At 29.1% G+C, this 72,089-nt stretch overlaps 2 protein-coding genes, 1 long non-coding RNA gene and 1 pseudogene across 14 annotated transcripts; 1 reads left to right on the top strand and 3 right to left on the bottom strand.

The window, feature by feature from the left end:
- Positions 1-2,946: 2,946 nt before the first annotated feature.
- On the bottom strand, positions 2,947-7,573 carry LOC114190524 (uncharacterized). Of its 5 annotated transcripts, none has more exons than XM_085675593.1 (8): positions 7,379-7,573; positions 6,991-7,279; positions 5,022-5,603; positions 4,884-4,940; positions 4,575-4,724; positions 4,215-4,348; positions 3,979-4,128; positions 2,947-3,728 (listed from the first exon to the last, which is right to left on the bottom strand). In XM_085675593.1, exons 1-7 carry the CDS (start codon positions 7,473-7,475, stop codon positions 4,028-4,030), a joined length of 1,410 nt encoding a protein of 469 aa, XP_085531719.1. In that variant the 5' UTR covers positions 7,476-7,573; the 3' UTR covers positions 2,947-3,728; positions 3,979-4,027. The 5 variants fall into 5 exon arrangements, with proteins under 5 accessions (XP_085531719.1, XP_085531721.1, XP_027935250.2 ...); XM_085675595.1 differs by having other exon boundaries at positions 4,017-4,128; XM_028079449.2 differs by lacking the exon at positions 2,947-3,728 and adding an exon at positions 3,785-3,868.
- Positions 7,574-33,308: 25,735 nt separating this feature from the next.
- On the top strand, positions 33,309-36,804 carry LOC114192430 (uncharacterized). Its single transcript, XR_014996514.1, has 2 exons — positions 33,309-35,825; positions 35,856-36,804. It is a non-coding gene; the product is annotated as an uncharacterized LOC114192430 (long non-coding RNA).
- A 6,186-nt stretch (positions 36,805-42,990) lies between these two features.
- On the bottom strand, positions 42,991-53,217 carry LOC114192115 (aminodeoxychorismate synthase, chloroplastic-like). 7 transcript variants are annotated; one of them, XM_028081707.2, is made up of 16 exons: positions 52,807-53,217; positions 52,044-52,514; positions 51,877-51,951; positions 51,382-51,754; positions 50,695-50,826; positions 50,199-50,266; positions 49,225-49,289; positions 49,002-49,068; positions 48,311-48,592; positions 48,088-48,211; positions 47,122-47,435; positions 46,852-46,931; positions 46,504-46,606; positions 45,624-45,706; positions 44,030-44,647; positions 42,991-43,873 (listed from the first exon to the last, which is right to left on the bottom strand). In XM_028081707.2, the coding sequence occupies exons 4-16, from the start codon at positions 51,722-51,724 to the stop codon at positions 43,393-43,395; spliced, it is 2,760 nt and encodes a 919-aa protein (XP_027937508.2). In that variant the 5' UTR covers positions 51,725-51,754; positions 51,877-51,951; positions 52,044-52,514; positions 52,807-53,217; the 3' UTR covers positions 42,991-43,392. The 7 variants fall into 7 exon arrangements, with proteins under 7 accessions (XP_027937508.2, XP_027937511.2, XP_085532305.1 ...); XM_028081710.2 differs by having other exon boundaries at positions 51,382-51,751; XM_085676179.1 differs by having other exon boundaries at positions 51,877-52,514.
- A 5,233-nt stretch (positions 53,218-58,450) lies between these two features.
- LOC114192116 (aminodeoxychorismate synthase, chloroplastic-like) lies at positions 58,451-67,267 on the bottom strand (annotated as a pseudogene). Its single transcript, XR_014996435.1, has 14 exons — positions 67,211-67,267; positions 64,538-64,926; positions 63,983-64,114; positions 63,534-63,601; positions 62,870-62,934; positions 62,647-62,713; positions 61,996-62,244; positions 61,773-61,896; positions 60,912-61,218; positions 60,668-60,747; positions 60,388-60,490; positions 60,148-60,230; positions 59,430-60,047; positions 58,451-59,300 (listed from the first exon to the last, which is right to left on the bottom strand). The product of XR_014996435.1 is annotated as an aminodeoxychorismate synthase, chloroplastic-like (transcript).
- Between the last annotated feature and the right edge of the window lie 4,822 nt (positions 67,268-72,089).

Below are 72,089 nucleotides of genomic sequence, written 5' to 3'. Positions count from 1 at the left end.
GAGGAATACTCTAACCAAGAAGGAAAAATTTTAAACCAATTAGATTGAAATCTCCTTTGATGTTTTTCCTTTAAGGATAACTTTCAAGTTGTATTTAATATGGACCCCCATTTCAAATAAGCTCTTCTAATTTGATCTTTTTGGCTCATTGGATATTCCCATATTTGAAGAAGTTTCTGGATCACGTTCTAAATAATTAATACGAAACTTCTCACCTATAATTCTTTGAACCTTAAGAAAGAGCTCCTTTAATCGAAGAATTGAATAATCAGTATCATGCTTCATAATATCTGAAAAAGTTGAATTGTCCTGTTTTCATCTTCACATGCAACTTCCCTTTATCACTTTTAAAATTGTTTAAAAATGAATATTTTTTTTATTCTTCACCAATATACTTATTAAAACAAAGAAGACTAAAATATAATTTATCGTAGTCTAATAAAAAATTGAGAGACGCAAAAACTAAAGAAAAAGTCAATGATAATCAAACTACAATTAAAATCTAGTTTAGAAAAACATATAGTACAATACTTTTTTTTCTATGTTCGTAAAATAAAAAATTAATATATAAGATCTTCATTAAATAAATTAACAAACTAATATTTTACTATAAAATGAAAAAATAAGAAAACAATTATTAATATTAAATATTATATTTTATAAAAGAAACATATTTAATTTAATTATTATTATTTTTTAATATATTACCTATAACAAAAAAAAAGTTCAACAACAAAAAGGGTCACTACATACGAGTAATTAATCGCATAACCATAATCAAAATGGATCACCATACACTTGAAGAAAAATATATATCATATGCAGAGAAGAAGAAGAAATGAGACTCACTCTTGACACATATAATTGAAAATAGTCTAAGTGTGAATTAAAAATTTCATCTGAAATAAAATAGACAAAATTAAACACTATATAAAAATAAAAATCCCATTGCCAAAATCTCAGAACAAGTATAACCATATCTCGTATAAAAAAAACAACTGATAACCTGTAACCGCTATATTTATCAAGCTGGAATAAAGATGTGGATACCCACATAACCCATATATGATTTCTCTATTTATTAAATTATGTTAATGTAATAACTGTGAATATCTATACATATGATATTGAACAATTTTCTTATATACATATTATTATCTAATAATAAAATATTTATTAAATACTAGATTGAGAAATAAAGAACAGTTAATAAAAATAATTAATTCATAATCAAACTAAAAAAAAATATTTAGTGAAATCTCAAGTTAAATCACATACAACGCGACTAGTGATATAAATACTAAAATCTTCAAATAATTTATGATATAGTTTACCGAAGTTCAATTTTTTACACAAAACCGGGGACAAGGCCATACATATTGGACACGAGCTGAAAAACGGGGTTGAGCAATATCCTTACTTCGGTTTCGCTGATTGATAAATGTGGCCACTTCTCTCCTATGCACGCCGGGTGCTTGATGAAATGCCTGAACAGGGTGTTGTCTGCTGGACTGCATCGACTCAAGGTATTGTGGCTGAGGGTGATGGTCGGAAAGGTATGCATTGTCTTGTGAGATGGGAAGGCAGGGGAGTACTGCAGAATTACTTCGCAGTGGCCACTTCTTTGAAAGCTTGGTATACGTGCTTGGATGTGAGTTTAGGGAAACAGGTTCAGGCAGCGGCAGTTACGGTTGGCTGATTATCTGACGTGTTTGTTGGGTCTGCACTGGTTAATCTATGATGTTGGAAGTTGTAACATGGAGATTGCGTGTATGGTGTTTTCTTGACATGCTTGAGCAGAATGAAGTATCGTGGTGGCATGTTTTTGATTAATAGCCATGCTCAAATGGGTCAAGGAATCATGGAAAAGGTTATGTCCCACAAATTTAACATGTGCTCTTAACATTCCAGACAAGGAGAGAAAAGAACAACTTAATCATCATGATGAGAAATTGGCCTTTTGCTTTTGCCTTTATAATAAACAGCCATATGAAAAGTATCAGATCTCGTAAAAACCTTCGTTTGTTGTGATTTCCATAATTCTGTGAAGCTTGTCTCAGACATCACAGGTCAAGAAATAGTTATTCATGATGTTAGTCAGTTGTACCATTTCAGGGGTGGATATTTTCCTCAAAGGATTATTGGTGATGTGGCTCTACAAACAAGTCCACCAAACTTACATTCAAGTATTTCCCTGCTTTATAAAGAACTGCATGAACACTTCTTCGAGAATTGAAATACAAATCCGGGAAGGTAGCGACTGTTTAGATTATCTTACATATTACTCTATTGAATTAAAGAATTCCCATCTTCTATCTCCGTTGCTTTCAGGGACATAACAGGCACACAAGCATTTTTGCTCTCATTAATTTCACACTTGCACAAGTAGAGAACCAGAAAAATGATTAAGCATTATAATATATGATCCTATTAGCTCAATTCAATGCTCAGGTCTGACATCTTATGTGGCTTGTAAAATTTAATAATTGGTTTTTGTTTTTTTAGTTTAAACTACCTCTAGAGATATAATGGAATTGAAGAACACAAGTGTAGCCTAAGGGGTTCGGGCCGAGCTGCTAAGTTGAAGTAAAGTATAAATCTTCAGCGTCAATTGTCCTAATTTACTTTTATTTTGGTTGTAAAGAAATTTTGTGATACTGTAAGTCTCCGTCTGTGGTCATTGTTTGGTTACACAATACATCTGCTGATGCTTCTGTTGTTTACAATTAAAAGAAGCAAGTGGTTTATGTTAATCTCAAATTTAGGAGTAATATTGTACTTAATCATGAGGTCATTGGACCTATAAATAGATGAACGTGCTGGTTATTTAGGAAATATAAACAACTAAATTTAAGGAGATAAATCCCTGTGAATATGGTATTGTTTTTGAATACATAAACCCCTAGTATTAATAGCGAGATACGACTGTTATCAAGAATAAAATATACAATGAATGATCACCACAGTTTTGCGGTTAATTATGATGTTCTCTTTCCGAACTCAATATAGATTGTTTGCGTTTAAGCTTTCTATTATTTCCTCAGTAATTGGAAATATAATCTTCTGAAAAGGTTCTATGCAAGATGGAACCAGTGTCAGAAATAGGTGGAACACCCCTTGTTTCTCAAAGGCTTCTTTCTTTTGTTGAGTACTGTTTGTTATTCTGGTTTGCATCTTAAATAAATAACTATGTACAAATGAAATCATGCTTAGAAATCATTGATCAGGAAACTATCTCATCTGTGATAAATAATCAAGCAATGTATGCTGATTGAAGCTAACAAAAGTGGTTTTCTGTGCTTACTATGATGTATAATGTTGAAATTTTGCTTCTTCTATCCTAATTTTTGTATCGTTACTATTTCATTTATAATATTGCCTATCTTACTGTCATCCAATAATATATCAGAATGAATAAGTTTCCTCCGTGACCTTTACTAGTTCCTGCTCACAAATAAGTACATGATTCACATTGTATAGCACTATAGCTGTTAAATGTACGTGACATTAACTTGTGTCTATTAGGCAGAATGATATTGTTTGTAGGACCTGGGCATTTTGCTCAATTATGGAGCACTGGTGACATTCCTACTCACACTTCTCATACATATATATGTATATATTGCTATATATCTCGTGTACAAAGCTTCATTCATAGACTAATTAAATTGTAAAAACTGGTATAGGTTGATTCTGAGGTATGCAGACCACAACATGCTTTCAAATATCTGTACATATCGTTTGCGAATGAACAAGTTAAACTTAAAAGCAAAAAAATTAATAGTTTTCATTTGAAATTGGCAATTTTTCTTAATTCCATTATCGACGGAAGAATTCAGTGAGCAGAACTACTTTTCGTTATTGAAACCTACAGATACAAGAAAGGAATTAAATATAAAACCATGTCTTTTTTGTTTTACTCAGATCTCGTCATGTTAGTTTTTCTATAAATGCTACCTACATCAAACAAAATAGTACCTGCAGCAATTTGTACTTCATATGGAATAGAATAATACCCATTTTTGTTCTATTTCGTAGTGAGTATTCCAAGTATCAGCAGTGACATCAGGAGTAAGAGCACAGTCATTACTTGTGAACAGCAAGTGTATGAAGATGAAGAAGCTTCTTCTGTTAAGGTGCATGTTGGAATAAAGTTAGTGCAACAATAGATCTAGGATTTATTGCTCCAAATAGATTATGGAATTAGACTTTACCTGAACCGTTATCTGCTTCATATGAGTTGTCTCCGGTTTCTGGGGCATTCAATTTTTGTATGCTCTGTGAGATTGAAGCTGATTTCCCCAGATATAGCCGTGTGACCTTTTCAATCATGGCTAGTCCTTGGGTACTGCATAGAAAGGGTTGAATTTTTGAGACATAGTCCTTTTGATCTTTGTACTTAGTACTGTTTTCATCCAGATATCTACATATAGGAATCTTTTGGGATTTCACTTTTAAGTCAAGTTTTAACTCACATGGACTAAGTCAGAAGTTTACACTGTAATACTTAAACCTGCTGGGACCACAGTACTAATCAAGCAAAGAAGTTCTTATAACAAGATATTCTATTTTACCTTGGACTAAATAAGTGGCCGCGAACGTTGTTTGGGGCATGAAGAGCATCTACCAAACTAGTATTCGTTAATGTTTCCAAAATATGCTCTCTCTTCTCGTTGGGCATCGAGTTATGAGTCATTATCACATCTGCAGGAACGACTCCAAATCTGGTTATGAATCAGGAAAAACTCACTTGAGTATAGTGTATCTTGAAGCTTTAACTGGAATCCATATTTTCTCATATAGAATATGCAGGTAAAACTAAAGTTGACATGATCAAAGCAAGGATTTATTGGCAATTCATTAACCAAGTGTTAATAACTTACGAACAATCTCCAGGATAGCCATTGATTTCTCTGCACCCTCCTTGCGGACAAAGATACCTGCAGTTAATCAATTGAATGTTTTCACACACATTTTCTCTGTTATATATAATGTAAAAAGTTCCTATGGAAGATACTTACATGAAGTCCCTGACAGACTTTGTTGACCATAATTGGTTATGAGGCCCCTCCATTGAATAGAGCAACACAGTATCACTCTTGACAAAAGCAATGTCTCCCAATTCCTCTACCAGACACCTAAAAGCTCCTGAATGACCAGAGTATTTACCCCTTTCAGAGCAGGTTTCATTCTCTTTGCTGCATGCACTGCATATATCAAAACCTTCAACCTCTGATGGAGCACAGACAGCAGAGAAAAAACTAGTTGCAATTTTCCTGCTATCCTGTTCTGCACTGTTAATTAAATTTTTAATGTAATTGATAGGGTAGTTCCATCCAACTGCTGTGGAGTAACCTCCATGACAAGACTTGTGGCCTTTGAAGTCCATTAAACTGATCTTTTCTTTGCTCTCACATACCCTTCTGTTTACTACTGCAACTGCTTCATAGGTTTTGGAATGATCACAGTACATCTCACTGGCTATGGCTTTCATAGAGTGGTTGATGAATGCAGTATAAGCAAGCCCTGCTTCTAAGTTCACCAAATCTGCTTCTCCTTTCTGAATCGAAACCATGCACTCTTGGGCTTTTTCTCTTTGGACACTAAGGAGAACATAATAAGAAATAGGAGTCGTATCACTAGAAAGAAATGTTGCATATTCCTTTTTCAGTTATCCATTTGCTAGAATCCGAAGCAGGACCAAATTAAAAGTCTTTTTTGAGGGTACCATCAACTTCAAGTTTCCAACGAAGAAAATAAACACTTGGAACTTAAATTGTGGTAAGAATCAGCTAAATTTTTAAAAAGGAAAATTGTGAATAACTAGGTGAAGATCAAAATTTATTTTTCTTTTAAACTATAAACTATGAAAAAAAAGGTTTTTAAGTTGATTATGTTCAGTGACGGGTAGAGACTCAATGTTTTGACACTGTAATGTAACCATCTAAAACTGGTTAATAAAAGTTATATTATCGAAATATAAAATGACGAAAATATGAATTAAATATTTATAAATTAAATGGAGATATTAATTAAAATTATCATAAAAACAAGAAATAATAAAAATTCATTTATAAAATTCACAAATTCAACGCGTGTAAGATATAAAATTTAACTTGATACTGTCGTTACTTACTGGTTGGATTAGTTACACTTGGTCTTTGAAAACAAGCTAGAGAAAATTTACGATGGAAAAAATATTTTTGATAATGTGTTTCTAAATAAGGATTAAAAGTCTTGCCTCTTCAGAATTTTTATAACAAAAGTCAATAATATTCTTTTACAACTCTTTTAATATATAGACGCATTTAAAATAATCAATAATACTATATTAATAAGTATCATAATAATAATCTATATTATACTTATATTTATCTTCTATGACTTGTAATGTAAAAACTAACTACAAAACGATCCTATCTTTATGTTTTGGTGACTAGATAAAAACGAGATATAGGATAATAGTTTTTGGCTCAAACATCATTTCTCATATAGTTTAGATTATTTTTTATTTTCATTTTATTTATGAATTTATTATTTTACTTGTAAAAATCTACTTGTTTATCTAATTACATACGTTTACAATATTAAACTTTTTTTCTCATTCTATTTTATAATTTGTAAACTTTACTTGAAAGGACACATATAGAATAGCATATAAACTATTAACATTTTTTTTAAAGAAATCTACATTGTAAACTAATTAACAAGTATCATTAATGAAAATCCAATCCTCTTAAACTATACTTTCTGATTATATTCTGTATTTATTAGTTAATACATAGACGAGACATAATCTAAATGTATGTAAATAATTTTTACAATATCAACCAACTAATTAGAGATTACTATTATAGAAAATTGTTAACTTATAAACTAATTACTTTAACTTGACTTTTAATTTTAGTCCACAATGTAAAACCCTTTTAACAGTAATGAGCAAGAAAATTAAATCCATAAGTAAAGAGAATATAATTTTTGAGAGTTAACCATTTCCATGAGTTGCCCGTTAGTTGGTTAATCACACTCACAAAGAATCGACACTCCTCCACTTCCTCCCTCACCGAACACCACCACGCACCGCCGTTGTCCTTCACCGGAGCTTCTGGAGATCCGTGTTGCCGCTTCCCAATCACCGCCAGCGACGGGGGAACGGACTCGCCGGAAAGAGAATCGCTACCACCACCACCAGCAGGCACAGGCGGAAGCGCCGGTGGCGACAGATGAGGCTCGTAGTTGTAATCACTGCCAGAGATGGGTGCTGGTAGTGGCTGGAAATCTAAAATAGTGGAAACACAAAACATGAATGAGAGCTTGGAATTTAGGGTTGAGCAGAGGAGAATTAAACATGCATTGACACGGCACGTGTGATGTATACCTTGAACAGAGGATGATGAATGAACAAGAGAGTTGAAGAAGAAGAAGAAGAAGAAGAAGAAGAAGAGAAGAAAAGAAGGACGTGTTGAGATCTGCATCTTCGGTGAAGAGAGAGTGAAGTGTGAAGATGAAACGGTGAAAGAAGGAGGTTCATGTGTGTGTGTAATATGGTTGTGGCACACTTTGCGTTTCAATGAAGGAATACTTTAGGTATAATACAAGGAACAAGAACACATCTTGGTGTAGTTGTCAACCCCATGCATGTTACTGTAACTTCACTTTCATTAAAAAAAGCAAGGAGATTTTAAATTAAAAATCTCAAAATGTATGCATCTTTATATTTTTTTATCGAATCGATTATCATAATTATTCTTATTTTTAATTAATTACTTGAAGTTTGACTTATCATGATGTGATGTGCCCTTTATTTATATGCGTTCAAAATCTACTATCCATAGAATTTAGAATATATTAGATAAGAATAAATTTTTTTAATATAAAATTAGACTCTAATAATAAGATTTGCAATGCATACGTATGTATTAATTTTTTCTATCATGTTTATAGTTATTGTGTTATGTACTAAGAACGTTTATAAATAATTACTTTTATTTCTTTTAATTTCTCTCTGTTTCCTTGCATGTTAATTTTGTGTCTACTAAACTATTTAGTGTTTAATATGTTTTTAATAGTGAATTTATTGAATTTTGGTTTCAATAAAATGGTATCGGTTATTGAAGTTTGATATGGTTCCCATTCATAAATTAAAATAAGTTTTTCATTTTCTTGAGAATTTTGTTAATTTCCTGTATATAGTTAAAGAATATATGATTCAAGAGGAGGTAGAGTCATCTCTTTTTATGTGAGAAATATACATATACTCTCACCACCTTATACATTTATATTATTGTATTAGCTCAAATCTTATTTCGTACAAAACATTAACAACTCATTATTATCTATCTTATTAATACATACTCAATATATTTAATTATCTCTCTAGTCAATAATTCCAACATCACATTATCCTTCAATTTATCCTAAATATAAAAAGGAACAGTAACATAATTAACATTAAACTTATTTTTATCAAATTAAATTTTAAATAAAATATTAAAGCAAACACACGCATACTGAATTAAAATGAATGTTTCAAGAACGGATCATTAATTCGATCATTACTTTAAAGTTTATCATTAACATAGTTAAACATTATAAAATTTGCAATAATGATTAACATCTTATATAAAATAGTAAGTATGATATAATATATAACCATTAATTGATAATATTATTACCAAAATTCTTTTTATCTTAACAAAAAATTTAGAAATTGTTTGGATTTATTTTCTTATTCCTGATTGAAATTCTATCTCACCATTCACATATATCTAAATCGCATTTACGGACATTCTAATAATATATTATAATTTAAATAAATTCTCTCATATCTACGAATTATCCTAAACTGTTATTAAGAGAATAGCTTTGATGAAGAGTAATTATGGTGAAAAAATAATATAGAAGTGGAGTGGCAAGAGAAAAAAACGGTGTCATGAACAATTTTAGTTGGGCCTGACAATATAAGTTGGGTAACTTTCTTAAAACATCATAGAATAAAATTCTAAAGTAATCTGTATTTATTTTCAAATGGATGTACACAAATGTATTTTTATATTTGGAAAAGTCCATTTCAGAATAAACGAAAGGTGTTCAACAATTTTACAATAGTAAAGAAGAGAAAAATGTGAGTTTTGATATCTGTTTTATTTTAAAGAAACTCGTATTAATTTCAACTTTGTACACCTCGTAATTACTTTTCACATTTTTCATTTACTTTTTTCTCAAATGTATTTTCACATCGCAAAAAGTGTATTCAAAATTAATGAAAGATAGAAGAAAAAACAACAAAATGATAACAGGCAATAAACTTGTACAGAATATAGAAAATTGATTCAACAGAAGAAATTTGACGACGATACGATAGATGTTTGCTTTTCAAATTTATTTGGATATTGAAATTTTTTGTTAGTTCCATTACTCAAACCTGTTTTAGTTACTTTTATCCGTAAAATTTCTTCGCACCATAAAACTATTATCGTTAAAGATACTGGTGAAAACAGATGTATTATTCACTTTTTTAAACAAATTAAAAAAATAATTTGAATTATTATTATTATATAAAATTAAAATATTATAAAAGAAAAGAGTTTATTAAAATATAGTTTAAATTATTATTTTCTGTTTATTTGATAAAAAAAGATATAAAACAATAAAAACTTATGAAAAAAAGTTAATCAATATATATATATATAGAGAGAACAACTATACTAGAGTAATTTAAAAAAGAAAAAGAATATATATATATATATATATATATATATATATATATATATATATATATATATATATAAAATCAAATCTTATAATATATATTGTCAATAAAGTCTTTCTCCATATGTTAAATACTAAATTCTAATGCCTTAATTAAAGATATCTATCTATAACTGTTATTGTTGATAAAAATAGCAAGATCGAACTATTTTACTAAAAAAAATCTTAAATAACGATCGATCTTAATAATAAAAATATGTTTAGAGATAAACTTTCTAACTAAAAATCGATTCTTTTGATAGTTAAAATCTCGATAGCAAATATAATATTAGTGTTAGTTTTCAGGTGAATATTTACCAAAGTTTTATATCAAATAATATGAAGAAGAGAACAATAAAAAAGTACTATAAAGATAAAAAGTTATTTTTGAAGTTGTCACCATAACTCAATAAATATTTTTATATATTAGAGATCAAGAGAGGTTATTAGTCTTGATATTTGATATTTATATATTTTTTTTGTTGCAATGATTTAATTGTTCCAAAAAAATTGTCGTTGATGTTTGAAATGTTTGTTCCATAATATGTGTGGATGATATTCCAACTCATCAATTTTTTTAAAATATTATCAATAATTTTTAATTTATAAATTGATATTTAAATTGATCACTGTAATAATTAATTATTTTTTTCATTAAAATTGATCATTGTTGAAGAATTTTTTTATTATTCTTTAATTTTTATTCAAAAAGTCTTTAGAAAAATTAGAGGTCTAAATGGAAGTATACCTTGTTTATATATTTTTTCATTAGTATTTTGAACCAATACATTATTTTAAAACATGTATGATACATTATACTTAATTATTATTTTTTGGTGAATTATTATTTACTTGATGCTTGGTGACCCACAGTTGTAAAATTTGAGTGAAAGTAGGAATTTATGTAAATTATGTGAAAGAATTTCTAAAGGAGTAATTAACATCTCTGTAACTAAGGACAGAAAAACCGACATATATGAATTATGATGGAAAAAGAAGAGGTATAAGATAAAGTTGTGTTCAGACATTGTTGTTTCTTCAGAGTTGCATACATATATGTGGTTCTTCTCTCAGCAGAACAATGATTGAAGAATGTGAAAGGAATATTATTACATTTACACTGACAAGTAAAACAATGAAGATAATGATAGAGGTTGATTATAGTGTGAGTTTTGTATGCAAGGTGTTTGATGCAGGTTTTATAGACAATATGAACATGAATGCATTATCCACCAAAGTAGATATGCATGATTGGAAGTGAAAGCTCAGAGAAGAAACGTTAATGGCAGGCATTGGCCCCATTCACAGACCAGCATATGCCAATGATGGATGATTCAATGATGCATGATGGATGATGGATGGATGATGGATGATGGATGATGGATGATGGCCACCACACATCACTTTGCAAACCAACAAACTCATCTCTTTTCTCTGAACACTGCAATTGACTACACTCAACTCAATACAAATTCATCTCTCAACACTACTGGTAAATGTTTAACTTTTATACAATATGTATATATATTCATTTACTTTATGTAACTTTTTCTATCTCTTATTCTTTTCATCCCTCTATTTATATATATATTTACTAATTTCTCTTCTTCTTTATTTTCATTTCTAGCTCTCTTCTCTTTCTACTAAATTTAGGGTTTTTTTTAGCTTATTTCACTTGTGGTATTTGATTGAGGTTGTTGGATAAAGGTATTTTAGTTCTGAAGTTCAATATTATTTCTATTTAGCCAGAGAATGGAGAGATGAAGCTATTGCATAATAATGCACTTTTTCTCTGTTCTTCTGGAAATTCGTGATCATAAAAAAAAGAAAAGAAAAAGAGTTTCAATTTTAATGATAACTAGTAATAAAAACTCTACGTCTTTTACTTGAATTGTTAAATGAGAAGATGAATATAAAAACAAGACCTGGTGATATATGGTGGAACAAATAAGAATCAACGTTGATAAAGAGACATCAATTTGGTCCAAACCTCCAAATATAAAGTTTGCTCACATAAAAGGTTATAAAATATAATTTTCTATTAATTCTTATATGTTATAAAATGATGGAACTAATTACTTCCATCATTTTCTCTCTATCAAACTCGTACACTTTTTTATTTCTCAATTGATTTTTTTTCTGTCCTATTTTTCTAATATTTATGTCAAATCATTATTTGTAACTTAGTCTCTAAACATTTTTGATAATTAAATTTTAGTACCTAATTAATTTTTAATAATTACATTTAGGTGTTTGAATAGTTAGTTAAATTAATTTTTTAAACACACTAAAATATCAATATGAATTAATTATTTGATTTACAACTATCAAATTTGTAAAAAATATTTGTTTGATATTTGACTTTCGATATAAATTTAGTCAATATATACATGAAGTAAAATTTCATCATTATTTCTGAATTTTATTACTTATTTATTAAATTCATCATTAATATAGGATTATATAAATTAATATGTTAACATTTTTAAAAATTGAGAATAGCAATAACACATCATAATCCCTTAAAAGTAGAGGTTAGAATAAATGGAAAACCATTTGAAAATTTATTAAATTAAAATACATGATTTCGGATGGAAGTAGTAAAATTTTGTATAAAAAAGTCTAAGAACTCTCAATTCCATTAACTCAGTTATAAACAATGGAGACAACTTGAACCAAGACTGAGCCCAACTGTCCCAATTTCAGCCAACACATAAGTCATAGAGACAAATGTTTCTTCCTCCTTTTTTTATCATCATCATTATTATTATCATTATCATTATTAATTAATTAATTTATTTATGTTAACACTTTAATGTAAGGATAAACATGACCATATTTGTTTTACTCTTTCCATCTCTCTCTTTTGTAATCTATGTATATATGCAATAGCAAATGAATAGTTTTTTTAGTTAAATTTAAGTTTGTATTTCATAAATATGCTAACATTTTGACCTAAATTTCCTTGGAGAGGAAGAAGAATACAAGTTAAGATCTCTTCTTCGCTTCCCTTACTAATTATTTAATTCTTTAGTCATTATTAGGATTAGGGTTTATGGTTTATTTTTTTTTTATTCTTCTTAAGTTCTTCTAGAAAATATGGTTTTATATCTTTTAAAGTCTTTTGTTATTTTATCTAATTGAGGTAAGGAATGTCATTTATTGTCATTTAAGTCCTAAATTGGTTAATTTTCTAATTTTGTGCATGTTGCCTTGTTATGTCCTATTTTGCATGTGTAGAATTTGGTAATTTTTAATCAAAATAGACTTTTTGGATACGAGAATCTTCCGTTAAGTCCAAAACACCTTCATTAGGACTTTACAAAAAGATTATAAGCAAAACAAGTTTTTCGATTTGTTGTAAAACGATTTAGCAAATAATTATTTTATTAACTTGAGATGTTTTTAATTCAGTGTCTGTTTTGTTTTACTATAACTATGGGTCTATTTGATTCATGGTTATATAGTTACTGGATATGTTTATTATGTGAATTTAGAATCACTTACTTCATTCTTAATCAAACTCTTGACGATACTTTTACCATCCAGAGGATTGGTTTCAGACTCGTTGTATTTGAGTGTGTAGAGTGATAAACAACTACCCATTATGTAACCTAAATCTTGGAACATGTGTTACTCTTGAAATTGTTATATTGATGTGTATGAGCAAACTTTTATGTGAAATGTGAAACTATGTTTCAAGTGAGAATATTTGATATGTGTCTATGTTTGAAAATTTGTTTGACAAAAAACTGTAATAAAGATGTTTGGTATGTGTAGCGAAATAGGTTTATCATAAACATGGTTGCTAAGAAATATATATTGAGAAAGATAATTGAGATGCTATGTGAAATATGTTATGGAAATTATGTAAAAAGTTTGACATAATGTTAAAAATTATATGTTAATTTTTTTATTTGAATATGCTTGATAAATTAACTTTAAAGTGAAAATATATTTCAATGAATCTATATTATTAAATTTATTGTATGATATTTTTAAGGTTTACGAAAATTTAGTAAATTTATTTAGATTTAGGTGTGAATACAAGACCCAACCTTTCATCTGAGAATGTATTTTTTTTATATTGAGTTGGCTCATCACAAGTTTAATCATAGTGATTTAAGTTTGTTTCTAGATTTAATTTAAACTCATCAAAATTTGTAACTATTTTTAGACTAACTTAACTTGTGTTAACATGTTTACAATATATCAAGTTATACAAGTAGTAGAATGGAAAGTTCAATTATTATTTTTTAATGGATTTATGTTTGTTTGGGTAATTGTATTTATTTTATGAATATGAACATGGATTAATTCAATGTTTTGCGGAAAATGAAATTATATTGAAGGCATATATGAAGTGACCGAAAAAAAATCATTGGACATATCATTAACTAAACTCTACACAATATATTTCCAACATAATTCAAACATTTGCATCACAAGGTAAATAGGTCCTAATTTTTGAGAGATAAATTCTAGATCTCAACGTAAAAATACTAATCTCTTAATAACTTTAACATGAGATTTGCATTAATAATTTTCATTTATTTAAGTTAATCACTTAAAAAAAATGATATCTAAAAGTAAATAATTAGTAGACTATAAGGATATAAATGAAAAAAAAAGTTAAATATATTACCAAAAAGTAAAACAAAACAAATAGAATAAAAAAAATTAATTTTATATGAAAAATGTGAATCAAATAAAACATACTGTATTATAAGACAAAATATATTATTACTCCCCTTCCAAAGTAATTTTTTTGATAACTTATGATCAGAAATATTCAATTACTATAAATCTAGAGAAAAACACTTTTTTTTTACACGATTGGTAATTTATTAATTACTCTTAATTATATATGTAATATAAAGATGTTATTGAACAAATAGTTAAAAAATTACTGCAGTGAAAAATGTATATATTTAAAAATAGAGGAAAAAAATACTATAAAATAATATTTTGGTGGGAGAGTTGTGCATATTATGACATGATTGCAGTTAGCAATGCTTTGTGTTGTATGAAGAACAAGGTCCATAATTAAGAATCTTTATGATTATGTTTCTTTTTCCTGTGCTTGGGCCTCTCCACATTTGGGTGGAATTTTGAATCAAATGGAAAAGTTTATAGCTGCTCCCACCACTCCAAGTTTTTCTTTTCTTCTTCTTTGACTTCTGTCATCATACAACTACTTCTTACAACTTTCAGTTTTTCACACATCCCACTTAAGGCATGTTTGGAATTACTTTCAAATCAACCTTATTTTTAACAAATTCACATCCAAACATGCACTTAATTGCCAATGACATGTTTCTATTTCTAAGTTGTAACCAAGTTTCTACTTTAATGTCGTCGACCTTGTCCATTGGTGTTGCATTGCATGTTACGTATTCTTCATTTAGCTAACCTACTTCTTTCGCAATCCATTTCTTGCACACTCTCCCATATCATTCAGATCCTTTCAATTTCATTTGTTACTTTTGGTATAAATCACAATTTTTTGCACAGAAAGTCAATCTAGTGTTATAAGTTTTGAATTCTCAGATAATTGTTTGTTGAGGTAAAAGTAAAACAACTTTTTTCATAATTATTTTGCTTCTTATGAGAATATGTAGGACAAATATCACAAAATAAATAGAAGTTCAACTTTACCTTTTTTTTTATAATTTATAAAATAGGAAATAATCTTTATTCAATGAGTTAATATTTAGGATTACATCTATATCAAAATCAAATTACAAAAGCACATCATAGCCTTTATATATGATAACGGATAAAGTTTCTCTTCATGATTGCTAACATGACATTTGCCTCAAATATAAAATCATTTTTAAAAATCTTCTTTTGAAAAAAATATACATTAAAATCTATGATTTCAAAAACCGATATTTTTGTTTGAAGGGTTAAAATTGAATTTAATTATATTCATAAAGACTACAAGTATTCATAAACCTTTTTTTTTATTCAAATACACCTTTTTTTAAAAGGATAAAAATAAAGAAGATAAATCGTTTGTAGATGCCAAACTTCATGTGGTATACAAATTGCCAGCAAAGTGAAGGAAATCACTCATTATATTACCTTTTTTTTTTTAAAAGAAAACATCTAATTTAAAAATCAACACAAACAAAAGACCACACCATAGTCTATATATGGAAGTCTTTGACCTGCCAAACTTCAAACTTACTTACCCCTACCCTCTAATATTTCCTAATAATGCAATAAGTCACAATCAGTAAGAAAATCAATAACAAAGGTATTCCAGTAATAGACTACAATAATGTCTCTCCAGATTATTTAATATAGAACATCACTAAACTTGTCTTAACTTCCAATTTTTCTAGTATATGTCTTCTGATAAAAATATAAAGTCTTATAAATTTATAAAAATAACCTTAAAATATGTCATGGGATCATCATAAGAATATATATAATACAAGAATTTCTCCATGTTCAAATTCACACAGATCTTAAATAATTTGACCGATACCCCACATTAGAACTTCCAAAATTTATATTTTGTACAACTGGTGAGCTAGCTAGAAGCTAGCTGTATGTTACAGACACAGACAAACGAACAAATACAAATAAAAATGTTGTGTGAAACATTCTCACGTGTAGGACACATAACAAAAAACCTACTATAGTATGATACACATCAGAAGGATATATGTAATCAGTGTTTCAATATTTTGTTTTGAAGCAGCTGGAAAAAGGAAAAAATAAAGGAATGTTACCAAACCAACATTTCCTTTCTCCTCAAAAGGGGAGCACAAGAATGAAAAATAAATTATATTATTATACATGCCGTTATGGGCAGGGAACAAACAATAATAACTACTATAACATGCGTGTTGGCTTGTGTTAAATCCAAGAATAATCACCATTCACTCACCAACAAAAACAAACCCTACTCTTCTTGGTTAAACTCTTTTTTTTTTTTCTCTCTCTCTACATGCTTGCTCAGTCACAGCACATGCTTGTCTGCAGTACTCTCACCATCCACATACCAAAACCAATAGCAGTGTGTTTGAGAGTGTTTGCGTGTTCTTCGAGGCATTAGCTAAATATTGAAGCAGAGAAAGTTTTCTTTAACATAAATAAAGGAGCCAAAGTTATATATAATACTTACATATACTTGCAGACAAATGATCAACTTCAACTTTGTCTTTACAATAAGAATTGTAGCATGTCAAAACTTTGGTTAGATTAAAGAGTGGATTGAAACTAAAGAGGACATGTTCGTTAGGGTGATGATTAAATCATGCATAGAAGGTGTATGATAAAATGATGAAAAGGGGTTGCAGAAAATATAGAGGAGTGTGATGAATTAGAATCTAACCGTGAGAGACACTTGCATACAAACAGAAAGAGAGAGAGAGAGAAAGAGAAGCATAAGAACACAGAAACAAGACTGCAATTGGAGGCAGAGGCAGTACTGATGAGTGCACAAAACCAAGAGGGAGAAGAGGGTCCAATAAAATCTGACACCAGGATTCCCACACTTGTTGCTTCCAACACTCTACACGATAAAGCTACCTAGCTACCTTCCCATCTCTTACCATTTTTAATACCTGTTTTTCTTTTTCCCTTCTCAATCCTTTGCCAATTTCTACACACCTTAGCTAATTTTTTCTTCCCTTTTTCACTCTCATCTTCTTCTTCTTCACACACTTACCCTTTACTTCCAAATGGGTGGTGCTAATCATACAAAGATTTTACATTTAATATCTGTACTTTTCACTGAAACATGCACATCACCACATTCATTAGTTAATTAATTATTAGTATCTCAGACATACATATATAAAATTTTATGCTTCTGTGTTTGTCTTGTTCCTCTCCTCCTTATTGTCCCCAGTGTCATGTTCTCCCCTCTGGCCTCTGCTACCAATAATATATTGTCCATGGAATTTAACTTTTCTGTTGTTCTTACATGTACAAAAAACATCTACAATGCTATGCTTTCTTCTATCGATCCCCTTATAGTATATAACTTATTAAAAATTACTTACAGCTGTGGCTCAGCTTACACATATCTTACCACTAAACTATATAATTACTGGTTGAATTTGTATTAATTAAACAAATTCAAAGCTAGTTCTGTACCTACCCTTTCAATGCTTCTAAGGCTAATGCCACTATGTTCTTTTTGAAATCAGTTTTGGTTTTATGTGAGAACCCGCAATTCTGAAATTAAATTAATTTAGAGCCGATCTTATAACCAATAATATTTAGGATGCACAACGTGCTCTCTACTAGCTAGCTACCACTTTTGAAGTCAGATTTTGTCAGTCATGAGACTATATATTAATAAACATACAGTGCAAAATATATTCATTGAACATGTTTGGCTATTTTTTTTTCAAAAATTACGGTACTTTTTTAGATCCTTTAATCACTAAAACCTAACGCATGCATACCAAATGAGGAAGATCTACACTCAAAAATTTTTATTGTTATTGTATTTTTAATTCATTGTCTTTTCCAAGATCATTGAACTCAATTTTTTTGTTGTTGACCGATTACAAATAAATCTAAATAAACCTTTTAAAAAAAATTAATACAAAATTCAATATATTTATCTTTAAATAATTTTGGTTGCAGTGTTATTACATTTTAAAAGTTTAAACTCCTTTATAAGTAAAAAATGACAAGGTACATCTTCTTATGGCTTTATATATTATTAAAACTAACCACAAAAAAATAGTTGAATATATAAGACTGTCTATTAAGTGTTGAGAGAGTTTTAAAACTTAATCACTTGTTTATTATGTTCAATGGAAGATTTCTAACACCTATAGTCAACAAAGCTTTAGTTACATCTTTTATCTTTCACACTCATCTCTACCATTCTTTTTTCATGTAGTCCAACTTTAAAAAATAAAAATACTTAGCCTTTTAGCTTATAGGGTTAATATTTTTTATTAAAATATTTTTTATATCAGGCTAATTAAAATTAGCTAGGAATATGAACAGAAAGTCACGTATTAAATAGTAACAAGAAAGATATAACATTAAATATTATTTAGAAAGTCTTATGGTAATAATGTTACAGTAAAAGTTATTGAATTTTTTTTTTAAAGGAAAAAGTATATTGGTGGTGAATCTTGTGTCTCTCCATAGTCTCAAGAGTCAATAGTTCTTTATAAGGGATAAATATATTTTGTCTATTTTTTCAGAAAAATCAAGAATATATATATATATATATATATATATATATATATTAATAAAAGAAAAAGTATTCCTTTGATTAATATTGAGTTGTAACACTTTGTTATTTCTTTTTCCAGTAGGATTCTTCGCTGCAAATTGCTCCCCAAAACTTGATATCCAATTTTTAAAATATGAAGTCCAAATATTATTGAATCTGAGTCTAATTTATAGACATCTAATTGGAATAACCATGTTATCACATCATATTATTAATGTGGTATAATGATAAAATTATACTAAATGTATGTGTAGAAAAATAAATATAGGAAAATTAAACATAAGTATGAAGAGATTTATTGATGTTTAGTGAGAATTAATCTAACTAAAAAATCATTAATTACTGTTTCTCCTAAATTAAAATGAGACTAGACTAGAAATATTCAACGTGTTTGTCCATTTAGTGATAGTGGATTTTTGTAGAGGTAACAATCATTCTCCAATTTATAGCTTAGGAGTAGTGGTGTTAGGGTTTATTGTTTCAAATGTGATCCAAGTCCAATATTTAAATCCAAATATTATTTACAGTTTGTATTCATCTAAAGATCGAGATTAACATAATCCAGGACGAAACAATTACATATTTTGTTAATTTGATGTTTTGGATTCTATCATAAAAGATTTTGCGATTTTAGAGAGCTTACCGAAATGTATTCGATTGCCAAACTTTACATTATTAATTTATATCGTGTGATTAGTATTACTTGTTGATAAACCTTTGTATTTTTTATTTTTTAAGATAGTATCGGATTATGTAAATATTTATAATTTAACTATTTTAGTTTTAAATGGTTTGTAAATAAATAAACAAGTAATGCAATGTATTTACAGTTTTACAATTAAAAAAATAAATAAAAGAACATTTTGTCATAATTTTACTTTTAAGTGGTAGATTTTAAATCTAATTCTATATTACAAAATTGACTTGTAAAATAAAATTTGCAATATACTTATATATTATAATTTGATAAATTTTATATGTAATTCATATGAGATTTTCAATATCTCGTCGTATTTAGGATTTGTGAATGTGAAATTATATAATTATAAATGTAGTTGAATACAAAATGATTTATCAGAAATTTTACGCATTTAAAAATAAAATAAAATTATAGTATAAGTAAAAACAAACCTTACCGAATTAGGTTTAAAATAGTTATTTTAAGATTAAAATACTCCGTTGGTCCTCGTTTTTTAGCAAAATCTCAATTTGGTTCTCGTATTTTTATTAGTCTCAATTAGGTCCTCATTTTCGTAAATTAGTATCAATTAGGTCATTTTCATTAGTAGAGAACACAGTTAAGTAGGTGTCATGTCTCAGCTCCTCATTTTTTTTGAATTTTTGGAATTTTTTTTTTGGAATTTTTTTGGAATTTTTGATTTTTTTATTTTATTTTTAAATATTTATGCCACGTGTCAGGTTTGTAGTGTGCCACGTGTCAATCTAATATGATGACACGTGTCAAATTATTGCATAAATCTCAATTTGGTCCTCATATTTGTTAATTTGATTTGATTTCAGTCCCAATTTTTTTTAAAAAATTTTAATTTCATGTGCTCCAAATTTAGAACAAATTTAATTTTTTTTATAAATATAATGATGATACTTTTATTACAAGTGATATTTCTATTACATATTTTTAACAATATTTAATTTATTTAAATTTATATTTTACATTAAACTTTATTTAAATTTTATTTTAAAAATATAAATATATATATTAATAAATTTATATTCGAAATATTTGTATAATATTCAATATCAACAATATTTTAGAGTTGGCTTAAAAATAACAATTTTATAAATTCAAATGTAAAATTTTAAAATAATTTTATAACAAATTAAAATAAATATATTTAAAATTTTAATATTAAATACAATTAATATTATTAAAATATTTAATAAAAATATCAATTTTAATAAAAATAATCGTAACATTATATAAAAGTAAAATTTGGTCTAAATTTGGATTGCCTGAAATTGAAAATTTAAAAAAAAAATTGGGACTCAAATCAAATCAAATTAACAAATATGAGGACCAAATTGAGATTCATACAATAATTTGACATGTGTCACCATATTAGATTGACACGTAACATAAATATTAAAAAATATTTTAAAAAAATTTAAAAAAATAAAAAAAAACGAGGAGCTGACACGTGGCATCTACTTAACGGTGTTAGTTCTCTACTAACAGAAATGACCTAATTGATATTAATTTACACAAACCAAGACCTAATTGAGACTAATAAAAATACGAGGACCAAATTGAGATTCTACGACAAAAATGAGGACCAACAGAGTATTTTAACCTTATTTTAATATCCCTAACTCACTTCAAATATATTTTAATAGTATATTAAAAAATTAATTATAACTTTTAGTTTTACATGATCAACAACACAAAATGGAAAGAGATTTGGACTGGTTAATAGTAAGTTGTAGGGTGGGACATTGGTTGTTTATTTATTTTGATAGGGTTTCAGTTAGAAAAGTGTTTGATAAATAGTGATCCAACATGGCGGGGACAAAAAACTGACTAAGCACTAAGCACCATGCCCCATAAAGGAGAAAACACAATCAAAAGGAACAATTTGCCCCTTCTTTTAAGCTATTTATTTTATCATTCATGTGCATATCTTAAGCTGAAGTGACATTATGAGAGATACATAAGGTGCTCAATAATATTTCTCACGTAATATTAATTAAATTAATTAACAAAAGTGGTCAATATCCTTGAACCATATCTTATTACTTTATTTCACTTCCTATAAAAGTCTTGCTTTTAATTTACCAAGTAATGACTTGTAATTTGGCTTTTGTATTGATGGGTGATGGCTCTTGCCTTTTAGACCAACAAATCATCTTTAACTTTTATTAAGAATTGGATTTTAAGTTTAAGTGAATCTCATAAAATTATTGAGATAGGATATATTTTAGTTGATGACTCTGATATCATATTAGGAAGTGAATTTTAAGCTCACAAAATCGACCATCACATCGAGGTGTATACATCTCGTACGTGAAACTATACATTAATAGATGGTTTAATAGTGGGTGAAACTATATATCCAACAAACACAAATTTCATTGTGATAGACTTTAACGAATGACTCTAATACCATACTACGAAGTGAACTTTAACTGATCATCACGCCGAGGTGTATACATTATGTTGTCAATGGAATTGTTGTCATGATAATTTTTTTTTGTAGCATCATTTAGAGAGGAATGGTATATTGTTGTCATTTGTCTTTTTTTTTTGTATATATTACGTTATGTATGGGTTAGGACAACCCAATTGTCCCTATTCAATATTATTTTTTGTGCTGATTAAAAAAAAATGAAGTGAACTTTAACCTAACTCAACTCCACAAAATCGACTTATAAGGTGGGATTTACACTCACTTATATATTATAAATTAACTTATTTCCAGTTGATGTGAGACTTTTATCAATTTGTAGTCATCATGGAGACCACAGTGTCTTAGAATAATATTTCCTCAACTTTTTATTAATATATTAATATTAAAATTAATATCCTATTTTTTAAGGATGCAGAAAACGTAGAATGAGAGAGAAAACTCACTTATTCGAAACTTTTTAAATTCCTTATAATTTTTTTTACTGGTGTTTCACAGAAAAATACTCCTATTAATGAAGAAACACTAAAAATATTGGTCTTTTATCTTTATATTATTTTATATTATTTGAGGGAAAATTATAATATTTTATTTAGTTGATCGGCGATTACAGAACGTGTTACTGTTATATAGTCGTTGAATTGAAAAAGGTTTATGAGAAAGTCGCATAATGATGAGCCACAAATCAGATAAAATTATGAGATTGGACAAAACAAAAATATGATAATTAAAGTAGTACAATTTGATGCTACGTAAATCCATGTGTTGGAATATTTGTGGAGTTTGAGTCTCTTACAGCAATTTCAATACTGTTATGAGTTCCTTTAATATGTGTATTAATTAGTAGGACTAGTCTACAAATATATACACTAAAGTATCATAAACTGTATGATAGCTATTTTATTTTATTGTAATTTGATGCTTTTATATCGGAATAGTAATGTTATTGTGTTATTTTTTTCACTCTGATATTTTTTATGCAAATATAAAGTTAGATAATTAGATTAAGAATATATGATAAGTTACTTTTTCATATATACATAATTTAAATTATAATAGTAATTAAAATATAAAGAGTATTTTTAATTATTTAACTTAATATATTATAATAACAATACAAGTGGAATCTTTATCCACACTATTTTCTCCACCATCTTTATTTATTTTTAGATATTTATGTATGTATAGTGTACTTTAGTATTTAGTTTTTAAGTCAAATGTGAAGGACGTTTGAATTCTGTTAAGAATTTTTTTTTCTTTTTACATTAGATGTAATATTCGACAACTCACTTTTAGAATTTAGTCGTTAAAAATATTAAATTTTGTATTTGTAAAAAAATAGAAGTTAAAGAATAAAACAGCGATGTAAAATATGTGTAAAAATTTGTTGAATATCAAAACAATAATACCATTTTATTAAATCTTTTAATAAAATTTACTCATTAACAATATAATGAAGTATTCTGATCATCCAAAAAGAATAATTTTCTTTTCTTTTCATACCTCAATTTAATTGAGATGATTTTAATAATTTCAGAATTAGTTCCGCATAGCATGAAATTTCTCCTTGTTTACCTACTCACTTTGTAGAACACAAAGGTATATAGAAAATACTTTATATATATATATATATATATATATATATATATATATATATATATATATATATATATATATATATATATATATATAAAGTACGAAAGCATTTTTTTTTTCAAATGAACTTTCATTTCTAAGCACGCAACCGCATATTCATTTATTCCTTTTGTATTCTTTTTTCATGTAACCAAACATGCACTTTAAATTAACATAATAATTGTCCTTGTTGGTTGCAGAACCAGTTGGAGTCTTGGAGAGAATTCCAAAACCCTACAACCTGACATGGTAAAAATCATCTTTTCCATAGTTACCTAACAAAGGCATTCATCTTTCATTTCCTTGTTAAATTTAAACATCATTATAAACAATTTATTCAATTTTAAGCCATTTGCTATTTTTTTATTTTAATGACACCTTTAATTGACAAGTGATTTAATTTACATATATATATTTCCTCTCTTTCAACATTATATTATGTGCATATATTTAAACAAACTTCCCCACATATAATTAGGAGAGAAAAAAAATGAAAATAAAACTATGTTAATTTTTCTATAAATTTACACTACAAAAAGATATTTCATTAACAACAAATTTTAATAACTAGAAGTGTTAGTCACCACAATAATCAATTTAGATACTCATTTAAAAAAATAATTGGTTACTAAAATAATCACTATTATAAATAAAAATTTATAATTGATTTCTAAAATTTAGCTAACAAAGTTTTAGTTACTAAAATTTTAGCTACCAAAGAAAATTTGTCACTAAATATTTGTTATCAAAGTTTTGTTACTAAACGAATTAATTTATAAATTAGTCTTTAATTATCCCACATTCCCTATCCTAGCAAAATTTGAGATCCCACATTCACTGTCCCAACAAAATTTGATGTTCATTGGTCCTATAGTATAATCTATTTTTAAATTTTTACCAGATTATTTATTAATGTTTAGTCTCAAACTCAACATCTACGTGTCTCGATGTAAGAAGTTATTAGAAATCTCACATCAATTAAACTAAACAAATTTACATATTACAACACTTTACAAATTCGTTTTATGAGATTGAATTAGATTTTAATTTCATTTCTCAAATGTAATAAGGATTTATAACAATTATTGTGAGATTGTGAAAACTGTTATATTGTTGTGATTATGGTAAAGATGATGGAGGATGAATCCTGTCCCTCCATGAGTAGATGAGCAATAAGGTGAGTGAGAGGAAGGAGAAACAGAAGACTTATGATTCCAAAAAGAAAAGAGATGGTCCTCAAACCCTAGCCCACCACGCAATCAAGCAAAGCTTTTGAAACAGTGTTTGGAAGAACACAAGAGGTGCAGGGCTCTGCAAGTACCATTCCTTCACTATTCCATCACTTTAGACACAAAAAATGTGTTATCAGATTAAATCATTACATTCTCTATAAAGTCTCCTCCCATCATTTCTTTCCACAATCATTTCACTTCAAATGTATGCATGGTCAAGGCCACAACCCTGTCACTACTCAATTGCACATTCTATAAATCATCACACTTAGTTATCTCTTCAACCATCCACACATTTAATACCCACATAGACCAAACATCCAACAAAAATCTAACCTTTTTCTTCAAAGTTTAATGGGTTTTTTCCTAAATGGTTTTGGAGATTTTGACCACACTCTAAGTCATTTGGCAGTCAAAATAAGACAATATATTTTACTTTCATTAATGGGTTCATGAGAGGATAATACATGATTAAGTTGTTCTGCAACTTATTCATTCTTCTTAAAATTTATATTTTCTGCTGAATTTTTGTATTGTTCCTCTACTATGTTTTCATAATACATTGATTACTATTAATTTTGACATTTTAAAATATATTAAGAAGATATTTAAAATACCAACACAATATATTTTTAATGTTCAACAAAGAACAACACAAAAAAATTAGTAGAAAATCTGGACTCTTCTTCTCAATGTTGCTTCATAACAACTAGTATTGAGTTAAGAAAAAAAAACCCAATATAATATAATTTTATATTTTGAGAGATAGAGAGAATATAGGACTACTCTGAATTATCAAAGTTAAATGTTAATATCGGTGATTATTAATAAGTCATGTGTAATTTTTTAGTATTGAGATCACTTTAAAAAATTAGACGTATTTTTTTCTGTAGTATTTTATCACTCAAATATAATATAATATTATGACTTACAATTCATTATGTCACAATTATATTTTATTTATTCAAATTATATAAACCATAATTATTGTTATCAGTGAAAATACACGTGTTATGAGTGTTCACTTTTTTTAATGTTAAAAATAAATATGAATAATTTATATTAATATAACGGAGTATATATATATATATATATATATATATATATATATATATATATATATATATATATATATATATATATATATAAGTATAGATTATTTATATTTGTATAAATTTTATTTATTCACTTTGTTTATATAAAAGTGGTGTTACACTCAAATTATTAAAATTATTGCTATTATAACATGAACAGCTTTACAGAATATATGGTTTTTACTACTCATTATCACTACATATTACATTACTGTTTTTTAAATATCAGAATAAATTAATTTAGCATTTTTATCAATAAAATATAATAAATATAATAACATAACACACTTAGGCTCTTGAAAAAAAAAATATTATCATCCAACTTGATTTATACAATTATCTAAATATCAATATATAGATAGCTCAGCTAAAATTAAAATGAGAATGAGTTAAAGAATTGTTTTGCCGAATACCCTATACCAATCATTTACAAAATGAAATAAATAGCCATCCGTGAGATTCGTGTACATTGAGATATCTAATATAAATTACTTTTTATAGGCACATTACTTTTGATGTACATAAATTTTTGAAAGAGACCACAAATATCTAGAGGTAGTCATATACTCAAAGGAAAAACTATTAGGGTTTAGCATAAAACCCTAAAAACTACTATGGATAATGAAATTGCTCCTCCAAGTATTTGTATAAAAAAATTAAATATAATTTACGTTAAATATTTTTTTTAATTCAATTTTTAAGAAAAATATGAATAATCTAATATTCACTTATATATTTGATAATATATATTCAATTAATTTCAATAAGATTGCAGGATATGTTCCACCAACTCATGACCCCATCAGAACTTGTTTTTTGAAAGATAAAAAAAAAAAAAAACTTTAACATAATGTGACCAGATTACTGGTATCTTGGAAGGATAGACCACCAACCACGGAACCTCCTAACATAACACCGATTAACAAACGTAGCATTCGACGATGCATGTTTTGTGTAGGACATACGTAAGAGAATTCTAGGACCATAAAGTGAACGTGAAAGGTGATCTATTTATAAAATAAAAAATAAAAAATAAAATCGTAACTATTTAAGAAATTAAAATACTTTATGAGATAGAATAGTTTTATATTGGTTTGTTATATAATTAAAGTGAGAAAAGTTTTACCAGAAAGGGAGTAAGAAGGAAAAGGAATTGGATTGCATCAATATGAAAGACTAAAAGCAAAGTCATGCGACCTTTTTACGCGTGTGAGTGAATTAACGATTATTTTTCAGTTGCAAAATATTCTAAAGCGTTGTTAAATATTTGATCTTCTTTTCAAGCACCTTTTTTTTTTTCTTCAGGTTAGTAAGTTAGTATCTAATCCATATATAACAATCAAAATGGTGATTGAAATTACAACCAATATCATTTTAATAATAAAAGGATCACTTTTAACAAACTAACATATTTTGTCTATGTAATTCATGTTTCATCATTTCATAACTTGGATTGGATTGAAGAAGGGTTAACTCCTCATGGCATATGTAATTTTTCTTATTTAAATAGCTCCTATTTGTCTCACCATTTACTTTGTCATCGAATGTGTAACAAAATCTCTAAATTAATGTAGTGGTTTAATTAATATAAATATATAGTGATTAGTTTATAAGATAGTCTAATTAATATAAATATATTTGATAAATATTAATGAGCAAGACAGATAAGTGATAAAGGGATTAACAGAAGAAAAAATTCATGCAGTACTTACAATGAGGGCGATTTATAACAAATTAATTATTCATTTATGATGGTGAATGAATATTTTACCTCAATATTGTTGGTCATCCAATTTAACTGGAAGGGACCGGACTTAATATGAAGTGATATTTATGCTGGTTGTTTTTTATGTGTGTATGACTTAGTTAGTGTTATGTTTCATCAATGTCTCTTTTCCTTTTGTCAAAGAGACTACATGCAAATATTCAAATATTGTGTGTCTTTTTCTTCTTTTTTATAATTTTTCCTAACTTTTGACTATTTAGATGTGTGAAGGATTTGAACACCTCTTCTCATAGTTTATATATTGTTGATAAAAATAAATGTTATAAAAACACAGCAGTAAAGTTTCTTTATTTGAATAATAATCTCTAGTAAAATTTAATTTGCTCCCAACATCGCTTGAGGGATAATAGTCGCTAGAGTGAAGTTCTTTTAGTCTGAACCATTACAAGAATTTTTATATTTAGCAACTGAAATAAATTCGTCGATAAATGATGTATTTTAGAATTTAAATTATCAAATAATACTTTCGTCTGTTGGTCAAATTTATCAGTAAATTATGTTAGTAATATGTAATGAGGTAATTTATCTGACAGATGTTTTTATCGATAAATATGTTAGTAAAATTAGTGACAATTTTCTCATCACGTTTGATGAGATTTTTTTGTATATTATAAGAAAATGGATGAGAAGATAAAGAAAAAAAAGAGAAAAAGAGGAAAAGAAAAAAGAGAAATATGAGAAGGTGTGGCGATGAGGTGACGTGACGACTCTAAAAATAACAAAAAAAACTAAACTATAAAATACTATAGGTATTATAAATACTAAATGTGACTTATTCAATAAAATAAAATGTTCATGATAGTCACATTGTTTAACAAGGGCCATCAGGTTAAAAAGAATCATTAGAAAAGGAAAAATACATCTTTAGGCTTGACACTGGAAAACTTTTATAAGAATAATCATATTTTTTTTTTTATAAAAGAAAGGCATAAATAAGGGAGAAGACTAAGTAAAGAAGAAAGATAGGTTTTGAAAAATATATAGCCTTTCTTTTCTTCAAAAAGTTTGTCTCCCAAAATATATATAGATAACTTTCACATTCACTCATCTTTCAGATTTTATTAAATATTTGACTGATGAAGATAAAAAAAAAAAAACTTTACAATACTTTTCTTCCTTTCACCTTATTTTGCTTTAAATCTCCTTTGTTTTCTCTTTTTAACCTTTTTCTTTACTTATTTTATTTATTTAGACTGTATATAAGAGTTAGGTACATCTCTGGTTATAGTCCGTGCATGTCTTTGTGTCTAACATTCTCACATGCTCCTCATGTGCTCTAGTTTCATGTTTCAAATTTTAATTAAATTTCAACATTAAATAAGTGTTCAACATTTAATTATTCAAAAACATCCTTAAAGCTATTAACTATCATCTTTCTTTTACCACAAACTTCGGCACTAAATTATATAATAATGTAATTAATACTTAATTATTAGTCTGCTCTTGAAAATAGGTATGATATGCATTTACCAACTAATTAAAAATGATTTAATATTCATCATCACCAACCAAGAAAAACTAGATGAGCTTTATTGGTTTGCATTGTTGAAGAGGTTTGAGTTTAGACATAATTGAAACAAATTGTACTTGTTTGAAAAGGTGTGGTAGGTGTTTTTGAATTTGAAAGTGATTTCAAATTTATATCATATGGTGGCATCGCAGTTAAAGACAGCGAATATATACAAAGACAGAGAGGGAAGACAAGGAAAGCAGATATATGTAGTTTGGGATTCTCAATCTAATCTCATAAATGTCACATCCTTTATTTTATTTTTCAAAATAAATAATAAAATAAAATAAAACCCCATTTGTTTATCTGGGTACAGCTAAGTTGAAATCGAAATTGAAATTAAAATCTTTAAAAAAAAAATGGTATTATTATGATGAGGTTGTTTCTTTGCTGTGTTGTAATTTGTGTAGAAGTAGGAAAATAATTCACAGCTGTGTAAAGTGTGAGAAGTAAACAAAAAGGTTGAAAATGGAAGATGAACCTGACACCTGTTGTTTTCGTTGTCAACCCTAACATTCTATTGGTGGCCATATTTTGACAGGCAAAGATTCTCTTAAAGATATAGACAATTCGTATATCAATCACACACGGTAATTTTATTTATTTTTTTTCAAATGACACCTTATGCTGTATGTTAACATTGCTATTGCATTAAGTGTATATTATTTTATGTTCAATATGGATTTAGTTTATAAAATTTGATTCAAAATTAAAATTTATTATTGTCTGAAATTTCGATATATCTTGATTATTAAATTTTAGAATGAATAAATATAATTTTTTTAACTCAATTACATTAATTTTTTTAGGTGTTAAACGTATTTTATAGCAGATATTGAATCAGAAATATATTAAACAGTGTAAACAATTTCAATATTAGCATAAAACGTGTTCGACACGTCAAAAAAATTAATGTAATTTGATTAAAAGAAATATATTCATTTATTTTTAAAGTTTACATACCAAAATAAATTTCAATTTTAGATCAAAATATAAGAAACCCGTTCATTTAACATTTTGAATTTTTGAATTACTTAAAAAGAAACATCGGAGAATGTATTAAAAAAAAAAAATAAAGAGCATAGAGTTTTGTGGTAAGTAGATGTATTTGGTAGATTGTAAGACTATAATTATTTCATTAGAATTAAAATACCTAACTTAATTAGAATGAAGGAAAATATGTACTATTTAACTCGTTATAATATTGTGACTTAAGTGGAAAGTTAGTATTATATTTATGCTATATAAAAATGACAACAGAACACATTTGGCTGAAACAAAATTAGGTTATAACAATTAATTATCCTATGTAGATTCATATAATACAAATTTGTTTTATTTTTTGTATTTTTTTTCTTTCATAAAACATAAACTTTGGAATGCATTCATATATCTTTTTCAAGTCTTTTTCTCTTAAGGTATGAGTAGATATAGTATGTCCTTTATTATATTCTATTTTTTCTTTTAAATACTTATTTACACTACTTTTATATGATAAGTACAAGTGTATGCAATCTTTTTTTCTAAATAATATTTCCAAAATACTTTTTAGGCTATTCTTCTGCTATAAGCACAAGTGTAAATCATTATTCCTTATGATATATACTCTTCTCTTTTAACAAATATAAATATAAATAGTATTTACTTTATTTAAAAATTATGATTAAAATATCTTTTAACACCTTACTACTATATTAATTATAAGATATTTTTATACTTATACTTATATTTATATTTTAAGATATTTAATTATATATTTTGATAGACAAAACTACACCATAATTTGTACCATTTCATGTTCACAAAATATAACAATAATTCTATTAAATCATTTATCTCCTTAAAAACCATCTTCAAATATATATATATATATATATATATATATATATATATATATATATATTGGTAATAAATATTCTCGATTAAAAGTCATTTTCAACCCTTTATATATTACATAACTAACAACAAATTTGATTAGATGTTTTATCTCGGTCAAAAAGTTTAACTTTTCTGACTGTCTTGAAATGTTACTGGTAACACAACTAGATAAATTAAAATTATTTTAATAAACATACATTATTAAATATTTAGAAAAACTAATTGTACTTTTTAAATTAAGTAAACTGTATATATTTTTTAGAAAAATGATAATGTAATTTGTTTCGATAATGTTTAATTAGTTTGGACAAAATAAAGAATAATGCACTACTCATTTTCCAATAAATAAAACAAAAACATATAATTCAACACAATCTACCTTTTTTACTATATATATATATTATAGAAAATTAAACTTATTTTCTAATCCTATTTAACGTCCATTAATTGTTATTTTTTTTCTCATACATTAAGTTTGAGATTTGTTTTTGTAGGTTTAGATACGTTTATAAGAGGAAAAGAAGTTATTCTAAATAAATGAAAGTTAAAATAATATTTCCCTTTCTTTTGTTCTTTCTCGGAAGAAGTAAAAAGGTACTTTTCATTTCTAATCTATATTACCTCTTATTTCTTTCCTTCAAATGATCACATAAATCATGTCTATAGCATGTATATGAAAAAAAGAGGTACATACACTTCTACTATTGAGTCTGCATGTAGAGTGGTGAAATTAGATTTTTGTTTTTGCAATGAATGATTAACGAAAACAATGCATGATAAAACACATTTTTCTAATGCAAATAAAAATAGAAAAAACATTTTTACTGTTTGTACTGTACGTGTAACATTGTATCATTTATTGATTTGGTGTGACTTTATATGCTTTTTACCGTAATTTTTGTTGTTATTAACAGTGCCACTAAAAATTAGGGTAGGGTCTAACCGACATTATTTTAATTATTTATAATTATTTTATATAATTTTCCGTATTCTAAGCAGGGTGATATGATTGCCCTCATGGGTTGAATGTTTTACTTTTCCAGAACAAAAGTCAGTCAAAGTGATAATTTGTCAAAAATTGTAGAATGTGTCTATCAACTTATACATACACATTATTGCTTTTATAATGGACAAAATATATAATCCATTTCTTTAAATCACATCATCAAGTCCTTCCGTCTCTCCATTCCTCCCTTCCTTTCTCATAAGTCATAACCCTACTTGTCAATTTCAATTTTCCTTATATAAATATTCAAATAATTGTCTTCAAATCAATATTTAAATACAGGGTTTATTGTGCATGCCTCAAGGCCTAATTATTTGCTTCAAAATACAATTACATTAATTTTTGCCATTAATTTTTCTTTACAATTTAAAAAATAATTGCCCATTTTCAATTTTTTTTTCTTTTAATATGACTGATTACTTGAAGTTTCTGTATCTGTACCTTTGTCCGTAAAGTTTTTCTACATATTTCTTTTCTGATATTTAGTTCTAATAGTTTTGTTTTGGTAAATATTTAAAGTAATAATATTTTGAAATTCAAATGATTAAATGATTAAGTAATATTTTTAGTAGTATATTGATATCTAATACAAATAGATAGAAAGAAGAAAAAAAAAATGAAGAGAGTGGGTTTTGCAATAGGAAAAGAGTGATGGTGTAAACAAATGTAGCATGTTAGAGCAAAAAAGGAAAAACAGGGAATTAAAGGGGTTAATAATAAAAGAGGGTAATAAAAGTGGTGGAATTAGGTGACAGGGTTGGGGACCTAAGAGGGATTATTCTAAAATGTAAACAAAAAAGGGTTAGTGCAAAGCTGTCCCTGGAAGGAAGTAGTATTATAATCAATTGGTAATAAAATATGATTGCATATAAAGCAAAGTGGAAAACGAAAAAAAAAAAAAAAAAAAGTAGATAAAGAAAGATAGAGGTGATGGGGGAAAAGGAAAAGGAAAAAAGAAGGCACATTTTGGTAATACTTCCCCTCCTTTATCTTTCTTTAGCTTTATTTTTATTTAAAGAAAGTTGAGTGATGAGGAATCCATGTCCTCCAAGCACTCCCAGACAAAACGAGTTTCAGAGAAGAGCAAAAGCACACTTAGCTTTACGACCCAGAAAAGGAGATTTCAAACAACATAAGTCTAGCTTAGGAAATTGCGTGGTTAGTAACCCCATTCTATTTCTCTCTCTCCTACTACTTCTTCTACTACTCTTACTCTTTCTCTTACCCCTACCAACCTACCTTTCCTCCTTCTGTTCCTCTCTATATTTAGTGACAGACCTTCGCTTCAGGGTGCAACCACAACCCCACAATCTTCCTTCTTTCCCTCTCAAAACCCCACTATTATTAGCCACACCTTAATCCCCTTACCTTTGCTTCTTTTGTGCCAATTCATTAGGGTTTTAGTGGGGCTTTCAACCCACTTACTTTCATCCTCCATATATACCTCCTCCATCCCCTTCACTCTTACTCTCTACAACTCTCCCTTTCTCTCCACATTCATCATCATGCTCATGCACCTACCTATCTATCTATCATATATTCATGCATTTCATTCATTACTTCACCCTAATTTTCTTTTCTCTTCTGCGTCTATCTATCTTTTAATTCATCAATTCATCATCATGCATACATATGTCTATGTGCCTGGCTCCCTGTATGCCATTTGCAGAGCTCATCGAACCGTCAATGACCTCCGTGGATGGCGTATGAGGAGCCAAGCATATTCCATGTACATACATGGAGAGGATCATCATGATCATGTGGTTTAGATTAATTTCAAATGGATGATGATAATACAAGGTTGAGTTATATATTTTGTTCTATAGTTGGGTTTTCTTTGGTTTTGTTATATTAATCATGAATTGTACCTACTGTTGGAGGTCATATATAGATATATATACAGTCTATATATATATATATATATATATATATATATATAGGCCAATTATTCAAGAAAAGCACGGCATTGTCATTTTCAAAGGCACAGGTTGTGCTTCCTCAGGACTGAACAAAGGTACATCTTTTTTATCTTCCTTTTACATCATTGCAAAACCTTGAAATCAGAACAGATTTTCCTAGGGTTCTTGCGAGTGATGCATATGTGATCTGCAGACTGTTGTTAAACGGGGGAAACATATTCCATCATTTACCAGCTGGGGGCTCACATGTGGGTTTGTATTTTTGCTTTTTTTCTCTGTTGTTTAGTTTCAATCTGATAATCATTTTTCACTACACTTGAAACGAGGGCATGGGAAAACAGCAAGAACCCCAAGTTACCGTAAATTAGAACTATTCCTGACAATTAACATGGAAGTTATAAAAAATTTACTTGCTCACCCTTCTTGTTACCATGCTTGTCTGTCTCGTGGACATTTCATATGACCTCTGATTATACCAACAATAGCCTCAAAAGAAGCAACACTGTGTCATATACCATACAGTTACATACAGCCATCTATTTATTATTTTATTTTACTAGTCTTTAGCCATTAAATATATTTATATATGGAACAAACTTGCTAGCTACATAATCTCTCTGCTGTTTTTTTTTTTCTAATCATTGATAGTTTGGAAGAAAACAATTTCGATTTGGTATTTTTTTTATTATTATACATATTATTAATTAATCGTATATATATAATGTTACAAGCTATTTTCATGGAATTTTTTTTTTTTGAAATATGATTAAATTAACAAAGACTTAAAATAAGCAGTGCCCATCATAACATCCTCATTCTCCTGAATAACAAATTTTAATTGGTTCTATTTTCTTCAGTGTAAATTCCTTGATTTCATTTTACATTAATAAGAGCCATTAAGATTTGAATGCATATTTAATGAAATTAATCAAAAAATAAAATCAGTGCTTTTATTGAGGGTTTTACTCTTATCTTTGTCTTACATTTCACCCAGATGACCTATATGATTATCTAACTTTAGGTTAAAATGAAGCGACAATGTATTATAAACATATGCAGTATATAACAAAATCAACATGCTTACTACTACAGTATCACGAATATTTTGCGGTTATTTAGTCATTTCCTTTGCATGATGTCTATGTTGTTTTTAACAGTAATGTTGTCTTTAAATACATTTCACCTAGCTCAAAGATTGAATACCAATTAATGAACACTTTGCAGCAGAAACAAAACTGTTACACTTTTGCAACAGTAGTCTATTTATTTCTTTTGTCCTTAGCCACGTTTAACCCCGTTCAGACATTGGTTACCACTAGATATACAACGCTGTGCAGTTGCAGCTCATCATCTGTCACACTCTCTGTGAAACGAACATTTTCAAAGGTTTTAATCAGTTGCGTGATCAATATTGCTTTGTAACAGTAATTTATTTCTTTACGTTCTTTAAGACTTTTTACCCCCTCAGACATTGGTCACCAATTTACCATAACCCTTTGAAGCAACGAGAAGACACAAGGGTAGGGTAGAATCTGGATATTGAAGAAGCGGGTGTTGGCTATATTGCTGAACTTGTAGAAAAAAAAGAAATACAATTATTTAAATATATACATATGATCTGAGTTAAGATATGTAAATGAAGAAGCATGAATGTGGTAACAGTGGTGTATGAATGGTTGAAGAGAGGTAAAATGAATGGTATGATTGTTATTATTGTTATTCTTGTTGCTTAGCCTTATATGTGTAATGTGTAATGGAAGGTGAAAGTGCAGGTATGAGAGACATTGAGGTTGTGAATGGGTAGGTTGTGGTAGTAGTGTTAATGAATGATTCACACTGAACTGAGTTTTTCACTCTTTGAGCTTAGGTAGGTGTCTGTGATACACACGCATGTCTGGCCAGGGCTTGAAGAAAGTAAAAAAGGCAAGGATCCTGGGAAAAGTAAAAGCATGATTGTAGCAGCTGGAGGATTATCATTATAGCCACTGGGGAATCTCATACAAAAAGGAATGGACCACTCTCTCTCTCTACTTTCAATTGGTTTGCAGGGAATATGGTATACGGTCAAAGCAGGTCAAAAGCTTACAATAGGACATTATTGGTCAGGCTATTGTGGGACCACCCACATCCTAACATCTCCTGGGGAAATCAATTCTAGGATTTTGTGTTTTTCTTCTCCCCCTCAACATTTCACTGCACTCCTCTCCAAATTCTTTCTTTTATTACCATAATAACCATTGCAATCACTCTAATCTTCAAAACTAGAACACCACTTAATCTCTAAGGATCTGCTAATTGTAACTGTAATTCAACCTTAATAATGTCTTTATATGGGTTTCATCTAAGATTAGAGAAACTTAAGGTTGCAACTGCAATGTTTTGTAACCTGTGGTTACATCGGAAAAAGAAAGAGATAGAGAGAGAATAAAATTATTAGAGTAATCATATGATGTAAGATGCTGGCTTGGCCCGCTTCCTCAGTGTTTGATGCCTCTGCTGGCAGATTAATTGTACTCTTCGGTCTGAGAAAGTAGATTCTATACTATTCCTGTCTCACTTTAGCCATGGGAATATCATTTGCTTTTTTTACATCTAAGGATGAATAATGAATTTCACTTTACATCTTCTTAAGCTGAATTTTGTAAATTTTTGTTAGTTAATTTATGAAGAGGTGTTTCATGCACTAAGAAAAGTTTGCAGAATGTAAGGTAACTAAGCTTAAGTTGTCCTTTAAAACGGGTATGATTGTGCGGAAAAAGGGTTTCTGTAAATTTTTCTACTAGAAAATGCATTTGCGTCATGCATGATGCTAAAAAGTCTCCAGATATGGAAAATTTTGTAAGATTCTTCACTGCTATATGCAAACTGCAGTGTCTGGCCTCCTGTCTTGTTGTGTAAGAGTATCATTATGTTGCTAGCTAAATGGTATAACACTCTTCCACATTCTTTCTTTTCTTTTTTCAAGCAAACACATCAAATGGACAAAACTAACAACACATTTACAGACTCTAAGGTTCTAACCATTCATCCCACAAATATAGTTTCAAACTTATACGTGCGTATTGTTAATTCTTCGCTTTTATTACATATTGTTCATAACACAAGATCATATGTAAAAACTAAAAGCTTTTCATTATGTCAGGATCAAACACACTACCACAATGTTTCTAAATCTTATAAGAAATATTTATATTTGATAAAAATATCATGTTAGACAACAGTCACTTGTTTCCTTTATGGTGTGATCCCTTTCTTTACATCTCTACAAATATGACAGACTCCTAGTTCTGTGAACATGTTTTTTGGGATAAATGAGAAAAGAAACATGATATTGTTCCATCTATAAACCGAGTTCATACATGTAAAAATATTTATTATTACAATAATAAAAGTAATATCATTTTTAATTTTACTTCTTTATTTTTACCTATTTAACTGCATGTTCTAACGTTTCTTCTGCTAATGTACGTAAGATTCCAATAACAGCATTCTAACTTTACATTATTACAATAAAATTCTATTACATTGAGTCCTCTCTTTTACGTTGAATAAAGTAGTTAAAACTGTATTTATTATAAGGGGTAACTATTTTCACATGCCTATCTTCTTTTTATATTTTTATAACACATTTTACTCTCTTCTTCTTGTTTCCTTTATGGTAAAGAAATGTAAAGCTATTATATATGTTAAATTAATTTCTCGACAGTAAAAATACTATTTTCATAATTGGATGGCGACTACATAGAGAAGCTGACTTTTAATATATTTTCCTATTTTCTTAATTTTTGTTATATATATTGTGATGTTATGGTGTCTGGGCTATATGTTCTTTGTCTTGTTTTAGGAAGAGACATGGAACTGATGCAGAAGAGAAGCCTTATAGGCAAGTGTCACTTCACTCTTAGTTGTCATCTGCAGCTTATGTTTATCTTTTAATACAATTATTCGTCTTTTTGTTGCATGCACTTCATTCTAGTATATTTATGTTTCATATATATATATTTGTATTTATTTTATCTACTTTATTATATAAAGCAAAATATATGAATGTTGCTGTTGTGTTTGGATCCAATGAAATTCTAAAAGAAAGAGAGAACAAGTTTGGCCTGTTATTTTCCACCAAACCTAATTTTATACCTGATAAAAAAATTGTTAAGTTATATTTTTTTATGATAGGTAATAGAATAGGTTAAATATAAAATAAAGTTAGTTAACTACAAAACCAGACATGTATGATGTTATGAAGAATAAATAAGGTGTGTTAATTGAATAGAATAGAGTAGGTTTGTGAAATAGATAGAATCTATAACAGTGGTTGATGTGATTGTTTACAATAATCTATACAAAACTTGTTGACCATCATGTTTAATGAATACAGAAGCTGAGATACGGAGTTCGAATGGTATCAGATTTTTCGTAGCAGACATGCATATATATTCAAGTTGCTGAATAGTTAGCAATTCAAATTCAAATTACCTCTCATGTAAACATGATTAATATTTCAATATGGTGCATCATCTTTTCAGGGAAAATTTCATATAACAAAAACAGTCTACTTTGTATACTGTAAAGTATGAAAAAAGCATGCAGCAATTCAAGACAAAAATAAAGGGTTATAACAGGAATTAAAATACTAATTCAATTTTTCATTTTAATGTGTTAAGTATATATATTTTTTTCCTTAGTCTAGATGTAGAATTAATGTAGTGTTGTACTTTTTAATGTAGTGCTAAAAGTTTATAAATTATCTTTTTGAAATATTTTTTAATGATGTTCTTATATACTACTGTCTAGATGTGATAACTTAGAAAATGAAACAAAAACTTCTACTTGATATGATAAAGAAATTGCTCCGTTAGCTCACCATCTAGGTTTATATATGAAACAACTATATGCAAATTTTGTCTCTAATATGTTTAAACATTCGTTACAAAAATATAATATAATTTATTTTATTTTAAATATTTATTTGGTGGTTACAAAGTACAATTCCAACATATTATCATGTTTTGCCAAGTTTAAAGGGCTAAATTTAATGATCTATATAAAATAATTATTATTGTTGTTGTATTACATTTTATTAAAATGTTTTAAATATAAAACATTTAGTTTTCCACTGAGAACAAATACATTAAAATGTTTAATTGAGTGAGGTGAACAAGAGTCTCACATGGAATTATTATTCCTGTTCATAACGTAGAAGTAGATATATTTATAATTATTTAAAATTTATCGTAAAGTATATTTTAAAACAAAATGAAATAAATCTTAATTCCAAACCAACCTAATAAGTTTGCCCTTTGAAAATGTTGACACCTTTACAAGAAAAGTGCAATGAATACAGACATGCTTTATTTCAGTTAAAAAAAAAAAAACAGTTATGCAAACATTGTATATTAAAAATATATCTCTACAGTTTAATATCATATATACTATTTTTTGATCAATTATATATATATATTGACTTTAAAACTTGCTTAAAGACTATATTTGTAAATGTAGTTAGATTGGATTGGTTTTTTGAAATGATGATGAGTACATAGAAATGCATTTGATAGGACCACCAAGATTTTCAACCTTTCTTGTTCCTCCCAAAGATTTTTTGAATAATGAATGACCAATCTTTTCTATTATAAGGCCCACAACACAGGATCTCCGTAAATGGAGGATAACAAAAGGTTGAGTTTGGAACTTTTATTGTTCAAACTTTACTAAATATTTATTCATTCTGTTGGATCATTAATAATACTTTCAACTTTACTTGTTATATGTTTCTCTTCATTTTTCTTCTCTATTCACAAATTTTCATAGTAATTTGATTTTGGTATATAGTCTGTAACTTTTCATAAAATGTTGTGCATATATGAGATACTCAACTTTATGTGAAGGTATGTTGCATTATTTGTTGGTGTTCATTATGGGTAAATTTTGAAAATTACTTTCATAAAACATTTCCCTACTCTTATAAAACAGTTTTCGACATAACTCTCCAAATAGAAGTGTATATTTTAAAAAAAAAGTAATTTTTTTGGAATTTTTGTTAATTTAGAAGACAATATTTAAAACAAAAAGAAAGTCAAACTTCTAAAAGAAAGAATGTAAAGGAAGAGAGGGGAAATAATAACAGCTTTTAACAAGGTTCAACTAAACAAAATATATGAAAAAAAAAAGAGAAAAAAAAAAACAAAAGCAAGGTAAATTTTTATATAAAAAATAGGGAAGACGCAATCAATGTAAATAAAATATTTAAAAGTTAAAATCTAATTTATTTTTTAAAAATTAGGGTTAAATCCTATATATATTTTATAACGCAAAGTAACCTAATACCCAATAGTCCTCAAATAATTAAATATAATAAACATTTGTAACCCACATGTTCAAACATTTTAGTTACAATTCAAATTTCAAAAGTTCCACAACCATGTGTAAGAAAAATAGTCAGGTAAAGACAAAATTAAGTATCATAATACAAAATTTGCACATGTATTCAAATATAATTATGTAATGAATCATGTGCATTTACCCATCTTGGTGGAAATATATGTATGTTCAAATCACATTTTCCAGCAGACATAATTACAGTCTATATTTTGAAGAAATCAAAATTTAAAATTGACCCTTATATAACGTAGTAAACTGAGGAGTTAATCACGGCAGTTAAATAGGTATTTGCGTTTGCAAACTTATTCATTTTTCACAATGAATAAAATAATTGTGCTTAGTGTCATTTCAAAAGGTTAGATAAACATTTTTATTAATGAATTATGTTAATTATATGAGAGAATTTCATATCACTTAATATAAATTTGGTTGTGGAATTTTATATTTTTTGAAAAATATAAAAATATATTGATTTTTTTTCCTTTCAACTTAATTAATTTTTTAATTGTTTTGTTTGACAACATTGAATTTATTGATTTGTTTTGTTTGAATGGAGTATTAAAATCATCACTAAATACAAAATTATCACTTAATAACACTAGTTATGATGATACAAAAAATAATAGGCTTAAATACCTTTTTAGTCCTCATTTTCATAGAGTTTGTTGCGGATGGTCCTCATTTTGACAGAATGTTTAAAATGGTCCTCAGTTCGAATGTTTAAAATAGTCCTCATTTTCGCAATTAGTGTTTTATTTGGTCATTTTCTGTAACCTTTTAAATCATTAACAGAGCATTGTACAGGTGGCACGGTTTGTATTAGGATGTGTTACGTGTATTGTACATGTGTGGTAATTAGATATTTGGGGATAAATAAGTGAGCTAGGGTTTTGGTAAGGAATGTGTGGGCAGTTGGTGAGTTTTGGCAATCTTGTTCCTCTATTCCCAATTGGTGTTGCTGCAATCTTCTTCCTCCTGCAATCCATTATATAGGTATGTTATAGTCCCAATCTTCTTCCTTTACCTCTAGTTGTAATCGTTGGAGGCAACCGTGTTGTATCACTTCGTGCACGGTTGATGGTTCAACGAGAAATTGATAAGTACACAGTGAATGTGGATGCCCAATACAAACCGTACCACCTCCGTTAATGATTTAAACGACGTTACAGAAAAGGACAAAATAAAACACTAATTACGAAAATGAGGACCATTTTAAACATTCGGTAAAAACGAGGATCATTTTAAACATTCTATCAAATGAGGATCATCCGCAACAAACATTACGAAAATGAGGACCAAAAAGGTATTTAAGTCAAAATAATAATAAACATAATAGACTTTAAGTAAAAGGTTCTTAGTTGTTAGTTATCGACCATAAAATAGTTTTATAAACATTAATTATTAATAGAGAAAATCTAACAAACATCAAACAAAATATAATTTTGGCCTATATCGATGTGTAAATAGTAATGTCAACATTGAATAAAAAAAATCTAACCTTATATAAGTTGAAGAATAGTTTAACTGATACCTATAATTGTCATCAATGAGTAAATAGTATTATCAATATTGATTGAGAAAACCTTCATCAAGGTTAGTAGAGAAATATATTCATATGTCCTGGGATTGACTCTAGTTAATAAAATTTCTAACTTGTATCAATTAAAATTAATCTTCATTGACATCAATAAAAAATATTATATTTGACAACAATAAAAAAATACAATTCAATAACAATAAATTTTTGATTAACATTAGCTAAAAGATATTATTAACTTGTATTAACAAAAGAGTAATATATATTAATGACGACCACAAAGAATAATCATGATCGATTTATGTTAAAATAAATCCTGAAAAATGATGTTGTATATATACCAACCTCAACCTAAAGAATAATATCCAATTGTAACAGCTTAAGAGAGAATGTAAAAAGAACAGATACAAAATTTAGAAAATAAACTGTAAGAAAAAAAATTAATTATTCTTTTAAGATGAAAATTGGAATTCTTTAAATTTAAATATCCAAATTAGTCTCATAAACTTATAAGACTTTATTTTTCTTTAATTTTTTATAAAAGTAAAATGAAATAAAATTATTCAACGGATATGAAAATAAAATGAAATAAAAATTTTAAATGAAATATTTATATAGACTACAATTATTTTTACCAGTATTTAATAATAAAATCATAAAATAAAATTTGAAAATAAAAATTATACTCCTAAATAACAATAAGAAACAAATCCCTAAAAAATCATTAAAATAAAAGTTTTCTCTCGCGTAGTCTTTTCTGTACACACACCTAAATGCTTCTTGCTCTGTCCTTCCAAAGCGATGACAGTAACATTTTCATTTCAAATACTAACTGCCGTCTAAACAAATAGATTCCTCCATTGTGCAGTAACATAATAGCAGAACCATGCAAAAGGAAATCAATAAACAATAGGTCACCAACTTCATAGGCAAATGAGTGAAATACAATAAAACTCCGGCAATTCATTCAACTCAAATTACATTTTGGAAACAAAATTGCCTGACAAAAAAAAAAAGAAAAAACCTCAAATACAAACCAGCAGCCTAAATTGTGGCCATTTCATCTATGCACAAATATTGCTATAACAATTCATCTATATTTCTATAAAAACTGAAAAGGAACCCTCCTGTTTGAAAAGAAAACCAATGGATTTCTAACCCAAAAAACAATTAAACCTTTCTATAGTACAACATTCTTTAAGATTCTATGAGAATGTATAACGATTAATAGGATGAAATGAATCTTATTATTTCTGACCTTTGACCAATAAAGAAAAGGCTATTGTTGGACCTATTGAGCTCTAATCAAAATGCATCACAGCCCTTGATGGGGCTCTTGTTTTCAAGACCATCTCTTCATACTCGTCTTCAGGGTTTGACAGAGCAATAATTGCCCCTCCAGCCCCTATTGAGGCTTCACTCTCATGTAGAATGACAGTTCTTATGACAATATTTAGATCAAATGTCTGATTGTACGAGAAAAATCCAATACAGCCTGAATAGATACCTCGTGAACAACTCTCAATAGAATCAAGAATTTCCATTGATCTTAACTTAGGTGCACCTGTCATTGAACCACCGGGAAATGCAGCTTTGACGCAGTCTACAGCACTGACATCTGACCGCTTCTTCCCACGAATTGTACTCACCATTGTGTGAACAGTTGCATATGATTCAACATCCATGAGACGCGGCACATGAACAGAACCAGGATCACATACACGACCAAGGTCATTCCTTAGAAGGTCGACAATCATCAGGTTTTCAGCCTGATCCTTTTCGCTGAAAGAGAAAGCAACTTAGTTCACAATAGATTCACCCAATTGAAAGAAAGCATCAACGATAAACAATGTCTTCAGAGAAGTAATTCCAAAATTTAAAATGAAGCTGTAGAAAAAATTGTTAAGATAGTGATGTGTAGAATTAAATATAGGTCACCTGAACTGCAATTTTAATTTGAGTTGTTCATCTTCCTCTTTGGTAGCACCACGACCTATCGTACCCTTGATGGGCTTAGCTTCTAGTGTATTCTTCCTATCCAACTGCAGGAACCTCTCGGGAGAAGAACAACAAATACACAGGTCCTCCTTTGAAAAATTAAGCCAAGCAGCATATGGTGCTGGATTCCTTTCTCTCAAATGCAGATACAGCCCAAGAGAATTTAATTCCTTAATCGGCTTCTTCATCTGAGTTGTGAGGCATAACTCATAGCTTTCTCCATCTTTAATGTAGTTTAGACACTTCTTAACATCCTCAATGTACTGCTCTCTAGATTTTTCAGCAGCAAAACCCGCCTTGTTTGAGGAAAGTGTTAAATAATGAGAGTCCTGTTTTCCCAAAGCCATTTTCACAGAGCCGTCTAAGCTCAGAAGTTTCTCCTCTGTGTCGTCCAACCATTGTGTAACACTTGAATTTTCTTCGTGTATTGCCAATATGTAAACATCGTCATTTTTGTGGTCAACGACCACAAGATTATCAGCAAAGAAAAAACATGCGTCTGGAGTTTTAGATTTGTGACGGTTAGATTTCACACCACATTCTACTTTGAGGTCATACCTGCAATACAAGAAACCGATTGTTTGTCGAGTTTTAGATGGTTGAAGGAGGGAATTTAGAGAAGAGATAATTCATATAGAACACAAAAATACTAATTTTTATTTGTATACATACTGAATCATAATCTTAAATAATACATGGGTTATTGTTTGGAGAAGAAACTGAAATAATACTTGGTTATAAGTCCGCGGTGGCTGTAAAAGAATACTCTTTGAATGTTAGAGGTACTTGGGGGATTAGCTAAGAACTAGATGTAGTTAGCGACAGAGACAAACCAGTATAAAAAAAACCTTATGATTATTGTTTTTCAAAAGGTGTTTGAAATTCAAACTTATTAATCGATGACTTTTAAAGTGGAAAAAAATTTTAAAACAGAAATAACTTCCCTTCTTACATATATTTTGCTGTAACACACATTTAGAAATGATGTGTTAGTGTTTCAAATGATACAAAACATCATGAAGTACTTGCCCTTATTTATATTAATACTAAAATATAGTCTTAATTACATTACATTACTTAAGGATACAAATCAAAAGACAATAAAGAAATATTAAAACTAATTCTGAGAGGTGATCTAGAATACCTAAAGTATTCTTAAATTGATATAATGTCAGATATTTCTCATATGTTCTAGCATAAATTTACATAACAATATCTTACAAGTAAACATACTTAGCAAGAGGAACCGTAACAACCAAAATATCAGAATGATGATCCATAATATTTCAAACTCTATAAATGTTGGGTTATCATATTATGACAATTAGAGATAATTAACTAACTTAATATAAGATTCAAACTAAGAACATAAAATCAGAGAAACAAGGCAGGACAAGAAAGAGTGGCTATAATACCAACAAAGCAGAAGTAATAGCATTAAATAAAGATAGAATTAGGAGCAATTGTTAGACATATGCTTAAGCGTTTAGGTTTATTCAATTTAGAAATATAATTGCTTAGCATTCCCACCTACCCAATGTAACCAACATATCCACCGTGAAAGTCAAATGGCAGGCCTTCATATTCATTTTTATCATAACGATATGATAAAAGCTCCTGCAACATTATGAAGGCAACATTTTTATGTACGAGAAAAGAATATAAAAGGGAAAAATATTTGTATATTGTTAGAAAAATGAATATGAGGTCTATCATGATTGGGAAGATCCAAGTAGTTGGGAAATCATTTAAATATGCACGAAGAAAATATACAAATGATAAAAAAAAAATCGACTTTTTTTATATCTTAAACCTTTTTACTTATTCCTGAATCCTACCCAACCCTTTTTTCCTTTCTTAATTTCGTCTCTAATCAAAGCATAAATCATTCAAAGTTAAACATGGCATTGCATTGGTCTAGATGACCAGAGAATGGAGAATAAGGATCTTTTTTGTATTATCTGAATATTTGCTTTATTAGCATATGTGCTGTTTAGAATAAATCATTTAGGATTAAAAAATCATAAGACAAATTCGGGGCAGCATAGCTTGGGAAGGATAAGATATCCTCTAAATTATAGAAATTATATATAACAAGCATTAAGGATTAATTATCTCAAAAGCTTAACTTGTTATGTAGAAGCCCATTAACTATTTTATATCCAAAAAGTCCCTTGATGCAAAAGCCTTTCAGACTTGAAGCAAAGACAAGAATAGCCTGTTTTTCCCTTGCGTTATTTCAACTAAAGAATGAAAAATGGGGATAACATAGGACCAATTCTACTAGAAACTTTAATTGTTAGGAAGAAGCAAGAACTACGTCTAAGTTTAACAATAAGGTGTATCCTTGTTGAGGAATGTTATATGCAAGGATAAAACATCATAAGACCAACACAGTTTCAGTCTGTATGTACCTTGTTCAGAAAATCAAGAAAACCTTCTTTCAAAAATATCGTTTCCGCAGAACCTTGACAATCTTCCAATGACAAATAACCACCGCCTTTTGAACTCCCATCACTGGAAAAGGTTACAAAGTGATAGAAATACTTATTATCCTGTTCATGCATCAATAAAGAAAATAGTGCAACTCAACTCTTAAAAAGCATACAACAGAACACAAGCAGACCACTTATTTTGAAGAAGCCCATTCACCAACACCTCACATAAAAGAAATAATTAAAAAAATTAAAGAATGTAAAACAGAAAAAGAATTGAAGAAATTAAAGAAAAAAAATTAACAGTTGAGAGGATTGATTTCAAACCTTTGATGAGACAATCTGAACGTTAACTGCTTCCAAAGCGGTCCGCCTTTTCCTCCCATAAATGAAAAGCGTGCTCTTTCCTAATAAGGATGGAAAAAATAAATATTTGATAATTAGCAGCATATAATGAAGCTTTTTATCTCAATATGACGAGATGCTATGTCGCTCGGTTATTACAGTTTGAAGATCTAAATGAAAACAGATGTATGTATTATTCATTATAAGCATTAGATAATAAAAGATGTCTTCAACTTGAAAACATTGGAATACCTTCTCTGTGGAGGAACTATCCAACCAAAAGGTGTTTTCAGTTTCATGTCCAAACAACTCACAAAATATACTTTCTGCTCCACCAACTTGACCAGCCAAGTGACCAAATTTCCTCCATTCCAACTTCAAACATTTATAACCAGTGGTTGCATGATGAGTATTTACCATGTTGAACATTTCTAAATGCTTCATCTCAGTTTTATTATATTCCAAATCTCTCTCTGCATGAACTATTTTTTTTAACTGATCCACTGCATTGTTCTCTGCACTAATACTACTGCAAACCTCTATTACGTTTGAAAGCTGCATGCATGCTAAAGAAAGTTTACTGCTCGGGTAAATTACAGAAAAACTTATAATATTTGAAGGCCAATGAAAATTGAAAATAAAACTATGGAGCTTGTAAACATTGTTAAAAGGATCTGACCCTAGCAGGGGAATAAAAAGACTGGGATACAAGATACAACTAACTATTGCAGAAAATGGAAAGTGGCATACCCAATAATTAAGCAACTATTACTCCCAAATTAGTAGTATCCAATGCCCCTCATTCCTTAATATAAGTCACTTTTAACTAGTTCGCTTGAATTAAGAATTTGTTAAAATTAATAGTGTTAAATTAGCAAAAATTATCCTAACTTTCCAAAATCAGCCTTATTTAAAACACCAATTCTACTAATTTCTATCTCCACTTTAATTATCTTTTAACCCTCCTCTCAAAATATGATTAACCTTCTCTCTACAAAAATACTTACCTCTCAATAGTTTTTCAATTAAAAAAGATTTGAAAATTTTCACTCATGCCCAAAAAATCTGAAATTTTGGTTACCAAAGGGTACTTCAATAGAGCCCATTATTGTCGGAAAAAGCCGAAAAGATAATATCAGTAAAGTCTGAGTAATTAAACATCTTTCAAGCATTGACAACAAAGAGAATAAATTTTAATAACAAAGCTCTTCAGTTTACCATTAGAATATGCACGTTTTTCCTTGAAAGATGACCTAAATCTCAGCCAATAATCCTCTGTAATCTCTCTAAAATTTTTGAATATTTGACTTCCGTAGCAGGTTGCAACACTTTCTGGATGAAACTGAAGATCAAAATTGTTGAGTTGAACACATTTAACAAACAATGAGCTAACATAAACGCAAAGGACATATTATAGGGAGATCATTTATGCATTAGACACCTGCACACCATAGTGTGGTCTTGAAGAATGCCGGATTCCCATAAGAACTCTTGTACTTCTAGTACTTCCATAATCAAAATGGTTTGAACTTCCATTCTCAACTATAGCTAAAACAGGGTCGACGAAAATGCTTTCAACTTTTTGAGCTTCATGAACGTTGGACTTGCCAAAATCATCGCACCCAATAAATGGAAGTGTGCTAGTGGAAGAGGTCCATGCTATTGGAATGAGCTCTTTAGGAAGTGATTCAAGATCTATAACCAGTGAATGATATCGAACCACCTGAAATATACGACTAACAACAATTATGACTATGATGGTAGATCAGATACATTTAAAATTTTGACAAAAAAATACAAGAAATCTAACAGGAAAAAAGGGATAATAAACAAACATTTTGTGAGAGATTATCTAACATTTTGTAACTTTAGATGAAGGATCACGTCACTGCATCAATATTTTCAGATAATATCAACAAATTATTCACTTACAAAGCCCTTAGGTTCAAAATTCCAATTATGAAAATGCACTACAAATCAAATAAAGGGCTTTTAGTTTGGAAAATGTTTTGGAATTGCTAGGAAAGGCTCCGGTTTTTAATTAAATTGAATTGAACACAGGTGATTTTGGCAAATGGCCAAACACATAAATAAAAAGTTCATCGCAACAGAATATGTAATGGTGAACAAACCTTGAAACCATAATTTCTACCAGAAGGTACATCACGAAAAAGCTGGCAGCCATTGTGCTCAACTTCACTGCAAAGTGCAAAGAGTTAGTTAAAAGAAAAGGGAAGGATGTATATGATAACTTTAAATGATACTTTTTAGGTATGTTTATTTTCATAAATGTTGCAATTTCATAATAAGTACTGGAAAAAAACAACAGATATGGTTTGAACTGTTTAGCCGTACCTCAAACGACCATGGATTGGTTCGGATGCATGGACTATTTGAGCTCCGTGCACATAACCTAATGCCTATCAAATCATCGATTAACCAGTTAAATAAGAATATAATGTAAACAACAGTTGTGAAAGACAGAATTATGACAAATATTATGAACCAAAAGGATGAATTACAACAAGTTTAGGTCTAATATAATACTTGATAGCAACCAAGACATGACAACACAAGTTATGAGACCGATTTATGAATAATGATAGTCAATATAAGGCCTTTATGAACTAGAGTTGGTCCACCATATTACCAAACCATTGACCATCATCATCAAGCATAATGCAACTAGTACACTGTTTACACACTGCTGAAGATACCATCTTAAACCGAGCATCATATATCAATATATACAGGTAAAACTACAACTTTTTTCAAAATTAAAAAGAGTGTATCATCTTAATATTCTTGAACCCAATTATATGATTATCAAAATGTTTTTTCTCCATTTTCTTCTTGATTACTTCTCTAGCATACGAAATCTGTGAATGGAATAAGATTTTCATCCCTTTTTAACATAAAATCATATTAACTAAATACTTATTCCATTCCAAGCTGTCCAAACTCCATTCCATCAATAGACTTTGAATACTAATTTATCTTCAGAAGAAACATGAGAATGGAAAAAACATTATGTACGAAGACTCTATCCTAGTATGATTACATTCTATGAAGGAAGGTTAAACAATAAAAAATGAAGGGGTAAGATTGTTGTACGTTACTGCAAGATCGAAATTCAAGAAATAAAATGAACTATGCATTGAAACTCGGACATGTTATTAGCAGTACAAGTTGAAACCTTAAAAGTTACACGATGTTCTAGAAATGAAGGAAGCATGGTCATTAAGGTTTGTGCACAAAGCGAGTAAAAATAAATATAGGAGTAGGGGGAGAGAGGAGGCAACAATCTTGCTGAAAAGAAAAGTAAATACCTGGTGTCCAAGGCAAACACCAAGAATAGGAACATCCCAGCATTTAAGCAACACCTGAAGACAAATGCCTGAACCCAAACCGGAATCATTTCCAAAATTACTAAAGTATAAAAACCTTCCACACTTAAAGAAATAAAGATCAGGGTAACGTATCAAATTAAATAATATTATTAAATTCTGTAAACTAAATTAGGTGTACTTTTACAGAAAATACTGTTGGACATCTATGAGATGGCCCAACAACAAAATCTGGTAGGTTCTAATACCATATTAGAATGAAATGAGCTTAACTCAATCCCAAAGGAAGCTAATGGGGAAGGACCATCCAGTTCTTACTAATAATAGTATTTTAGCCATATTTCTAAGTAATATGGGACCTTTTAACACAAATATTGAAATCCGTAATAGAAGCAACTTAGTTTTCTGCTGCCTCTTTTGGAGCAATAAGTAAATTAGTGAAAACTTTCAAATCCACAAGGTCATCCACGATTTGCACCTATATCTTCGGGGCATGCTGGAGAACCAGGTCCAGGTGATATTACAATGTTATCAAAAGCATTCTCTTCGTACAAGTAATGGTAAAGTTCTTCCCACGTCCACTCATCATTTTGGATCACCACAGGCGGGACTGGCAAAAATGATAAACCAAATCAGCTGTTAAAAAGGACATAAACTCCTTACAAAGCTTCTTAAACCTTCCAAAAGTATACTGTACAAGAGTATGGAATGTTCAGAAAGATATTTAATAATTAATTCTTCTAAAAAAATAGTGACACGCATGCAAACATATATACTTATCAACAGGATTTTACTATTTACATCTACAACAATTCTAATAACATTAACTCCTGTGATCATCCAATAATTGGCCATTATAGCTCTATTTTTTAGGCTCCAGGTTAAAACCACTTGATATTGAAAAGAGAGGTCTGCCAAAATGGCTAGTTAATACATTGTCACAAGCAGGTTTACTCGGTGCATTTTCAACACATAATAATTTTTTTACAAACTCTGTGCAGTTCAATATTGAAAAAGTTAATCTATCACTACAATTTCTTTTAAAGAGTCCTTTTTAAGAAAAAGGCAATTCCCTGTTAAATTTTTACTATTAAACTAGGAAAACAACATTTTGCAAATTGTCTTCCACACACATCCACATTAAAGTGAGAAACAGAGAACTTACCACCATTAATAACAGATAGTTCCTGGTATATATTGTAAGTGTAACTATCATAGTTGTCTATCAACAATGTCCTCACAAAATCTGCCTTCTGTAGAGGCACCTGCATCCTTCTCTTTCTAACAAACGACTCCTCTTTGTGGTTGTGCATCAATTGGCAAGAAACCAAAGCGTTGATGTTCTTTCCATTGCCATTGGATGCCCCCACATCACCACCTTTCTTAACGAAGCAAGAAACCCTTAAAGATGATCTGGACAGAAGAAAGTTCACATTCTTGTATTGCATGCCTTCACTCGCAGGACATGCGAGTTCGGAAGAAAACAAACGCAAAGACGAAGAATTCATGTTTTGCTAGGAAAACTGTCTTTAGACCTTCTGCAGATGAATATGCATAAAATTAATTACTAATCACCAGGTAGATAATTATGTGCAAACTAAAGTCCTTCCGAAACGCATTTGAAAGGCAGAATACAAAAGCGTAAGGTTTCAACGTTCACCAGTGATTGTGAGTGTGATTGTGAATGTGATTGTGTGATTCCTCTAATGAACAGTGGCAGCAAGAAAAGTTAGATCTGAAAGAACAAGAGATACCGAAGAAACAAATTAAATAGAAAACAATGACATGAGCAGAGACAGAATTAAAAGGTGGCACGTGTAAGCATACGTGTATTGCTATGGCTTAGAGAAAAGGAGTTGCGAGTTCAGAGATCAGAAGAGGTGGCAACTGGAATGGGATTGGCGGGAGAAGACAAATGGCGTGGCAATGGAGCTTGTTAGTGCTTTACAAAGCTTAGTGTATATATTTCTTTTGCCATGTGAGTCACATGCACAAGTTTTCAAATTTTGGTAGTTCACTTATCATTTTCCATTTCGCGTGCCATGTGACTCACATGCACATTGCCAAATGTTGTCAAAATATCATTTTACTGATGATAATCCTCCGGCTGCACATTGTGAGTAGTCTTACTCTATTCCCTATAGTGGCTGTACACTTGATTTCAAATTACTATCAGCTACTAAACATAGCGATTTCATATCCATTATGGGGATGTTGAAGCACTTCAAACAATTTTCAAACTTATTACTGACAATTCTTCACGCCCAAATCCTAAGTTGGATTTGGTCTGCCAAGTACCTAAGAGAGAAGCAAAATCCTCAACACAGTTCGTTATGAAGCTTCACTCAAGTTTCTATGCTAAAATTCTTATCATCTGATTCAACTCGACTATTATATCATAATATATAATGGAACTATGGTAACCACTTTTATTTAATTTAATAATACTACATTTCAATAATAATAGTCAATAGTCAGTATAAACATTTCTAAGAATCTACTTGCGAGAATAAGATGCAATCATAGAAGAATATCTAGAAACTATCACTGATTATAAATTCAAAGCTCCTGAAATAAAATTGATTCTAACTGTTCAGGCGCGCTTAAGCTGCATCAAGAAGCTGGTGGTGAAGACGCGGCTGACGCTTGTGGCTCGCCGGGGAGGTTGACAGTGGTGTAACTGCACGTGTAGTTGGTGCGGGTTGTGGCTGGTGAGAGGTAGATGAGGTCCCAGGGGGTTGAGGCGTGAGGTTGAAGATTGATGATAATGGATGTGGAGAGCTTGGGGATTTCTGTGTCGTGATTGGGAGGGTTTGATGCGAATGAATGAGAGATTGGGAAGTGTGATAGAGGAGATGCAATTTTCTGTTCTTAGCGTGCGCGAAGATGGTGAGATTAAAAACTGCCCTCTCAGGTGAGGTGAGGTGTTCTTCTCCGTGTGTTTTGAGTGAAAGTGGTTGCGTGAGTCCTTTTTTCGTTAGGGATGAGTTATCATGGGTGTTCTTTTGCCAACAAAGATACGAGTGCGAGTCGATAGAAGTATTTGAAAATAAAATTTGTGTTTTTTAAAAAAAAAAATGAGAAAAAAATAAATGAAATTTATGAATGATTTGAATAAAATATAAAATTTTAATAAATTAAAATGAATATTATAATTTTATTTTTGTAATTAAAATTAATTCATTATTATTAATATAATTTTTATTTTTATTATTATTCTTATTCTTATTTAAATTATTTAATGTTATTGTTATTAATATTTAATATTATTATTATATATATTTTAACGATTAATTATATTTTTTATTAATAATTATTATTATTATTTTAATAATTAATAATTTTTTATTTTATAAATTAATATCTAAATTAATGATAAGAATAATTAACTATTTTCAATCGAGAAATCGATTTTAATGATATAAAATTTCACCCAAATATTTGGTATATTTTTTATTATATATTTTTTGAATAAAACATATCCTTAATATGTTTGTATATTTTTTCAAATAAATGTAAGCTTTTTTATATATTTTTTAAAAGTGTTCACTCAATTTGATTATATTAATTAAAACATTAATATCATTAAAAGTAAAATTTTCTCACTCATTATTTCGGTGAACATTCTCATGGTTTTCATGGTGTATTCATAAGTTGTAGATGTTTATATATCAACAATAATAACAACAACATATGTTCTTGCAACATATGTTCTTGTTATTGTGTAATGTCATTTTCTATAATCCACCCCATCAAAAATTTATAATTTAGTTCATTGTATTTTTACTAAATATGATCAAAATTTTATAAGCGATCTTATGCATGACATAACATTTATCGAAAAAAAATGAAAAAGTATCATAGTATCTTATGCATTATTCACTTTTGCTATATAAATAAATTTGTAAACCATAAAAAAATATTTTTTACATAATTTATCAGTTAATTTGAAAAATAATTATTATATGCCAAAGTAACCGGTAACCATGCTTGTATTAGAAGATAATAGTTGTTTGGAGGAGTAAATTTTCATAATATATAATATTTTAGTGATATACATAATGTAAGTAGGTAAAATTAAGATTCCAACCATTTATATATTAAATGAAAATTTAAGTGTTTTGTTTTTAAAATATATATATATATATATATATATATATATATATATATATATATTTGCATAAATTATGAAGAATTGAAATATTAAATTAAAATTAAGTATAAAATAATAAATACCAATATAAAGAAAGAAATATCATAATATAGTAACATAAATTTGCAATAACTTCAATATTTTGATTACTCTTGATTTTCTCTTCCTCAGAAACAGTTTCAAAACTTCTTCTAGTTAATGGGAATTATAAAACAACTCCTGAAAACAATAATATCAGTTTTGAAACAGAAAAAATAAATAATCATGATTTTATATCTAATTTGAAGTTACTTTTGACCAAATGTATTTGTTTTAATATTGTTGTTAATGAGACTTAGGTATGTCACATCTGAGAGAAAAAAAATGCAATCCGAGTTTTCAAAATATTTAATTATTTTTTTTAATTGGTAAACCCTAGATATTTTTCATCTATCCTTAATTCACCAAGGAAGTCAAAACATAACTTATAAAATTATTGAAATAAAACTTATAATAACAAGGTGTATATGACATATATTATAATTGAAATAAAACTTGTAATGAGAAGATGGTATATAGCTTATATCTATCGTAAAATTTTGTATATTTTTTTTCTAAAGAGTTTTGAAGATTTATTTATACACAACATTTTTAATTGATATCGTATCTATATTTCCATCTTTATTCAGAATTAGAATTTTTAATTATTTTTTTGTTTTGACTCTAAAAACATCATCATATAAGAGATTGTCACTGACTCTTATTTGTTGTCATCGTAAAATAGAGTGATATTAAAATTTGTTTGATTGAGAATTTAACTAGCAATATATAATCAAAAAGTACTCAATTCATTCTTGTATAAATATATTTAGACCCATTTTGTCCTGTTATCACAATGACAGAAATCACATACTTGTCAAATTCATTAACTTGCAAGTCATTACAAATATATTTTGATTGATGAATGTTTCTTATAATCACAATTGGAACACATACTTTCAATTTCAATCGACAAATTGGCTTTACTAAACATTTTGTTTTATTACAAAACATTGTATTTCATTTCAATTTCAAGATTGCATTCACCATTTTCGTTTAAATTTATATTTTCATCAAATTCTAATATGTTTGTTACATTTTGATTTGTGGTAATATTTAACGTCGTGTTTTTTGAAAGTTTTAATACATTGCGATGTTTCCATAAATCTCTTAAGTCTAATTGAAAAAAAAAAAAACTTAAACCCAATTATCCTAAACTTAACTACTCCATCAAATTCATAATCGGTACATAATTACTTTACTGTACAATTATATAACCCTGCATGGATAGTAATAAAAATGTGTCACCCCTAAGAGTCAATTCAAATATTTTATATATTGTTATTTTTTTATAAAAGAACTTCATCACAAAAAAAAAAGAAATTATAAAATTTTATGCGTAATATATATTTGTTTTACGTATTATAAAATTTTATACGTCATACATACATATTTTGTACGTACGACGAAGTTTTGTCTAGTAAAATTTTTACATATTATAGAGTTTTATGTGTAATACATGCTTTTGTATATAATATATATTAATATAAATAAATTATATATCATATTTTTAATTTCTGTAATGAATAGTATCACTTATTTTGATTGCATAATTAATTGCATAATAAATAATATTGATATAAATATTTATTTTAAATGTTTAAAATACTTAAAAAGTGGATATAGTTTATATATATATATATATATATATATATATATATATATATATATATATATATATATAATTATCAATTCACTGAATTATCTTTTATTTTATCAATACAATATTATAAAATTCAATAAATTTATTATACGAGATAATATACTATAATTAAATAGCATTGAAAATAAAAATATTATGTGTTTGAATTGTTAATGAAAAAATTAGTTTTTTTTTGTTTGAAGGGTTGAAACTAGAAGTTGAGTGTTTTTGTTTATGTTATTGATTGAAATAGGTAAATTTCTATAAAGTAAATGATAGCGTGAGAAAATAAACAAAAGTTACACATATGTTTTGTACTTTATATTTTTTTAAGATTGCTGACTAGATTTATTTTAGATGTTTTTTAATTATAAATTTTTTATTATATGAGATAATATATTTATATTTAAATAATATTATAAATGTTGTTTATTGAATAATTAATAAAAAAATAGTTTTTTGTGTGGCAAATTTTAAAATTTTATTTCATATTATTGATTATTGATATCTATATATTTATTCATTCAATGTACATTGTTTTTGTAATATATAATATGATGCGTGAGAATTTAGAAAATGATATTTATTCATTCAATGTACATTGTTTTTGTAATATATAATATGATGCGTGAGAATTTAGAAAATGATATTTTAAGATAGATAGTGTTTAAAATAATGAATACTCCATTCTTTTAATATTAGATTGTTAAAGTATAAATATAAACTTTATAAACGATTTTCATTAATTATAAACATCTTATCTTTCTAAAAAACTTTTTTTCTCTCCAGCTCTCTTCTCTCTAGATTTCTCACTTCTTATGTGTTTATTTGTTTGAAAATCAGAGACTGCTAGGGTGACTCCTGAGATGAGCTCTCTAATCTGGTCCAATCAATTTCTCAAATTGAGTAAGTTGATTTATGGGAATTAAGTCTAGAATTGAAACCCATAAAATAATAGATGAAGTAAAAAGGAATGCTACAGTAAATATGCAAGAGGAGATGCAAGTAAAATTACAAGAACAAGTGGAAGCCATCAAAACTGATGTTTACTGGTTTTAAAACATTTTTGAGTTAGCTACAGACATGTTTTCCAATAGTAGCAATTCTAGATTTTTCTAGCATATGGAATCCAAATACAAATGAAAGAGATATCAACTCGAAAGTATGTTCTTATTCAACATCATTTTTAGATCATTGTTTGTTCACTTATTGTGAATGTATGCATCCTTGTAAATTTGTTTAATTTTTTCTCTCTCTAAATTTAAGACAAAATTAACTCTCATAGGAAGAAGAAGAAGCGAAAGGAGGAAAAAGCTCAAAGGAAACATGTTGAAAAGTAAACTCATCATATCTAACATCAATTAATTATATTTTTAGTTTGTTAGTGAATTTTTAAAATTGAACATGTTAATTATTATTTTATAAATTTTATAATAAATGAAAAAGAATCTAAAACAAAGAAGGCCAAAGTTTTAAAAGATTGGAATGTGCTCAAACATCCTCCCGCTATGTCTCCTAATATGGTAATTTTTATGTCTCTTACATTTTATAATAATACTTCTTGTTTCTGCAGGTTGGTTTCATACCTCAAGACATGATTCAGATAAATTTTTGTGTTGATTTTAGTTTATGTGTTGAGCTTACAAAGTAATCCTTTCAAAGGCATTCATAAATTAGTGGATCAAAGACTTGAAGAAAGTGATCCAATTCAATGGGTCCTGAAGGTGAAAGAATTATTTCTTTTCTTTCAATAATAGTTTAGTACATAGTCCATTCAATTGATTTTTAAGAGTAATAAGTCTATTTATTCTTAATCATATTTTATATTTTTTTTTACAAACATTGAATGAGTTGAAAGCCAAGCCACCACAACAAGAAAACTTTAGTGGTGCTAAACTCAAAAAAAATGAAAAGAAATAAAGACTTTATCACGATTGTAAAGATTTCTTAATTATTACAAAATAATTTAATCGGTAACATTTATTTAAATGTTAGAAAATATATAGATAATGTTTTTTAAAATGTTATAAATTGTATAGGTATCATTTTTTAAATGTTACAACAAAGTTAAATTCTCAACAATTTTCAAATGTTAATAAAGATGCTTATTTATAATATTTTAAAAAATATACTAATAATACATCAAAACATTACTACAAACTAACTTTTGGTAACATGTATTATAGACAACATCATGGGGTATAAATATTACTTTTGCAAATGAGAACCTTTAGCACCATATTCTAAATGTTATTAAAGATAATGTATGCAGTAGTGAGCACGCAAATAATAATAAGAACCAAATCCCTAAAAATTCACTAAAATAACATATCTCCCCGTGGTCTTTTTTATACACACAGCTTTAAGATCAAGCTCTAAATGATGTGTAATATTGCTTAAACAACATATTTTTCTGTCAACAGTGCCATGCTTGATTGGATGTAGACATACACTTTTTCACTAATAATAAGCCATGAGGTAAGCTCTAAATGACTGAATCAAACAAATTCTTTTCCAGCCACCAATAACGGCTCTTAATTAATTGAGCAACATACTAATGCACTTTGAGCATAACATGTTTTATTCATCTTCCATGTATATTGCTCACAAATATTGCTACGACAAATACTGTTACAACGATAAGTACGATGAAATGAATCTTAGTAATGAATCTTATTGTCTCTGACCTCTGACCAACAAAGAAAAGGCTATTGTTTGACCGATTGAGCTCTAATCAAAATGCATCACGGCCCTTGATGGGGCTCCTGTTTTCAAAACCATTTCTTCATACTCCTGTTCAGGGTTTGACAGAGCAATAACTGCCCCTCCAGCCCCTATTGAGGCTTCATTCTCATGGAGAATGACGGTTCTTATGACAATATTCAGATCAAATGTCTGATTGTACGAGAAAAATCCAATACAGCCTGAGTAGATACCCCGTGAACTACTCTCAATAGAATCAATAATTTCCATTGATCTTAACTTAGGTGCACCTGTCATTGATCCACCGGGAAATGCAGCTCTCACACAATCTACAGCACTCACATCTGAACGCTTCTTCCCACGAATTGTACTCACCATTGTGTGAACAGTTTCATATGATTCCACATCCATCAGAAGCGGCACATGAACAGAACCAGGATCACATACACGACCAAGGTCATTCCTTAGAAGGTCTACAATCATCAGGTTTTCAGCCTGATCCTTTTCGCTGAAACACAAAGCAACTTAATTCACAATACATTCACCCAATGTCTTCAGAGAAGTAATTCCAAAATTTAAAATGAAGCTGTAGAAACAATTGTTAAGATAGTCATGTGTAGAACTAAATATAGGTCACCTGAACTGCAATTTTAATTTGAGTTGTTCATCTTCCTCTTTGGTAGCACCACGAGCTATTGTACCCTTGATTGGCTTAGCTTCTAGTGTATTCTTCCTATCCAACTGCAGGAACCTCTCGGGAGAAGAACAACAAATGCACAGGTCCTCCTTTGAAAAATTAAGCCAAGCAGCATATGGTGCTGGATTCCTTTCTCTCAAATGCAGATACAGCCCAAGAGAATTTAATTCCTTAATCGGCTTCTTCATCTGAGTTGTGAGGCACAGTTCATAGCTTTCTCCATCTTTAATGTAGTTTTGACACTCCTTAACATCCTCAATGTACTGCTCTCTAGATTTTTCAGCACTAAAACCAGTCTTGTTTGAGGAAAGTGTTGAATAATGAGAGTCCCGTTTTCCCGAAGCCATTTTCACAGAGCCGTCTAAGCTCAGGAGTTTCTCCTCTGTGTCGTCCAACCACTGTGTAACACTTGAATTTTCTTCGTGTATACCCAATATGTAAACATCGTCATTTTTGTGGTCAACGACCACGAGATTATCAGCAAAGAAAAAACATGCATCTGGAGTTTTAGATTTGTGACGGTTAGATTTCACACCACATTCTACTTTGAGGTCATACCTGCAACACAAGAAACCATTAGTTCATTGAAGAGATCATATAAAGATACAATTAGGTTTATTCAATTTAGAAACATAATTTGCTTATCATTCCCACCTACCCGATGTAACCAACATATCCACCGTGAAAGTCAAATGGTAGGCCTTCATATTCATTTTCATCATAACGATATGATAAAAGCTCCTGCAACATTATGAAGGCAACATTTTTACGTGGAGAAAGGAAATAATAGTGATACATGGCATTGCATTGATCTAGATAACCAGAGAATGAAGAATAAGGATTTTTTTTGGCAAGGATAAACCATCATAAGACCAACACAGTTTCACTCTGTATGTACCTTGTTCAGAAAATCAAGAAAACCTTCTTTCAAAAATATCGTTTCTGCGGAACCTTGAGAATCTTCCAATGACAAATAACCACCGCCTTTTGAACTCCCATCACTGGAAAAGGTTACATAGTGATAGAAATACTTATTATCCTGTTCATGCATCAGTAAAGAAAATAGTGCAACTCAACTCTTAAAAGCATACAACAGAACACAAGCACAGTACTTATTTTGAAGAACGTAGAACAGAAAAGGAATTGAAGAAACTAAAGAAAAAAAATTGATTTCAAACCTTTGATGAGACAATCTGAACGTTAACTGCTTCCAAAGCCGTCCTCCTTTTCCTCCCATAAATGAAAAGCGTGCTCTTTCCTAATTAGGATGGAGAGAATAATAAATATTTGATAATTAGCAGCATATGATGAAGCTTTTTATTACAGTTTGAAGATCCAAATGAAAACAGGTGTATGTATTGTGCATTATAAGCATGAGATAAAAAAAAAAAAAGTGTCTTCAACTTGAAAACAATGGAATACCTTCTCTGTGGAGGAACTATCCAACCAAAAGGTGTTTTCAGTTTCATGTCCAAACAACTCACAAAATATATTTTTTGCTCCACCAACTTGACCAGCCAAGTGACTAAATTTCCTCCATTTCAACTTCAAACATTTATCACCGGTGGTTGCATGATGAGTATTTACCATGTTCAACATTTCTAAATGCTTCATCTCAGTTTTATTATATTCCAAATCTCTCTCTGCATGAACTAATTTTTTTAACTGATCCACTGCATTGTTCTCTGCACTCATACTACTGCGAACCTCTTTGAAATCTGCATGCATGCTAAAGAAAGTTTACTGCTAGGGTAAATTACACAGAACTTATATATTTGAAGGCCAATGAAAATTGAAAATAAAATTATGAAGCTTGTAAACATTGTTATAAGGTCTGGGATACAGAATACAACTTACTATTTCTGTCAGAGTATTAATATAAGTCACTTTTAACTAGTTCGCAAGTATTAAGAATTTGTTAAAATTAATAGTGTCAAATTAAAAACAATTATCCCAACTTTCCAAAGTTACCCTTATTTAAAAATTCACCAATTCTATTAATTTCTATCTTCACTTTAATTATCTTTTAACCCTCCTCTCAAAATACGGTTAACCTTCTCTTCAAAAATATTTACCTCTCAATAGTTTTTCAATTAAAAAAATTGAAAATTTTCAATCAAGCCTAAAAAATCTGAAATTTTGGTTACCAAAGGGTACTTCAATAGAGCCCATTATTGTCGAAAAAGCCGAAAAGATAATATCAGTAAAGTCTGAGTAATTAAACATCTTTGAAGCATTGACAACAAAGAGAATAAATTTTAATAACAAAGCTCTTCAGTTTACCATTAGAATATGCACGTTTTTCCTTGAAAGATGACCTAAATCTCAGCCAATAATCCTCTGTAATCTCTCTAAAATTTTTGAATATCTGACTTCCGTAGCAGGTTGCAACACTTTCTGGATGAAACTGAAGATCAAAATTGTTGAGATTAACACATTTAAGAAATAATGAACTAATATAAACGTAAAGGAAATATTATAGGGAGATCATTTATGCATTAGACACCTGCACACCATAGTGTGGTCTTGAAGAATGTCGAATCCCCATAAGAACTTTCTTACTTCTAGTATTTCCATAATCAAAATGGTTTGAACTTCCATTTCCGACTTTAACTAAAACAGGGTCTTCGAAAATGCTTTCAACTTTTTGAGCTTCATGAAAAGGAAGTGTGCTAGTGGGAGAGGTCCATGCTGTTGGAATGAGCTCTTTAGGAAGTGATTCAGAATCTATAACCAGTGAATGATATCGAACCACCTGAAATATGCGACCAACAACAATTATGAGTATGATGGTAGATCAGATACATTTAAAAATTTGACAAAAAAACAAGAAATTTAACAGGAAAAAGGGGATAAACAAACATTTGCGAGAGATTATCTAACATTTTGTAACTTTAGATGAAAGATCACGTCACTGCATCAATATTTTCAGATAATATCAACAAATTATTCACTTACAAAGCCCTTAGTTTCAAAATTCCAATTATGGAAATGCATTACAAATCAAATAAAGGGCTTTTAGTTTGGAATATGTTTTAGAATTGCTAGGAATGACTCCAGTTTTTAATTAAATTGAATTGAACACAGGGGATTTAGGCAAATGGCCAAACACATAAATAAAAATTCATAGCAACAGAATGTGTAGTGGTGAACAAACCTTGAAACCATAATTTCTACCAGAAGGTATATCACGAAAAAGCTGGCAGCCATTGTGCTCAACTTCACTGCAAAGTGCAAAGAGTTAGTTAAAAGAAAAGGGAAGGATGTATATGATAACTTTAAATGATTCTTTTTAGGTATATTTATTTTTATGAATGTTGCAATTTCATAATAAGTACTGGAAAAAACAACAGATATGGTTTTGAAATGTTTAACCGTACCTCAAACGACCGTGGATTGGTTCGGATGCATGGACTACTTGAGCTCCATGCACATAACCTAATGCCTATCACATCATAGATTAACCAGTTAAATAAGAATATATAATGTAAACAACAGTTATTAAAGACAGAATTATGACAAATATTATGAACCAAAAGGATGAATTACAACAGGTTTAAGTCCAATGCTTGACAGCAGTCAAGACATGACAACACAAATTATGAGACCGATTATGAATAATGATAATCAATATAAGGCCTTTATGAACAAGAGTTGGTCCACCATATTACCAAACCATTGACCATCATCATCAAGCATAATGCAGCTAGTACACTGTATACATACTGCTGAAGATACCATCTTAACAGAACATCATATATCAATATCCTAGTATGATTACAGTCTAGGAAGGAAGGCCAAACAATAAAAAATGAAGGGGTAAGATTGTTGTACGGCAAGATCGAAATTCAAGAAATAAAGTGAACTATGCATTGAAACTCGGGCATGCTATTAGCAGTACAAGTTGAAACCTTAAAAGTTACGCGATGTTCTAGAAATGAAGAAAGTATGGTCTGTAAGGTCTGTGCAGAAAGCGAGTAAAACTAAACATAGGAGTAGGGAGAGAAACGAGGCAACAATGTTGCTGAAAAGAAAAGTAAATACCTGGTGTCCTAGGCAAACACCAAGAACAGGAACATCCCAGCATTTTTGCAACACCTGAAGACAAATGCCTGAACCCGAAACGGAATCATTTCCAAAATTACTAAAGTATAAAAACCTTCCACACTTAAGGAAATAAAAATCTTCCACACTTAAGGTATCAAATTAAATAATACTATTAAATTCTGTAAACTAAATTAGGTGTCCTTTTAAAGAGAATACGGTTGCACATCTATGGGTGACCCAACAACAAGATCTGGAATCTGGTCCGTTCGAATACCGTATTAGAATGAAGTGAGCTTAACTCAATCCCAAAAGAAGCTAATGGGGTGAAAAACCATCATGTTCTTACTAATAATAGTATTTTAGCCATATTTATAACTTATATGGAACCTTTTAACACAGATATTGAAATCCGTAATAGAAGCAACTAGGTCATCCATGATTCTCACCTATATCTTCTGGGCATGCCGGAGAACCAGGTCCAGGTGATATTACAATGTTATCAAAAGCATTTTCTTCATACAAGTGATGGCAAAGTTCTTCCCACGTCCACTCATCATTTCGGATCACCACAGGCGGGACTGCCAAAAATGATAAACCAAACCAGCTGTTAAAAAGGACATAAACTCCTTATGAAGTTTCTTAAACTCTCCAAAATAGAGTATATTGTACAAGAGTATGGAATGTTCAGGAAGATATTTAATAATTATTTCTTCTACAAAAATAGTGACACGCATGCAAACATGTATTTATCAACTGTATTTTACTATTTTCATCTACAACAATTCTATTAACACTATTTTTTGTAAACTGCAGACTATGTGCAGTACAGTACAGGTCAACATCGTAAAAGTTCATTTATGACTACAATTTCTTTTAAAGAGTTCCTTTTAAGAAAAAGGCTATTCACTGTTAAATTTTTATTATTAGAATAGGAAAACAACATTTTGCTAAGTGTCTTCTACACGCATGAGCCACATTAAAGTGAGAAACAGAGAACTTACCACCATTAATAACAGATAGTTCCTGGTATACATTGTAAGTGTAACTATCATAGTTGTCGATCAACAATGTCCTCACAAAATCTGTCTTTTGTAGAGGCACATGCATCCTTCTCTTTCTTTCAAACGACTCGTCTTTGTGGCTATGCATCGATTGCAAAGAAACCGAAGCGTTGCTGTTCTTTCCATCGCCATTGGATGCCCCCACATCACCACCTTTCTTAACCAAGCAAGAAACCCTTAACGATGGTCTGGATAGAAGAAAGTTGACATTCGTGTATCGCATGCATTCACTCGCAGGACATGCGAGCTCAGGAGAAAACAAAGGTAAAGCCGAGGAATTCATGTTTTGCCAGGAAAATTGTCTAAACACCTTCTGCAGATGAATATGCCTAAAATTAATTACTAATCAGCTAGTAGGTAATTATGTGCAAACAAAAGTCCTTCCCAAACGCATTTGAAAGATGGAATACAAAAAAACTTAAGGTTTCAACGTTCAAGAAAAGTTAGATCCGAAAGAATAAGAGATAGCAAAGAAACAAATTGAATAGAAAACATGGACATGTGCAGAGACAGAATGAAAAGGTAACACGGGTAAGCTTACGTGTATTACTATGGTTTAGATAAAGGATTTAAGAGTTGAGATATCACAAGAGGTGCCAACTGAAATGGGATTGGCGGTAGAAGATAAATGGCATTCGTGGCGGATTGTTAGTGCTGTAGTGCATATTTATAATAGTAGGGTGGCAAAATATATATGAAAGAGCGGAGAGGAAAACCAGTATCACAGATGAGCAGTAACTCCACATGGTTGTAACCAATGTTTGGATGGGGTTAAATGTGACTAGGGACAAAAGAAATAAATAACTATTGTTCAAAAGTGTACAGTTTTGTTTCTGCTCCAAAGTGTTCATCCATTGGTATTCAATCTTTGAGCCAAGGTAAAATATTTTTAAAGACAAAATTACTGTTAAAAACAACATAGACACCAAACAAAGGAAATGATGAACTGCATATATGTTTATAATACAATGTAGCTTCATTTTAACCTAAAGTTAGATAATCATATAGGTCATTTGAGTGAAATTTCAATGATAAGAGTGAAACTCTCAACAAAAGCACTGATTTTATTTTGAATTAATTTCATTAAATATACATTCAAATCTTAATGAATTAAAATTTGTTATTCAGGATAATGAGGATGTTATGATGAACACAGTTTATTTTAAGTCCTTGTTAATTTAATCATATTTAAAAAAAATCCATGAAAATAACTTGTAACATTATATATGCAACTAATTAATAATATGTATAATGAAATAAAAAAACTAAATCGAAATTGTTTTCTTCCAAGCTATTAATGATTATCTAGAAGGAAAAAAAAAAACAGCAGAGATTATGTGGTTTGCAATTTTGTTTCATATATAAAATATTTAATGGCTAAGGACTATTAAAATAAAATAATAAGAACAGATGGCTGAATGTAATTGTATGCTACATGACACAGTGTTGCTTCTTTCGAGGCTATTGTTGGTATAATAATAATAATATCAGAGGTTTATTGTTAGGAATAGTTCTAATTTACTGTAACTTGGGGTTGGTGAAAAATGAGTATCAAATTGAAGCTAAACAATAGAGAGAAAAAAAATGAAAACACATGCACATGTGAGTCCCCCAGCTGCTAAATGATAATATGTTTCCCTGGTTAATAATATGTTTGTATTAAAATATTGTTGTGTTATCTTCAGATGATTTGAACAGATAAGCAACCATTGATCTGAAAAGATGAATGATACATTTACTATTATATCTCTTCAACTTCTGTATATGCATATATGTATATGACCTCCCTTGTTGTCCAAATAAATAATAGGTATCATAATAGTTCATGGACAGCGTGCATGGTTCTCAATTATTAATCATAATTAATATATATATATATATATATAATTATTATTATTATTATTAATATATATATATATATGATAATTAATAATAATAATAATAAATATATATATATATATATATAAATATGTATAATAATTAAATTTTTGTTAAAATTTAATATTTTTATCTTATTTAATAATTATTTATTTTTACTTTTACCATATTTTAATGTATAATGAATTATAACAATAAATATATATATATATATATATATAATTATTATTAATAATATATAATAATTAAAATATTTTTAAAAATATAATGATTGATATATTAATATATAATAATTAATAATATGTATAAACTAATAATAATTATTATTATTAGTATATGTATATGTATATAATTATTAATAATATATATATATATATATATAGTAATTAAAATATTATTAAATTTAATATTTTTAATTTATTTAATAATTATCTAATTTTATTTTTATTATATTAAAGTTATTTTAATAATTTTTAATCTATTCAAAAATAAATTTAATATATGGCATCATTTAAAATAACTCAATAATTTATCTCAAAATTCAATCAATTTATTCTTTAAATCTATTACAAAAATTATCCATTGAAATTTACCTAAATTGATTATAACGTGTACATTCAGAAAAAGTTAACGGTCTGCATATCACATACACATCACTCGCACTCGCAAGAATCCTAAGAATCTGTTGGAGTCAAGATTTTGTATTGATGTAAATGAAAGATAAAAAAGATGTACCTTTGTTTAGTCCTGGAGAAGCACAACCTGTGCCTTTGAATATGACAATGCGCTTTTCTTGAATAATTGGCCTATATGCATATATAGAGTGTGTATATATATATATATACCTAAATATATACATGACCTCCAATTGTCGGTACAATTTATGATTAGGAAAATGGTATCGTGTTCCTCGTGACACCTAATCTATTTATTTATAAGAAAACAAATATTTTGGCAATGACATTTTTTACGACATTTGACAACGTCCATGTGCTTCTCGTGCTATCTGTTCCAAAATTAGCTTTTAAATGATATAAATTTTGTTATTTTTAATGTTGGTTTTATTAAAAAATAATTTATTAAATCTTTAAAATATTTTTATTTTGATTTCTGACAAATAATATTTGATTTTAAGTTTAAATATATTTTTAGTCCCTCAACTCAGTAAAATTTGTAATTAGTCTTTTTTTAAAATATTGGTCCAATTTAATTTTTTAACTTTAAAACGACGTGAATTTAGTTATTTTAACTAAATTTTACTATATTTATTTGATGTTTTATTTACGTTTCATGATCATTTCTTAACTAATATTGAAACAATGTCAAACGGTGTAAACAACTCATATATTATCGTAAAATACGTTTAAAATGTTAAACAAACTTAGTAAAAATTGGTTGAAATGACTAAATACACGTAATTATAAAATTTAATGACTAAATTGAACCGAAATCTTAAAAATAAACTAATTCTAATTTTCACTGTAAATTTTACAAAAATTAATTATTTACAAAAATTTTACAAAAATTTAACCATTTTAAAAAAAATTATTAATAACAGAAATAATATTTGATTATAATATAAATAATTATCATAAATCTGAAATATATTGTGTATTTCAAATATCTATTTATTATAACACTTGATTTAATATAATTTGAGAAAAGTTTTGTATTGGTAGACTAAAATATTCAAATGTCATCTCAAAATATAATAGTGTGGGATAAGTTTGTTAACAATATTTTATAATGAAATAATATTATAAATTTATTTTATTTAAACTATTAGTACATTGTCAATAAATTTGTATACTTTATACAATTTATATATTTTAAATATTTATGTATAATCAATTTTAGCGATATAATATATATATATATATATATATATATATATATAAAGAAATTTTAGCTACAATAATAAATATATCTCCGTGTGTGTAGTATGGGTAAAAATAAGTTATATATGTGAATAGATTGTTTTGAAATAGGTTAATTATTAATGATTATTTTATACTAATAACATTATTATTTACACAGTTATATTTAATGACTGTGAGAACTAAAGAAAAAACTTCAAAGTTTAACATTAGAAAAACGATTAAAACCTAAAAATACAGAGGAATTGTAACATCCCAATTTTATCGGATTAAAACTAATAAAAATAGGGAGTTTCATCATAGTTCCACAACAGATAATCCAGTGTACACAATATATTAATACAGTCTTACAAAAGGTATGACTATAAAAATATATCACTTATACACTTAAACTAAACTAATAAACTCTGTACTACTGACCACTGCTAAAGCTCCCACTGGAAACCTCCTCTTCAACACTAACACGATGGCTCTTTATCCTCCAGAAGTGCCTTTGACACTGCAACCACATCTACTCCCACCGAATAGGTGATCATCGCAAAAGGGAAAACATACAACACGAGACAGACACACAACAAGCAAGGGTAAGCTAATCTGATTAAAAGAATCATATAGTTCAATTATAAACAGAAATCATGCAATCTTTGTCATTTTCACTAGAATCACATAGACCACCACAACCACAATGCAGATATATTACTCTAGACTCGATATCCGGATTATGTAAGCGACATTGGATCTCTGGGTGGCTTGCACCTGTGACGGTTCCCAAACTCTGCAGAGTTGGACACAAGGAGTTATCACCCGACCGCTCACAGGGTAAGTCCCCTTCGCGTCTAAGACTTGATCAAGTCCAAAGACTAGGACCTCCTACTACTCCTCACGACATAATCCATTCTGCTCTATATGAGCTTGAATGATTATTGGAGTTTCAGGATACCAACCCATACGGAGTCCTTATGTCCTTACATACGCTAAAACATTCCTCTTAGAATTTCCCTTGAAATCCTAATTCAACCACATCTTCTCATAATTTGTATTCATCCAATTTAATCATACGATACATCAATGGTAGCATTCCAACCATACAGGGCCTAAGTTGCACAAGGATACATAAAAACATACATTTCCACCAAAGAAAACAGAATTAGAGCACTATTACTACATTAGCTCTCGCTCAGGCTAAAAAGTCTAGCCTAGGCGATAGGTCATCTCGCTCAGGCGAGCCAGTCTCGCCTAGGCGAGACACTAACAGTGGCAAAAAGAGAAAACCTGGGCGAACTCTCGCTCAGGCTAGGCTGGTTCGCCTAGGCGAGACCGTCTCTCGCTCAGGCGACCCCAGCTCGCCTAGGCGAGACTTCGCGCAGGAACAGAAGTGCGTCTCCTGGTGTTTTCGCTCAGGCGAGCGTCACTCGCCTAGGCGAAAATACCAGGTCACGAACCTGTTCCCACATGCAGTGGATCAGTTTGCCTCAAGCACAAAGCAATTATTCACCAAATCATGCAATTCAAACACTAATTCATCTATCAAACACATAATTCAAGCTCATCTACTAATTTTCTATTCAAATTAAGAAGAGTGGTTAGCTTCCCTTACCTGTTATCATGTTTAGACAGCTTTATAAACGTCAACGCCTTAAAAACGTCAACACCTCTAACTCCACAGGATGCTCTATCTACACATAGAAACATCATAAGAACGATCAGGACATACCGTTATGATCACTGATCAACAGAGACTCATACTGATGATTAAAATGTCGCATGCAAGTGGAAGAGGGCTTGCATGCAACAGAAAACAGGAAAAGACTAAAAAGAGAGCGGAAACTCAACTTACGCGAACGGAGAAACTGATCGGTCCAATTTGAAGAGCTTGCCGAGAGGATCAATCCTACGGTCTCGGTTCTTCAATCAGATGACCAGAGAGACAGAACCTCTAGAGAGAAGTCAGAGAACTCTAGAAAAGTGGTTTCTAGAGAGATTGTGTGTTTTAAAATAATGAAACTCATTTATAACAATTCTATTTATACTAAAACCTTTTAATATTAAAATAATCGAGTCTCACTATTTTTAAACCACTATCACTTTTAAAACGCCATTTTCTAGGGTCTTACATTCTCCCCAACAAGAAAAATTTTCGTCCCCGAAAATTCACTCGTCAGATAGAAAGGAAACCATGTTCTCCTCATGTCCTCTACAACAACCACCTAGACATGACTGAGTTAACGATTGCAACAACTAAACTTACTGAAAACTCTGCCTCTGTGCTAAGCGATATATGTTCAACCGTATAGATTGGATTAGTCACTACTCTCTAAGCAACTCTCCACCTTCCACCTTAAAACTTGAATGATCCTTCACACCTAACCAACCCACTTATGTCTTATATGCCGACTCACCTTTCATACATTCTCCACTACGTCTTGTAGGTGTTTACCAAAGCAATCGATCTCGACCTAAAACGCGATTGTTATCACTTCTTATTATCTAGTGTTTTCCTTGAGGTACCACTCATCTGACTTGGTCACACACAACTTCATAACATTCTTGACCACCCTTTCCACCACCATCCTCATGACATCATGCTTCTCATATTAACTTTGACCAGGGTAGCAGAGTCCATTATAATGCTATCCCACTTCCAGAGTAGACCCTTCACTTGCGGCAACAACGACCCCAAATTCTGACACTTTCTCAGCATTTTATTAAACCCTTTAATGTTCAACCATCTCTCTACCAATTCTTACTCTTCATTGTCGAACCAACCACTGCAATTCTCTTTTTGCTTAAAACAAATACTAGCACTTTTCTGCTTCTAAGGTGATAGCACAACTCAAAACCATAGCTCGATTTCTCTCTCTCATTTCCTATCCATCTCCCTCTATGCAACTCCATACTTCTAGCTGTTGATGATCACTAAACATCTTTAACAAATCTTCATAACACTGACACATATGTTGTTTTAGAGAACTCACTACCACATCAACCACCAGGTCATGAGTACGATACCTCCTTTTCTCCTATATTCCCGCTATTGATAAGTATATCCCACCATTATTCCGCTGCGTCACTCTGATCAACAACCATTTTTCACCTCTGATGTGTTTAGCCACAAAAGACCGTAAAGAATAATCAATCATTGAAGCGCCGATCATGTTTTTCTTCAACTTCTTGACGACTCTCTTCACACTTGAGAAACTTGTCGCGAAACCTTGATAATAACTTGCTTGTAAAACCTTACTTAAAGTCACTTTTAGAATTTCCTTTCCCTTAACACATTTTCCACTCATCTTAACCACTTACGGTCGTAGATCTTAACATATAATTACTTCTCTTTCCAAACTTTGTTAGACTAGATTACTAACGATGATACACTGTGATTAAACCATTGCTTTTCTAAGGACTCCTCCACCTGTTGTCTTGACTCCACACTTTTAGCAAAACCATCCAATGAAAGCTATTGATACTGATTACGTTTCAGATATCAATGCCCCAATGAATCCCACCGCTTGTCGATGATTGCTCTAACATCTGGTTCATAACATAACTAAAACTGCTTTACCATTGAGATCCCTTACATATGTTCTTCACGCGCCTTTACTAGATAAACCCTCATACCGGTAACATTATGTCTTCACCTTTCAACTTGTTCCATACTTGATGCACAACCATTTACTCTCCTTCTTGAAACAAGGAACATCACTTCCTATGATACCACATTCCACCAAAATGAGCTT

This window comes from Vigna unguiculata, chromosome 7, assembly GCF_037176805.1.
Source record: "Vigna unguiculata cultivar grain cowpea cultivar isolate G323 ecotype 2 chromosome 7, ASM3717680v1, whole genome shotgun sequence".
NCBI classification, from domain to species: domain Eukaryota; kingdom Viridiplantae; phylum Streptophyta; class Magnoliopsida; order Fabales; family Fabaceae; genus Vigna; species Vigna unguiculata.
This window is presented reverse-complemented; position numbering and strand designations above follow the sequence as displayed.

Excerpts from the sequence above, each read along its gene's own strand:
- LOC114192115 (XM_085676179.1), bottom strand. The coding sequence starts at position 51,724 with ATGAATTCTTCGTCTTTGCGTTTGTTTTCTTCCGAACTCGCATGTCCT. Across the intron at positions 50,827-51,381 it reads ACTATCTGTTATTAATGGTG|TCCCGCCTGTGGTGATCCAA; the intron begins GTAAGTTCTCTG and ends CATTTTTGCCAG. Across the intron at positions 49,290-50,198 it reads GTGTTTGCCTTGGACACCAG|GCATTAGGTTATGTGCACGG; the intron begins GTATTTACTTTT and ends ATGATTTGATAG.
- LOC114190524 (XM_085675593.1), bottom strand. The coding sequence starts at position 7,475 with ATGCAGATCTCAACACGTCCTTCTTTTCTTCTCTTCTTCTTCTTCTTC. Across the intron at positions 4,349-4,574 it reads GGCCACTTATTTAGTCCAAG|TACCCAAGGACTAGCCATGA; the intron begins GTAAAATAGAAT and ends CTTTCTATGCAG. Across the intron at positions 4,129-4,214 it reads TGAAGCAGATAACGGTTCAG|AAGAAGCTTCTTCATCTTCA; the intron begins GTAAAGTCTAAT and ends GCACCTTAACAG.